The 60,948-nt window shown below is 49.3% G+C and overlaps 4 protein-coding genes across 7 annotated transcripts; 3 read left to right on the top strand and 1 right to left on the bottom strand.

Annotated features, from left to right (window-relative positions):
• Positions 1 to 481: 481 nt before the first annotated feature.
• Positions 482 to 4,220, top strand: DHPS (deoxyhypusine synthase). 4 transcript variants are annotated; one of them, XM_065875365.1, is made up of 9 exons: positions 482 to 772; positions 1,344 to 1,508; positions 1,727 to 1,848; positions 1,932 to 2,028; positions 2,119 to 2,205; positions 2,640 to 2,745; positions 2,823 to 2,926; positions 3,789 to 3,914; positions 3,999 to 4,220. In XM_065875365.1, the coding sequence occupies exons 1-9, from the start codon at positions 566 to 568 to the stop codon at positions 4,092 to 4,094; spliced, it is 1,110 nt and encodes a 369-aa protein (XP_065731437.1). In that variant the 5' UTR covers positions 482 to 565; the 3' UTR covers positions 4,095 to 4,220. The 4 variants fall into 4 exon arrangements, with proteins under 4 accessions (XP_065731437.1, XP_065731438.1, XP_065731439.1 ...); XM_065875366.1 differs by having other exon boundaries at positions 566 to 772; positions 3,853 to 3,914; positions 3,999 to 4,062; XM_065875367.1 differs by lacking the exon at positions 2,823 to 2,926 and having other exon boundaries at positions 566 to 772; positions 3,826 to 3,914; positions 3,999 to 4,094.
• On the bottom strand, positions 4,106 to 8,154 carry WDR83 (WD repeat domain 83). Its single transcript, XM_065875370.1, has 9 exons — positions 7,870 to 8,154; positions 7,666 to 7,786; positions 7,478 to 7,583; positions 7,160 to 7,208; positions 6,950 to 7,076; positions 5,898 to 5,965; positions 5,693 to 5,801; positions 5,500 to 5,614; positions 4,106 to 4,413 (listed from the first exon to the last, which is right to left on the bottom strand). The coding sequence occupies exons 1-9, from the start codon at positions 8,069 to 8,071 to the stop codon at positions 4,264 to 4,266; spliced, it is 1,047 nt and encodes a 348-aa protein (XP_065731442.1). The 5' UTR covers positions 8,072 to 8,154; the 3' UTR covers positions 4,106 to 4,263.
• Positions 8,155 to 8,330: 176 nt separating this feature from the next.
• WDR83OS (WD repeat domain 83 opposite strand) lies at positions 8,331 to 15,598 on the top strand. The gene is made up of 4 exons (XM_065874917.1): positions 8,331 to 8,413; positions 14,408 to 14,513; positions 15,017 to 15,114; positions 15,209 to 15,598. The coding sequence occupies exons 1-4, from the start codon at positions 8,364 to 8,366 to the stop codon at positions 15,273 to 15,275; spliced, it is 321 nt and encodes a 106-aa protein (XP_065730989.1). The 5' UTR covers positions 8,331 to 8,363; the 3' UTR covers positions 15,276 to 15,598.
• A 913-nt stretch (positions 15,599 to 16,511) lies between these two features.
• On the top strand, positions 16,512 to 31,748 carry MAN2B1 (mannosidase alpha class 2B member 1). Its single transcript, XM_065875440.1, has 24 exons — positions 16,512 to 16,689; positions 17,389 to 17,491; positions 17,665 to 17,838; positions 18,201 to 18,394; positions 19,014 to 19,146; positions 19,367 to 19,512; positions 19,956 to 20,072; positions 22,960 to 23,045; positions 23,130 to 23,250; positions 23,330 to 23,408; positions 23,620 to 23,729; positions 23,987 to 24,094; positions 24,378 to 24,494; positions 25,635 to 25,808; positions 26,917 to 27,014; positions 27,097 to 27,214; positions 28,730 to 28,848; positions 28,939 to 29,040; positions 29,216 to 29,303; positions 29,482 to 29,562; positions 29,989 to 30,216; positions 30,667 to 30,822; positions 30,918 to 31,020; positions 31,509 to 31,748. The coding sequence occupies exons 1-24, from the start codon at positions 16,528 to 16,530 to the stop codon at positions 31,616 to 31,618; spliced, it is 3,027 nt and encodes a 1,008-aa protein (XP_065731512.1). The 5' UTR covers positions 16,512 to 16,527; the 3' UTR covers positions 31,619 to 31,748.
• The last annotated feature ends 29,200 nt before the right edge of the window (positions 31,749 to 60,948 follow it).

Here is a 60,948-nt window from a genome sequence, read left to right as displayed (position 1 = left end):
GAAATAGATGTCAGCCCTGGATCTCAGAGGAGGTCTTTTACCCAGAAAAAGGTCAGGGAAGGCTTCCCAGAGGAGGTGACAGCTGCAGCTGCCAGGGGAAGGAAGACCAGAAGGTTATGCAGCACGTGGAGGCTCTGGAGACTTGCAAGACACGAACAGGGATCACTATCCCATTTGACGAGAGACGCTCAGCGGCAGAAACTATCTGATACTTCCTGGTGATTCGAATTCTGTCCAAGGGCGACGTCTAAGAAGCCATCCTCTCTCTCTGAGAGGACAGAAACGAATGGGCAAGCGCCACGCAACGCGGTGGGTCTCCAGCGGGTTCCTCATTCATTTGAGACTGAGAACACGAGAAACAGGAAATAATGGCTCCTTGAGGCTTCCGTAATACGGAATGCACAAGCAAAGACGGCTGCACCCTGGACTCCCGGCGTTGGCGGTTCACGTGACATACACAACTTCCGGCCCTCCGCAGGTTGTGCGTGCTGGGGCTTAGAGGTGTTCGAGGCCGCCGGAGGCCTGGCCTGGGGCGGCTCTGATTTGACAGTGCGGCCGCAGGAGCATGGAGGGTCCCCTGGAGAGGGAGGCGCCCGCGGCGGCGCTGGCCGCCGTGTTGAAGCACAGCTCGGCACTGCCGTCCGAGAGCGCCCAGGTCCGGGGCTACGACTTCGACCGTGGCGTGAACTACCGCGCGCTGCTGGAGGCCTTCGGCACCACTGGTTTCCAGGCCACCAACTTCGGGCGCGCGGTACAGCAAGTCAACGCCATGGTGAGGCCTGGGTGGGACTTCCTGGGTTGAGGGGGCGTGGCCTCCAGTAGCACTGTGGGGTACTTGGGGGCGGGACTTCCTTGGGAGGAGGTGTGTTTTTCGTCCGATAGTTGGAGAGAGACGGGCACCCCCTCCCGGGCGCGAGTTTTTGTGCCGGGGAGTGGGTCGGGACTGATTCTAGGTAGGGGGCGCGTTATAGGCAACGTGTGCAGGTATTCTGGAATGGGCGGAGTCTGAGGCCAGACCGCGCAGTTGAGGGAGGGATTGAAGGAGGAGCCTAAGGCAGGGCGGGACCTGAGGTTGGATTTGCTTTTCCCAGTGGGGAGAGGGTTCGGGACTGCAAAAGTGATTCCTGAAAAGAGGCAAAGCCTGAGTGTGTGACCTGAGACTTGGGCTGTGGAAAGGGCGGAGCCTGCACAGGGGCGTTCATTCCCTGGTTCCAGGTAGAAGTGGTCCCATATCCCTCAGTGGGCAGGGCCTGGGCGCGGAGTCTGTCTCTGAAACCCACCTGGGGTCCTTGGGCTGGAGTTTGGGGCCAGAGGTTAACTCGACGCTGCCCTTATACACCTAGATAGAGAAGAAACTAGAGCCGCTGGCTCAGGATGAAGACCAACATGCAGACCTGACCCAGAGCTGCCGCCCACTCACCGGCTGCACCATTTTTCTGGGCTACACATCCAACCTCATCAGTTCGGGCATCCGTGAGACCATCCGTTACCTCGTGCAGCACAACATGGTGGGGACCTGGTGGGGTTGTGGCCTTGGCCTCTCTGGGTCTTAATGGGCAATAAGATTACTGGTCATTGAAATGAGATAGGGAACAATGGGTCAGTTTTGTTTTGCAGCAGAGCTCCCCACAAGGGTCACTGGATGAGAGTTGGGAGTTAGGAGTCCTGCCTGGTACGAAAGCAGGGCCTCCCTTCCTTGGCCAACCTCACTGCCTTGTGACTGCAGGTGGACGTCTTGGTGACCACGGCTGGGGGTGTGGAGGAGGATCTCATCAAGTGTCTGGCGCCCACATACCTGGGCGAGTTCAGCCTCAGGGGGAAGGAGCTACGTGAGAACGGGATCAACAGGTGGGGGGGCCCTGAGTGGTGCTGGGTAGGGGAGCCAGGCTGAGGGTCCTGGGCCCTGATGCCCACATGCCTCCTGTCCCCAGGATCGGAAACCTGCTGGTGCCCAATGACAATTACTGCAAGTTTGAGGACTGGCTGATGCCCATTTTGGACCAGATGGTGCTGGAGCAGAACACGGAGGTGAGGCTGGAGGAACCTGGGGGGGGGGGGCGGGTGGCACGGTGGGTGTCAGGGGAGGTGCCGCTGGCTGAAGCTGATGTCTCCTCCTAGGGTGTGAAGTGGACGCCTTCCAAGATGATCGCCCGGCTTGGCAAGGAGATAAACAACCCAGAGTCAGTGTACTACTGGGCCCAGAAGGTGAGGGGCTGGGTGGGGGCAAAGTTGCCAGGCTTTGGCATGTGTTGTTTCATCTTTACAGCCACCTGGGGAGTTGGTACTATTCTTATTCCCACTCCTAGGTGAGGAACCTCAGAAACAGAGAGGTTAGGCAATTTGCCTGAGGTCCCACAGCTGTTGAGTGTGGTCCTTGTATTCTGGCTCTACTCCTAGACTACTGGGAAGCAGTTGGGGGCCGTGCTTAGCAGCCCCCATGGGGCCTGGCGTAGGGTCCCATGCTCCTCAGAGACTATGGGGCCCAGCAATCAGAAAAACAAGAGCTACCATTCTTTATGTGCCAGGCACAAGTGAAGTTAAGCTCCCTGCCCAGAATCAGGCAAAGAGGAGGGAGTGCTCCCAGACTGCCCCTGCAGGGCTCTGAGCTCTAACCGCTCTCCTGTCTTGCTCTTTCCCAGAACCACATCCCTGTGTTGAGCCCGGCACTCACAGATGGCTCGCTGGGTGACATGATCTTCTTCCATTCCTATAAGAACCCAGGCCTGGTCCTGGACATCGTTGAAGGTAAGGTGCTGGGGCTCCAGAGGAGCGGGGGAGGAGGGCTGCCTGGGCCCACGGCCTGACACAGCCCTCTTTCCCAGACCTCAGGCTCATCAACACACAGGCCATCTTCGCCAGGCGCACTGGGATGATCATCCTGGGCGGTGGCATGGTCAAGCACCACATTGCCAACGCCAACCTCATGGTGAGCAGGGATGGAGTGTGTGTGCTCCCTAGTAGGAGGTGGCACTCAGGCCTGTCATGCAGACAGGCCTGTGTACTAGGCCTATGCCATGTGCTGGGTAGACAGCTGTGGACTAGACAGGCCAAAATCCCTGCCCTCCTGGCACTGATGTTCTAGTGGGGGGAGACAGCAAACAGGTGACATGTGTATCAGGTGGTAGTAACTGCTATGGAGAAAAATAAGGGAGGATGACGAGATGGCAAGTGAAAGGGGTGCTGTTCATAAAAGGGAAAGCTTCCTGGGAAATGTGACCTGCCAGCAGAGGTTTTTCAGGGGGTGGTCCCATGAGCCATGTGGTTGTCTTGGAGGGTGGGGGCGAGATAGAATTCCCAGCAGAGGAACCAGTCAGTGCAAAGGTTCTGAGGCGCCTGATGTAGGTCAGGGAACAGCTAGGAGGCTGGCGAAGGCGAGAGTGGCAGGAGGAGGTGAGGCAGGAGGTGACAGGCAGAAAGTGCAGGGCCTTGAGAGCCACTCAGGTGCTCTCAGGCGCTCTCTGGCTGCTCTGGGGGGAACAAATGAGGGGCCCAGGGTGGGGGCCATAGAGAGGGGAGAGGTAAGTTGGATTTGGAGGTCTTCTATAGAGCTGGTGGCAGATGTGGGAGGCCTCTTGCTACCAAGCAGGCGAGTCTGGAGCAACGCTGCCCACTGTCTGCCCAGCATCCCGTGACCCCTCACTCTGCCCAGATGTTGACGTGGGGCCCTTCCCTTGGAATGAGGGGCCGCCAAGGGCTTCCTTCATCTGGAACACGTCCCTCAGCCTCTAGCTACAGTGCCCTGCCTTGGAGTCTGTGTGGCTGACATCCCACTCTGCCCCTCCCTACAGCGGAATGGGGCTGACTACGCTGTCTACATCAACACAGCCCAGGAATTTGATGGCTCTGACTCAGGCGCCCGGCCAGATGAAGCTGTCTCTTGGGGCAAGATCCGGGTGGACGCACAGCCTGTCAAGGTGAGGGCCGGCCAGCCAGCTGGGGCAGAGGGTCTCTCGGGGTACGGCCTTGGGTCCCATGGCTCACCTGAGTCCCCTCCACAGGTCTATGCTGATGCCTCCCTGGTCTTTCCGCTGCTCGTGGCTGAAACCTTTGCCCAGAAGGTAGATGCCTTCACGCCCGAGAAGAATGAGGACTGAACACTGGACGGTGCAGCCCCAGGGAGGCCTCACCACCTCCTCTATTTATTAGTTTGCAGACCCAGCTCCTCCCAACTCCTTGATCAGCAGCGTGTCTAGAATACATGGTCTCAGTGGTCCTTCTCAGGCTGTCTCTCTCTCTCTGTCCTTGGTCGTGGGTTCCCTGGCTTCAGCCTGTGCCATCCTCAGCCTTGTAGGTCTCCTCCCGCCAGCATTGGATGCTGCCCCCCATGGCGGTCAGCAGGCAGGGCTCCGTGGGGTGGTAGGCCAGCGACTGTACCACACTGGGACCTACAGGCAGGGCCAGCGCCAGGGCACCCTGTGGAGTGAGGGGGTTGGGAGTGTCACCAGTGTGTCTCCCTCCCCTCAGCTGCTTCTCCCCCGCTCTCAGCCACATGCGTCTAAGTGCTTCCGAGACACTGTAAATTTAACCAGCCACAAACTGAGCCCCTCAGTCACTCCGTCCTTCTGGGTGCTCAGGTCAAACATCTGGAATCTTTCTCTTACATCTCACATCCCTTTGTCGGTAAATCCTCTTGGTTCTACCTTTAGACCATGCCCAGAGATGCTGATTCTCTCCACCTTCACAGCCACCACCCTCCTCCGCGGCCGGTCACATGTGGGTCCCAGCTTCCCTCCCCCTCTGCCGCCATCTGGGCTTCACCCGCCCACCTGATAGCCTCAATGCCCGCTCCCTTCATCACCCTGCAGACACAGCTTAACAAACACAGTTCTTCAAGGAGGCCACCATTCCTCTTTCTACCTGGAAAGTGTCCCTTCATGTGCCCTCCCCTTCAGGGTGACTTCCGGTCTACAGGAACCTCGAGAAGTAGGCAGAACGTTGGCACCTTCTTAGTTCCCAGAGGGAGAGCTGGCCCCTGGACTCTCCAGGGCCCCCTGGTTCCCTCCATCCTCTTAGGAGGCTTACTTCTCTGGCCAAGCCCCAGCTCTGACCCCACTACGCCTGGCTGGTCAGTTCGCATCCTGACACCCCCAACAGGCTGAGACACATCAGGACAGGGCCGACAGGGCCCACAGGGCTTGGGGGCTGGATACCACAGGGATGCTCAGGGGTAGCTCAGATTTCCTGAACAACTACAGCCCTGTCTCCCCTGAGGTCAGATGCCACTATCTGCTCCTCCTACCCCAGGGTCAGTCCCAGTGGCCCTGCCTGACCTGGATTCTGCTGCCGCCAGTGCCATCCAAAGTGCTTCTATCTCCTGACCAGTGCGTGTGTGCCACAACCCCGAGCCTTAGCACATGCTGTGCCCTTTGCCAGGAATGTTCTCACCTCATCCCCTCACTCACTCCTCCTTCCAGCCCCCAGTTCCAACAGCACTCCCTTATAAAGGCCTGGGAGTGACTCAAGTAAGGACCGGGCAGGCCCCCCCACGCAGAGGCTCACCTCCACCAGGTCCCAGAAGAACACCTTCCCGTCCTCGGAGCAGCTGACCACGTGCGTGTCGCGCTCGCTCAGGCAGCAGTCCAGCTTATACTCCTGGTTCTTATGGCCCGTGTACCTGGGTGTGAGTGGCATCAGTGGGGGTTTGGGGCCTTACTGGGAGTGGGGGAGGGGTCCCATAGCCCTGAGGACTCACTCGCCCAGCAGCTCCCCTGTGTCCTTGTCTAGAAGCCGCAACGTGGAGTCCAGGCTGGACACCAGGGTGCACTGCCCGTCCCGGCTGAAGCAGGTGCAGGTGATGGGGCCTGGGGGAAGGGGAGGGGTGGGAAAGCAGGTCAGGCTGGGGTCTCCCGTGCTGCCCCCACCTTCCCTGCCTGCCTTACAGCCCCAGCCACACTCACTGCCCACGTAGTCTGAGAAGAGTTGCCCCATCCTCAGGTCATAGCGCCTTACCCGGCCATCTACGGAGCTGCAAGAGAGGATGGATCCAGCTGAAGCATCACAGGGGCCAGTAGGTCCAGGGCTCCAGCTTTGGTGTTCCTGTACCCTCTCACCTGGCCAGGGCCCTGAGAGCAAGGCTGGGTGCCTGCCCTTCCTGGGTACCCTTCACTGTCATGTCATGGACATGTCAGTCCTGGCCACAGAAAACATGCATTGAAGTGAATTCACGAGTGGAATTCTGAGGCACTGGCTTTGAGACTCAGCCCCAGGGGCCAATCAGGTCCCACTGCATCTGTTTCTGATTTATACTGAGCTCCTTCTCTGGGCTACACCCTGTGTGGGAGCTTGGGACACAGCTGCTACCAAGCCAGGAGCACTAGCTGCCAACGTGGAGCCTTGCTGACTGAGGGTAATCAGGTCCCCAAGGAGGTGATGTTTGACTTGGTACTTGAAGATGAGAAGGAGCCAGCCATATGCAGTCCAAGGGGGGATGTGTGGGAACTGGGTAGGCCACCAGGCCATGCAGCCCAAATGCCCCCAGTGGTGGTATCGGCACTCCCTCAGGTTGTGGCAACATTTGGGCAGCGCTGCATGGGAATGTATATTTTTTTAATTGTCTCCTGCAGGTAGAACATCAACTCTAGGTAAGCTGGGTTCTTCCTTGTTTTCCTATCTTTTAACTCCTGTATGCTCATTGACTGAAAACGTGACCTGCAGGTGGTGCTCAAACACACTCGGAATAAGTAGTAGAAGGGTAGCCCAGGCAGAGGAAGAGCAATCGCAAAAGTCGGTCCTGGGGTGGGAGCATGTGTGGCATATTTAACAGAAATGAGCCTGGGAATGAATAAAAACTGAGAGCACAACAGAGACCAGACCATGCAAGGCCTTGTGAGTGCAGTGAGGAGAGTAGATTTTTTTTTTTTTTTTTTGAGAGTAGATTTTAATCTAAGTACAGAGACAGCTATGATCCCCAGTGGCACCTGGGGAGGGGCAAGGTCCTGGTCCCACTCACCCTGCGAGGACCTCATGGTCTGACACCTTCACGCTGGATATGCCATCCTTGGCTTCGTCCAGCGTCTGTATGGGCTCAGGTCTCCGTGAGCGGCAGTCCCAGCAGCGGATGGTGGAATCGATAGAGCCTGTGAGGTCAGCATGAAAGTGGATCAGGTTTGGGGGGGCCGGGGCAGCCCCCTGCGCCCACCTGCCTAGGCCCCGGACTCACCAGACAGGATAACTGTGGCCTCTTCATTAAACTGCACTGTGTTCACCTTCTGTAAAACAGGAACAGCAGCTTAGAGAAGGCTGGACTTTGGAGGATGGGGATAAAAGCAGGGCTCCCAGTGCAAGTTAAAGCAAGGGAAAAGGCTAGGGGTAGGGAAGGTGAAAGTTTTTGGAGGATCTGCAAGGACAGGGCTTGGTGAAGGCGGGGCCGTGGGGAAGGATCCTTGCGCTGTAATTGTGTGGGGAGGGGTGGGTGCCTGTCACCACCTACACGCAGTTCCGGTCCGTTCTAACGAGGCCTTTTCTTGCTTGCACTCACCCCGGCGTGGCCCCGGAATTTACGCACGACCTGCCCCGATGCCACATCCCACAGCACCACTGCCTTGTCCCCGCCGCCGGAGCAGAGACTGCTGTTGTCAAAGGAGCTAGAGAGCAAAGCAGGGAAGATCAGCGTCTACCTCTGATCCCGGCCTCAGCGCCTCGATCCCGCTCTGGCCCCCGGCTCACCCTGCCGCGTCCAGCACCTCGTAGCCGTGGCCGCTGTACGTCCGCAGTAGCGTCCCTCGCAGCGGGCTCCACAGCTTCAGGGTCTTGTCGCTGCCGCAAGTCAGACAGTAATTGCCATCCACTGGGGAACACCACGAGGGGGTTACTGGGCCGCCGACTTCAGGAGGCGGAGGTAGGACCCGGAATGACGATAAGGGCGCTCACCATTAAATCGCACGGCTCTCACCGCCCTCTGCCCGCAGTCCAACGTCTTCAACAGCTTCCGAGGCAGCTCCGGGCCCCGCGGTTTTGGCTCCGGGAAAGCCATTGCTCCGCCCTCCCTTCCTCGCCACCGTACAGTAGCCTGCACCGGGGCTTTCTGCCCTGGGAACCCACGCTTTGGTGTAACCTTATTATTGTCCTCCATAGTCTACTTCCTATTTCTCACTTCCGGGTTCAACGTTTAGGCTTTTTGGAGAAAGCGCTGGAAACACTGAAGCTTGTTTCCAGCGTCTCGGTTTCTTTCCCCACGTCCTGTTTTCTTGGAACATTTTTGGCTTCTTCGAATTCTCTGTCCCCTGGATGGGGGGAGTTCCAGCTTCCGCCGGCAGGAACGGAAGCGCGAGGGCAGAGGGTGTTACTCTAAAAGCCATCCTCCGTTTCCCTGCTGGAAGCCGCCGGAAGCTGAGACTCCCGCAGCGGAAGAGGCGCGACTCGCTATGTCCGCGAACAATATGTCGGACCCACGGAGGCCCAACAAAGTGCTGAGGTGAGGATCCTAGTTGTCATGGTGTTAAAAAGCAAAAAAAACAAAATTCATCTGTAGAATTTAAAGATATGATTGGATTTATCAAATGATTCATGAATTGGGCAGCATCCCATCTAGCAAGTAGAGGGGAGCGCTAAAGGGCTACAGAAAGGGAAAGGTTTTTTAAAGGCAAGGCGAGGAAGTCATAATCAGAAAAAAAGGGTGATTTCAGATTAGGTCATTTCCCTTTTGGGGGAAAAAGGGTCTTATTAGGTGGGGTTACCTCGTCTTCCTTTTGGAGAATGGAAAGGGGAGAGGACCCATGTGACCGAATACCTCATTGGTGCTGACCAGAAAATTCCTGACTGACCGGTTAAGACTACATTTCTGGAGGAGGTTGAAGCTTCGGTTAGGTTAGGTATTGAGCCCTGCTTTGGTTGCTTGACCTAGCATAAGGGACTCCATTTTTGGCCTGTGGTTTTCTCTTTAACAATGCCCCCTCCTTCCACCCTCCCCACCTTAATCAGACTCTCAGCTTAACTGAGAGATGTGAGCAAAACTTAAGGCATGAGGGCCACTCTCAGCTACTGCTCTGAGGTTCTTGCAATTTTTCTTGTTCCTTTGTGTGCTAACCAGAAGTTATGATATTTTTGCTTAAGCCCTGTGATAGTCACAGGTCCTGACTGGGTTCAGGTTCACAGTTTTTAAGTTGGTCATTTTTTGGTTACTTTTCTGATGTTCGAGTCTTAAGGAGATCTTTTGCTTGGTGGTTAGTGGCAGTGAGTATGCATTTAAAGCTTTTGAGAGATTAAGTGCACCAGGGAGATTATTATAATAAACAGGATAATTCACAATGTTTGGAGTGCACTTCGGAGCCATGGTCCCCAGGATCCAAACCAGGCAAAATCAAATACGTCAAAGAAAGTTCCCATTGGGAATTCCCTTGGGGTCCAGTGGTTAGGACTCCACGCTTCCAATGCAGTGGGCACGGGTTCGATCCCTCCTAAAAAAAGAAAGTTCCCGTTGAAGGAGTCACCTTCTTAAGCCAACTGGCTTGCTCAGTGATTTTATATAATAGAGTTTCAGCTAATCCAGAAGGGTTAATCCAGGTGCAGCAGGTGATATTGACCACAGCATAGACACTCCTTGCTCAGCTAAAAGATAATCAAGGGCTATTCTATTATAAAGAACAACTTTGGCCAGAGAATCTAAGGATCTTTCTTGGGCTGATGGCCCTGCCGAAGGAAATGAATCCTGAGTCATGAAATCCTCATCGTTATTTTTAAAAAGATATTTATTTATTTACTTATTTGGCTGTGGTGGGTCTTAGTTGCGGCATGTGGGATCTTCCTTGTAGCATGTAGCATGTGGGATCTAGTTCCCAGTTCCCTGACCAGGGATCGAACCTGGGCCTCCTGCCTTGGCAGCGTGGAGTCTTAGCGACTGGACCACCAGGGAAATCCCGCTCATCGTTATTTTTAACTTGATGATGTAAATCCAGGGGATTTGACTAATGAGGTGTCTTAGTTCCCCTGTGGAATAGTTAGGGGCCCAGTTACATAACCTAAGAGGTATTGCCCCCTGTGCACTGGCTATCAGAGGCCCAAAGAGAATGATAACCACCATGGACAAAGACAGATCCTGTGGGGACACAAACCATTCCCGTTAAGGAGGTACTGTTAATGGATTCAGTCACAGGAATTACTGCGTTTACCCATTCCAACCAGGTGTCAGTTAGGTTTTCAGCACGTATGGGAAGAGAATCTCCCATCCTGAAATAAAGTGTTGTTCTAAATGCCTTGCAAAGATGGTTGCTGCTGGTGAGATCTCTTAGTGATTGGGGGCAAATCTGATCTAGATTATCATGGGAACATGGGGGTGCAAATGCACTAAGATTTACTAGGTAATTGTGTCTAACTGAGTAAGTTATGATGGGAGAAAGGAAACAACAAGGCATAGGTTGTTCTGGCTGTACAAGTTGAACCACATAAGAAATTTTTAGGGGGTTCGATTGCAGTTTTCTGTGACTTTGAGAATAGAAGAGAAATTGGTCACAGGAAGGACCAGGGGGTCTCTGGCATCATGGATAGATTGGAATCTTTGTTGACAAATCCAGCAGTCTGAAAGCTTACCTCCCTTAGCAATGGCCTGGGAGAGAAGGATGAAAACATCTTTCCAGGTCAATACCAGAGTAAAGAAAAGAAAAAGGAGGAAGGGTTTCACGTTTAGTTCAAGTATGGTCTATAGCTGGCGTCTGGGACAGAAGCAGTCCACCTTGATGTCAGCTGCTTCTCTTCCTTATCAGTTACATTCAGAGGTCTCCAACGTCTGTACAGGACTAGATGTCTGGTGGAGCCTTCCTTAGCTGTGAGATGTGTACCCAAGGCTCAATGCCTTCTAGTTTTGCAGCAGTGTCAGTGGTTAGGAGCACTTGGTGTGGTCTCTTCCAATGGGCTTGAGGGCTGTCTTCCTCTGATGACGTTTCCATAATACCCAGTCACCAGGCTCCAGACTGTGACCAACAGAATCCTTCGAACTGCGATCTTGGAAGGCTTCTTTAACCTGTCGATGATAGGCATAAGACATGAAAGACTTATAGTAGGTGGTCATACTAACATGATATAATAAGGACTCAGCAGAAAGGTGTATACCAATGGACACTGGTCTCCTGGTGACTATTCCATGTGCAGTGAGTCTATGTTTTCCACAGGGGGTACTGGGAACAGTTGGCATGGCCAGAGGCAATACCTTAGGCCAAGGGAGTCCACTAGTTTTAGCAAGTTTAGAGATTTTTGAGGATCCCATTAGTTCTCGCTACCTTGCCTGATGATTGAGGGTGATAGGGAAAGTGATAATTCCAAGAAGTTTGCACGGTTTTCATTAAGCCTTGTCTGGTTTGCCCAGTGAAGTCCGTGCCTCAATCACTGGAGATTGTGGAAGGTATACCTCACCTGGTAAACACATTTTCTAACAGCTTCTTTGCCATTGTGAGGGCATCAGCCTTGTGGCAAGGGAAGGCTTCAACCCATCCTGAAAATATACATACAATAACAAGAACTTACTGATAACCCATACTAGGTGGCAGTTGAATGAAATCCAGCTGTAGGTGCTCAGAGGGTCCAGAGGGAGGAGGTCTGAGGCCTCTGGGAACAAAAATAATTCTTCCAGGGTTAGGGACCTGACAGGTCAAACATTGGTGGTAAACTGTTTTTGTAATTTTGTGTCTCCCCACCAATGTCTATTCATCATTTGAGTCATCTTAAATGCACTGTGGGGCTTCCCTGGTGGCTCAGTGGTGGAGAGTCCGCCTGCCGATGCAGGGGACACGGGTTCGTGCCCCGGTCCGCGGAGATCCCACATGTCGCGGAGCGGCTGGGCCCGTGAGCCATGGCTGCTGAGCCTGCGCGTCCGGAGCCTGTGGTCCGCAGCGGGAGAGGCCACAGCAGTGAGAGGCCTGCGTATCGCAAAAAAACCCCAAAAAAACAACAACAAAAAACTGCACTGTGATGGGTGAAGGGATGCAAAAACTGAAAAATGGGGTTTGCCGTGGAGCTGGGAAGTGGTCATCCTGGGTTTTCCATAGCCCCAATTGTTCATTTAATTTACAACCATTGTTTGTGCACCTTAATTTCTCTGTTCAGGGAATTCCCCGGCAGACCAGTGGTTGGGACTCTGTGCTTTCATTGCCGAGGGCCAGGATTCAATCCCTGGCGGGGGAACTGAGATCTCACAAGCCGCCCATGGTGTTGCCAGAAAAGAAAAAAAAAAAGTCTCTGTTCAGGAGCAGACTGGTGCCATGTTACAAGGACATCAGGATGGCCAGTCAGGCAATGAGGGGTCATTTTTTGCTGAAGCAGAATGGTCTTCATCCATATGTGCCTTATTTATTTACTGGCTGCTCCGTGCAGCTTGCGAGATGTTAGTTCCCCTACCAGGGACTGAACCTGGGCCACCACAGTGAAAGCACCCAGTCTTAACCATTGGACCACCAGGGAATTCCCAGTGCCATAATATTTATAGACTCTGTTGCTGCTGTCTGCATGAAAGTCAGCTAGGGCATTCCTGGAACTCAGGTTCAGTCCTTTTGATCTGAACCTCAATTTTTTTTTTTTTTCCTTTGCGGTATGCGGGCCTCTCACTGCCGCGGCCTCTCCCGTAGCGGAGCGCAGCCTCCGGACGCACAGGCTCAGCAGCCATGGCTCACGGTCCCAGCCACTCCGCTGCATGCGGGATCTTCCCGGACCGGGGCACGAACCCGTGTCCCCTGCATCGGCAGGCGGACTCTCAACCGTTGCACCACCAGGGAAGCCCACTTTTTTTTAAAAAAATAAATTTATTTGTTTTTTGGCTGTGTTGGATCTTCGTTGCTGCGTGCGTGCTTTCTCTAATTGTGGACAGGGGGCTGCGCTTCATTGCAGTGTGTGGGCTTCTCATTGCAGTGGCTTCTTCTGTTGTGGAGCATGGGCTCTAGGCCCCCGGGCTTCAGTAGTTGCAGTGCGTGGGCTCAGTAGTTGTGGCTCGCGGGCTCTAGAGCTCAGGCTCACTAGTTGTGGTGCACAGGCTTAGTTGCTCTGCGGCATGTGGGATCTTCCCGGACCAGGGCTCAAACCTGTGTCCCCTGCATTGGCAGGCGGATTCTTAACCATTGTGCCACCAGGGAAGTCCCTCAAGAGCACTTCTGAAATAAACAATCTTGTCTCACTGACACATTCCCCACAGTGGCCACTGTAATTCTAGGTTGTTTTTAGTAATATTTTGCCATTTTTGTAGATATTTACAGCCTTTGGGATTATAGTTCTTAGACATAAAAAAGGCAGGTGTGCTGATGGGTGGCATGCTTGATTCATTAAAGGTGAAAGCTCCCATCTCCCTTAGCCTCTTAGCTGGCTTTATCTACACAAAGCAAGACAGACAAACATGAATACCTTAACATTCCACCTGTAACCAGTTACTGCGGCCTGGCCAAGAAAAAGGCCCTGTGTGCACCACCACCAACTGCCTACACAGAACCTGGGGCTGGGGGAAAGGATTGAACCAGCAGACCCCAAATGGGGATTGTGGGCTGATTCCAAACGAATGGGGAACCACAGCTGCCACCAGCAGTGCCCACCGTGGAATCTGGGAAAGGATCCCAAATAAATGGGGAACAGCAGACCATACCGCCAGCAGTTCCTAACATGGAATCTGGGAACAGAACCAAGGCTGGGGGTTTCCAACCAAATGAGGAACTGTGGTCCGAACTACCAGCAGCTCCCAACGTGGAACTAGTGATTCCAGACAAATGGGGAACTGGCTGGAAAGCCAATTAGATTGGGAGTGACACAAAGAGAGCAGAGGTCAGAAATGAGAGGAACTTATCCATGGCCCCCAGAAATGGCAAGAAAGACAGTGGACTCAAAAAGGGGTTCATGGGTACCATGCTTATGTTTCTTGTTGTCCCCGAATGCTGTCAGAGGTTTACTTTGGATCCTGTCGCTGCCACCAGATCTGTTGAAAAAACAAAATTCAACTGAGTAAATTTTAAAGATCTAATTGACCTTATTGAAGGCGTCATGGATCAGGCAACATCTCATCTAGCAAGTAGAGGGGAGCTCTAAAGGCTACAGAAAGGGAAAGGTTTTTAAAGACAGGACAAGGAAGTCATAAACAGAAAAAAGGATTATTTCAGATTAAGTCACCTCCTTTTGGGGAAAAAAGGGTCTTATTAGGTGGGTTACCTCTTCCTTTGGCGGATGGAGAGGGGAGAGGGGCCCATGTGACAGACTACCTCATTGGTACTGACCAGAAAATTCCTGACTGACTGGTTAAGACTACATTTCTGGGGGAGGCTGAAGCTCCAATTAGGTGAGGTACTAAGCCCCAGTTTAGTGGCATGGCCTAGCATAAGTGACTCCATTTTGGGCCTGTGGTTTTATTTTTAACAATGGGAATGGGCCTCGCGTTGTGGGTTGGAGGCCCAGGGGAGCACCTGCCCATCCTGGGGGCAGAGCTTGAGCACCCCTGACCCTGCTGCAGGTACAAGCCCCCGCCGAGCGAGTGTAACCCAGCCTTGGACGACCCAACACCAGACTACATGAACCTGCTCGGCATGATCTTCAGCATGTGTGGCCTCATGCTCAAGGTGGGCAGGGCTGAGTTTCCTTCCCGTAGCTCTGCCTGACAGTGGGGAAGGCATGGATTCAGAATGAAGCAGGACCAGTGCTGAGGGGGCAGGGCTGTGGTGATGCTGGGTGAAGAAGGCTAGAGCTGTCGGGGAAGCCAGGTGTCCGGGTCAGGGTGGCACATAGGACGTCAGTCTGAGGGTGGGGCCAGGCTTTAATGCAACTTGGTGGGGACTGGTGGAGAAAATGTGGGGTCCGTAGCACGATGGGGGATGTCAAAGGCCAGGCTCCTTAGGCCTGAGGGGACATGGTGGGGTCAGAGATGCAGGACAGGGAGTAGGACCAGAACTTGGGTACCTGGAGTTAACTATGGGGGTCTGGAACTGAGAGACTCCTGGGGCTCAGGGTTTGAGCTGTATCAGGTGGAACTGGGGTTGGAACCGGTGCCTGGGAATGGCCCTTGTGGGGGCTCATTGGGGTGCCTCTCACCGACCTAGCCCACCCACCCACCTACCTCTTCCAGCTGAAGTGGTGCGCTTGGGTCGCTGTCTACTGCTCCTTCATCAGCTTTGCCAACTCCCGGAGCTCTGAGGACACTAAGCAGATGATGAGTAGCTTCATGTGAGGCTGGATCTGGAGAGGGAGGGACTCCTGGGTGAGGGGAAGGGGACCCCAAGCCTATCCATCCTGGACTGACACCTCTCTCCCATCTCAGGCTGTCCATCTCTGCCGTGGTGATGTCATATCTGCAGAACCCTCAGCCCATGACGCCCCCCTGGTGATGTCAGCCTAGAGGGGTCACATCCTGGACCCCTCTATCTACCTTACGCCCTAGACCTGGCCCGTGGCTGCTCAGCCTCCTGCCCTCAGCTGCAGTCCTGGGCTTCCCTGGGTGAGGTAGTCTTGGGGCCTGCAGCTGGATGGAGGGAACCTGGCCCTGTCCTTGGGATCCCACTTTGCTGGAGCAGAGAGGGGAATCTCCTGGGTCTACCCCTGCTGCCTTCCTTCCCCACCCTGCCTGCTGTTGGGGGAGATACTATCCGTGTTTCTAGGTGTATCCACTCATTTTCTTGTTGAAACCAGTTAATAAATTTTTGCATTCTGGTTGTTCTCTGAGACCTCTCTCTCCTTCTGTGCATTGTCATAACAGGGGGAAGGGCTCCAGTTCCTCCACTCAAGTCAGGCTGGGGGTGGGGTCCCCAGTCTGGAGCCTTTTGGTTAGTTCACTTGCTTATTTCACAAGACTGGAGCCTTAAGTCAGCTGCCAGAGACTGAACAGTGATCCCTGCCCTCTGGCAACTCAGCAGACAGCCCTGCTGATCTAAGGAATCTGTACTTTGGTTTTCTTATCAGAGGAATGGGGGTACTGTCAGCAAATCGGATGGACTGGTAGGGACTGGGGGAAGGCATGAAAGACTGAGTTCTCCCCCACCTGCCATGTTCTCACTCCTCATCAGAGGACACCGGTATCTCTCGAACAAGGTTGGATGCCTCCCCTCCCCAGCACCGTAACGGCGGTTACTTTACATCTCCATGCATAGGACAGAACAGAGCCCCCATTAACCTCTGTTCCTAGCCAAGCTAGGTCCCTCGCGGACCCTAGCCCAGAAAGTCAACGGAATACCCTAGGATCCTAGGCATATACTCTACCTCCAAGGCAAACACAGCATCCGTAGGAAAATCTGAGACCTCTGCGCCCAGGGGGAACAAAAGGGCACTCGAAGTCTACATGGAGGCCACACAGAGGCCACGAGAGGCTAAAGGCTCGTCTGGCCGAACCAGCACCCCGAGAGTCGGACGCGCCCATCGCCTCCTTGCGCCCGCATTGTCCCCAGCGGTACCCAGAGCTACTTCCTTGGTCTCGTGACGCGCCGGGCCACTCCCTAGCCCCGCCCCTCCGGTGCCCATTGGCCAAGCCGGGTTCTGGAGGCGGGGCGTTTACCCGGCCCCAGCCAGGCCCGGGAACCCCCGGGAGGCGGAGGCAGAGGCGGAGGCGGCGGCGCCTGCGGCGCCTGCGGCGGCGGTATTAGAGCCATGGCCGCTGACACGCAGTCTTCGGGGGTCCGCGCTGGCGGCGGCCGGGGCGCGGCGGGGTCCCGGACAACCTCTTGGGCGCTGTGGCCACCGCTCCCGCCTCTCTCCTTTCTCTTTTTGTTGTTGCTGGCGACGCCCAGCGCTTGGGCCGCGGGATACCAGGTGAGCGCGGCCAGCGAGCGGAAATGTACAAGAGCCAGAGTGAAGCCTCCAGTAGGGTCCGGAGGTGTGGGTGGGTCTGTTTTGTGGGCGCCTAGTGGATGGTTGCTAGTATGGCAGTGTGGTCTGAGTGCATGCTTTGTGTCATTGAGAAGTCTGGCTGTGCGTGTCTGAGAATGGGGCTGTCTGTGGCTGCATCCCTTGCTTCTGGACTTTGCACGCATTTACCTGTGTAGCTGGACGTGAGCGGGCGAGCAGCTGTGTGTGTGGCGAAGACTGGTGGAGAGCTGGGAGTCAGCTGCCTGAAGTTCTAGCTTGGCTCCTCCACTTCCTGGCTGCGTGATCTTGGCCAAGTCACTTCACCTCTCTGATCCTCAGTGTTCTCATCTGAAAACTGGAGATAATATCGCCCCCACCCCGCAGGCTGACTGCTTGGTATTTCCAAATGCTTAATAAACATTAGCTACTATTACTATTTCCACAGGGTGTGAATGAGAGGTGCTCTGAGAAGTTGTGTCAGGTGGGAGTTGCATCTGTGACACAACTATGTGTGTCCTCCCTGGGAGGGCCTGGCCCCACCTGAGTCACTGGCCTCTAAATCAAGGCTCACCTTATGTCCTCCCCAACGCCCCACTGCAGCCTGCCTCTTAACCTTGGGGTTACTGACAGGGTATGTGTGTTGTGTTTGGGGTCCCTGGGCAGACATGCCCCAAGGTGGAGCCGGACATGCTGAATGTGCACCTGGTGGCCCACACACATGATGACGTGGGCTGGCTCAAGACGGTGGACCAGTACTTCTACGGCAGTGAGTAGAGGGGGGGGACTGACCCCCAGGACTCCCATGGCCCCTCGGAGCCCCTCGAATTCTTTTTCAGCCCTGGACATTAGGGTGGGGGCAATACCCAGCTTGGGCTCCTGTGTCTAGGATTATGCCCCTTGGCTTGCTGGTCCCTGACTGCCTGATCCCTATTCCCATAGTCAAGAATGATGTCCAGCACGCGGGCGTGCAGTACATCCTAGACTCGGTCATCTCTTCCCTGCTGGCGGAGCCCACCCGCCGCTTCATCTATGTGGAAATCGCTTTCTTCTCCCGTTGGTGGCGACAGCAGACAAATGCAACGCAGGAAATCGTGCGGGACCTGGTGCGACAGGGTGAGGCTGCCCTAAGGAAGTGAAAAGAGGAAACCCAGCCCAGCTTCTGTTTCTACTACTCTGGCTTCTGAGATTTTTATCATACCAAGTGCTGCCTGTATGTGGCTGCACCTGCCTGGAATTTCTCTGTATTTGGAGAACTCCTGTGCATCCTCTAAGGCCCCACCTCCAGTGAATCCTCTGGAAAGCCTGCCATGCCAGGAGGGCTTCTGTTCAGTATCTCTCTACACTGGCCTGGGAGTGACCCCTCTTCGCCTCTCAGGCCTGGGCATGCAGGCAGGTCTTCTCGTCCCCGGCATCACCAACCCCGGCCCCACTCCTGGCCCTGACAGCTGACTTGGACTTTGCCCCTCCCGGCACAGGACGCCTAGAGTTTGCCAATGGTGGCTGGGTGATGAACGATGAGGCGGCCACCCACTATGGAGCCATCATCGACCAGATGACACTCGGGCTGCGCTTCCTGGAGGACACGTTTGGCAGCGACGGGCGCCCCCGTGTGGCCTGGCACATCGACCCCTTCGGCCACTCTAGGGAGCAGGCCTCGCTGTTTGCGCAGGTCTTTTCCTGGCCTCTTGGGCCAGCCCCTTCATTCCCTCTGACTCCTCCCCCGGTCACTCGAGCCCGCCCCTCCCTTCCCTGAAAGTTCACTCAGACCAGGCCCTGCCCCTGGCCCTCTGGCCCCTTGAGACCCTGCCTCTTGGGTGACCTGTGAATCCCATTCCTTTTCTGCTCTGACCTTGACCCTTCTCTGCCCCAGCCTAGGCTGACCGCCCCCCACCACCACCGCACCCTCATGTCCAGCTGGCTCCTCCCCCCCTCCCCGACCCCACCCCGTCTGCTCTGATCCTGGCTCCTCCCCAAGTGGGGTGGCAGGCGATGGCCTGCCGTTTTGCAGCCGGCTTCATTACCTGTGCCATGACCCCGCCTCCTTCCCGTGCTTAGGCTGCGGAAGGCGGAGGTGGGTTCTAGCGTTGGACCAGCTCCCTCCCGGCGCTCCCGCAGGACTTCCGACCCTCCCCAAGTTCAAAATGAATTGGAGGGCCTCCCTGGTTTTAGACCTGGTTTTTCTATCTGTGCTCTGAAGGGGTGGCGGTTGGTGAGGAGAGGGCTAGGCCCTTATTTATCCTGCCCTCTCCTGCTCTCCCATCCCGCTCTTCATCCTGCCCCACCTCCAGATGGGTTTTGACGGCTTCTTCTTTGGACGCCTGGATTATCAAGACAAGAGCGCGCGGAAGGAGAAGATGGAAATGGAGCAGGTGTGGCGGGCCAGCGCCAGCCTGAAGCCCCCCGCCGCGGACCTCTTCACCAGTAAGGGGATGGAGTGGGGAGAGGGCCGCCCCCACGCTCAGAAGGGCCCTGGGCTTGATTTTATAGCCAGCTGTCATTGTCTTGAAATTCTTAATAATTTAGGAACAAGGGCCCAGCATTTGCACTTTGCACTGGGCCCTGCAAATTCTGAAGTCCGTCCCCTGTGGGGCCTGGCAGGTCTAGGGGGTGGGGCCACCCCTGAGCCTGGTGCGGCCCACAGGTGTGCTCCCCAACATTTACAACCCACCGGATGGTCTGTGCTGGGACACGCTGTGTGCCGACAGGCCCTTTGTGGAGGACCCACTCAGCCCTGAGTACAACGCCAAGGACCTGGTCCATTACTTCCTGCAGTTGGCCACTGCCCAGGTAACCTGGTACCCAGAACCTGTTCCTCTGGTGTACATGCACGGGGCCCTTCCACCGGCCCAGGCAATCCCTAGCGCCTCCTCACCATCCTCGGAGGAAGGTAGTGTTCCTTTCACCACCACTATGCCCTCCTCCTGGATTTGTGTGTGTTCCTGACTAGAAATGCGGACCCCTTCACCACTGCACACCTCCGCCATGATCATGAGACAGCATGGCACGGTGCCTCAGTACCCACGTCTGGGTGGTGAGCCCAAGAGAATTACCCAACAGCTTGTGGCTATTTTTCTGTTATGTCCCTCTGCTCTCACGTGACACACTTCCACCCCTGCCCCCCCCATGCCTCTGCGCCCACATTCTTGACCACGTATATATCAAGACACAGCTGTCCACAGGGGTGGCCCAGGACACCCTGGCCTGAGGACACCCCCCCATCCCACCTATAGGGCCAGCACTACCGCACCAACCACACTGTGATGACCATGGGCTCAGACTTCCAGTATGAGAATGCCAACATGTGGTTCAAGAACCTTGACAAGCTCATCCAGCTGGTCAATGCCCAGGTGAGTGTGCCTACCCCATGGGCACCTGTGCTTGTATCCCTGGGCCTTGGGTCACGTACATTATCTATGGGTGCTATCTTAGTTTTCTATGGCTGCTTTAACAAATTACCACAAACTTAGTGGCTTAAAACAACAGAAATCATGTTATCTTACAGTTCTGTAGGTCACAAGTCTGACATGGGTCTCACTGGGCTAAAATCAAGATGTCAGCAGGCTGCGTTCCTTCTGAAAGCTCTAGGGAAAAGTCTCCTTGCCTTGTCCAGCTTCTAGAGGCTGCCCACTTTCCTTGGCTCATGGCCCCCTCCTCCATCTTCAAAGCCGGCAACACAGCAGCTCTCTGACCCTGCCTCTGGTGTTACATCTCTTTTTCTCACTCTCACTTCTTTCTCCTCCCTCTTCAACTTTTAGAGACCCTTGTGATTACATTGGACACACTAGATAATCCAGGATAATCTCTCTAGTTTAAGGTCAGCTGATTAACAGCCTTAATTCTGCAGGCTTAATTCCCTTTTGCCATGTAACCTAACATAGTTACAGGTTCTGGGGATTAGGACATGGACATCTTTTGGTGGCCATTATTCTGTCTACCGTGGATGTATCGATGTGGCCTCTGTAAATGGCCTGTGGCTGTGTGGGCAGGCATTCACTCTCCCATCAGCACAGAACCTCGTCTCCCCTCCCCCATCATTTCATCCCCGGAGTTGTCTACTGGCACAGTCTTTTTTATTTTTATTTTTTTTAAAAATTTATTTATTTATTAATTTATTTTTGGCTATGTTGCGTCTTCATTGCCGTGCGTGGACTTTCTCTAGTTGCAGCGAGTGGGGGCTACTCCTCGTTGCAGTGCGCGGGCTTCTCATTGTCGTGGCTTCTCTTGCTGCGGAGCATGGGCTCTAGGCGCACAGGCTTCAGTAGTTGTGGCACATGGGCTCAGTAGTTGTGGCTTGCAGGCTCTAGAGCTCAGGCTCAGTAGTTGTGGCGCATGGGCTTAGCTACTCCACGGCATGTGGGATCTTCCTGGACCAGGGCTCAAACCTGTGTCCCCTGCATTGGCAGGCAGATTCTAAACCACTGTGCCACCAGGGAAGCCCTGGCACAGTCTTTAATGTCCTCACCTTCCACGCGCTCCCTGCATCGCTGTTTCACCAAAAACAGCTCTCAGTAACGTAATCAAGGGCCTTCCAGAAGACATTTCCCACTCCTCCCCAAGCCCCTGGTCCCTGAGGAGGCTTCAACACCTTGACTACTTCCTCCCGCAAATACCATGTTCCTGGGCTGCCGGAAGATCACACTCTTTTGGTTTTTCTCCTGCCTGCTCCTTCACACACTCCATTTTACTGGAAATGGAGTTCCTTGGTTCAAATCCTGGTTTTGCCACTTACTGGCTCTGTGACCTTGAGGAATGTTCTTAAGCAGTCAGTGCCTCAATTTTCTTATCTAGGAAATGGGCATAATGGTGGTTCCCAGCTGACAGGGCTATTGATGAAAGTTTAATGAGTTCATTTGCATAGACCAGTAGACCAGTGCCAGGTAAATAATAAGTATTACGGTTGTTTATTATTATTATTTGGGGCTGAAAATCTTCTGCTGCTTAAGACACCAGTTGCAACTGGTGTTGCTTCTCTAGGAAGCCTTCACCGGGCCCCAGCCGAGCTCTTGCTCTTTCCTCTGTGCTCACAGGAGTCCCCACAAATACCTGTGATGATACATCTAGGCTGACTGTAACCAGCTGACTATCTGTGCAGTTTCTCTCCTCTGCACTTGGCTGTGAATACCGTGAGAGCAGGGCGAGCCTTTGGTTGTAAATTGTGTCCACAGTCCTGAGCATGCTGCAGAATCAAGTGATCGTTTGCTCAGTGAACGCAGTGTGTGTGTATGTAAATCTGTACATGAGTGTGTGTTCAGGGGTGTAAATGTGTGTTTGCACATAAAGGCATGTAGTCCTATGCACTTCTCTTCATTCACTCAAGTGTTTGTTTTATTTTTAAAATTAAAGTATAGTTGATTTACAATATCGTATTGTATTACAAATATTGTATTAGTTTCAGGTGTACAGCAAAGTGATTCAGTTATATATAATTTTTCAGGTTATTTTCTATTATAGGTTATTATAAGATGTCGAATATAATTCCCTGTGTTATACAGTAAATCCTTGTTGCTTATGTACTTTATGTGTAGTAGATTATATCTGTCAATCCTATACTCCTAATTTATCTCTCCTCCCCTCCCTTTCCCCTTAGGTAACCATAAGTTTGTTCTCTATGTCCGTGAGTCTGTTTCTGTTTTGTACATAGATTCCTTTGTATTATTTTTCAGATTCCACATATAAGTGATATCATATAGTATGTCTTTCTCTGACTTCACTAAGTATAATATTCTCTAGGTCATTCAAGTGTCTATTGAGCACCTACTGTGTACGAGGCACTGGGGACACAACTCGAGCAGAACAAACATCCTTTAACTCACGGAGGTCACCTTCTTGTTCCTCCACCTCCCTCAGTTGAAAGTGAGCCTCCATTCATTATAACAGTTGTGTCATCTGGCAATAACCTTACAGTGCTGAGGAGTTGTTATTCCTGTCCTATAATGTCATATTTAGTTTTTCCATGAAAGTTTTAAATAATAAAATTGGAATTATTTAAAGTTTAGTAAAATCTCAGGTTTATTCTTGCATCCCTGAAATTCTTTCCAGGCTGGTAATATTTAGCTTCGTCCAACATTCATTTTCACACTTGGCCATTGGTTTGCACTCAAACTGTGTATTAAGAAAGAGAATCTAAACCGACTGGATGCATGAATGTGTGCACGTGTGTGTGTAAGTTTGTGCACACTTGTGGGTCCCCCCCTCCCCGGGCTCCTGAGCTCACACACTGACACCTCCCCGCAGCAACAGGCCAATGGGAGCCGCGTCAATGTTCTCTACTCCACTCCAGCCTGTTATCTCTGGCAGCTGAACAAGGCCAACCTCACCTGGTATTTGGGGGGACTGGGGAGCCTGGGGATGGGTGGCATGCCCTGTGGGTCATGACCCTTCCCTCAATGCTGCTGCCGTTGCAGGTCGCTGAAAGAGGATGACTTCTTCCCTTACGCCGACGGCCCCCACATGTTCTGGACCGGTTACTTTTCCAGCCGGCCTGCCCTCAAACGCTATGAGCGCCTCAGCTACAACTTCCTGCAGGTAGGTGGGCGCCAGGCTCAAGGGGGTGGCTCAGGGGTCCTGACAGACCTGGTGCCCCAACATACCCCCTGCTCTACAGGTGTGCAACCAGCTGGAGGCGCTGGCAGGTCCGGCAGCCAACGTGGGACCCTATGGTTCCGGAGACAGTGCACCCCTCAGTAGGTGTCCAGTGGGTGAGGGGACGGGGGCGAGGCTGAAGCTGGACTCCAGACCTCCACTGCCCCCTCGAGTCCCTTCTTTTTTTTTTTTCGAGTCCCTTCTTAAAGCCCCTAAGAACCCAGCCTGCCAGCACATGACTTTTCACGTCTCCTTGGGGTCGGGGGCCGAGAGTCCTGCGGAGACCCCACCCGGCTCACCATCTGCCTGCAGATGAGGCGATGGCCGTCCTCCAGCACCACGATGCGGTCAGCGGCACCTCCCGCCAGCACGTGGCCAATGACTACGCTCGCCAACTTGCCGAAGGCTGGGGGCCTTGCGAGGTGCGGGGGCGGAGCCTGGGAGAGGCGGAGACAGGAAGGGGCAGGCCCTGGAGCAGAAGGGGCGGGGCCAGTACGGGGCGTGGTCGAAAACAGCGGAGTGGTGTCTGGAAGGGCTCGTGGGGCGGGGCTTGTGGAAGGAGGGGCGGGTCCTGGGATGGGAGGGGCGGAGAAGGCAGGGGTGAGGCTGGGGGCGGGGCGGCGAGGAGGAGACGCGCTTGGAGGCCGGAGCATACCTTCCACTTTACGCGCCTCCCCAGGTTCTCTTGAGCAATGCGCTGGCGCGGCTCAGTGGCTCCAAGGAGGACTTCATGTTCTGTCGCAAGCTCAACATCAGCGTTTGTCCGCTCACCCAGACCTCAGAGAGCGTGAGGCGGCCTGGACGGGGAGGGGCGGGGCCGGGGGACCGTCCGGTGGGTGGTGGGTGGGACGGCAGCGCGGAAAGGAGGCGGGGCTGATGGGCTCTCGAGGCCTCAGCGGGTTGCTAATCACTCTGGGGCGAGATCACTGGGGGCTCAGTGAAGCTGCGGCAGGACAGAGACCAGTGCACCACTTGGGGGTTTGAATCACCCAGGGACGTTGCTGCACATGGTGAGTGGGTTTGCAGAAGGCGTATTGTGACCCATGCCTGCTCTGATCCTCCCACCCCAGTTCCAGGTGACCATTTATAACCCCTTGGGGCGGAAGGTGGATTGGATGGTGCGGCTGCCTGTCAGCAAACACGTTTTTCTCGTGAGGGACCCCAGTGGCACAGTTGTGCCCAGCGATGTAAGGCCACTCGACAAATATTTTTCCCTGAATACCACAACCCATGAATACCTAACCCCTTGGAAACCTCCCGCCATGGGCATTTCTCCCTTCGCCCCATGGACACTTCCCCCAGGTTTATTTCCCTCCATGGATCTCTCCTTCCATGGACACCTCCCTCTCTTGGATACCTCCCCCTCCATGGATACCTTCTGCCCATTACTGTCTCTTCTTCTGAATATCTTCCTCCTCTACCCCTTAATATCACACCCCCTTGGGAACATTACCCCCTCTCATGAGTATCTTCCCCCCCCCTTTTAAAAAATGTATTTTATTTATTTATTTTTGGCTGCGTTGGGTCTTTGTTGCTGCACGTGGGCTTTCTCTAGTTGCGGCGAGCGGGGGCTATTCTTTGTTGTGGTGTGGGGGCTTCTCATTGCGGTGGTTTTCTCGTTGCGGAGCACAGGCTCTAGGCGCGTGGGCTAAAGTAGTCGTGGCACGCGGGCTCAGTAGTTGTGGCGCACGGGCTTAGTTGCTCTGCAGCATGTGGGATCTTCCCGGACCAGGGCTTGAACCCGTGTCCCCTGCATTGGCAGGCAGATTCTTAACCACTGCGCCACAGGGAAGCCCTCTTCCCCTTTTAAATATCTCCCCGTGAAAAAATTTCCTGTTTATGAATAGTCCCCTCATCCTGGAAGGCCTCTTCCCACTAACCTCTTCCTCCCCCAAGAATCTGTCTTTCCCTCCCTCCCCTGTGTCAAGGATCTCTTCCTGAATTTACTCCCTCATTTCTCCCACTTCCCACAGTAGCTCCACCCTCCTAGTGGATTTTTCCCACCTTATGAATCTTTGCAATCGTTTTTTTTTTTTTGGCCATGCAGCTTGCAGGATCTTCGTTCCCCAATCACAGATCGAACCCATGTGCCCTCTGCAGTGGAAGCACAGAGTCCTAACCACTAGACTGCCAGGAAATTCCCTCTTTGCAATCTTTAACTCAGCATTTCTGACACTCGCATCCCTTCTGCCCAACTCCTAAATTTCCTCTCCCCATCCTGGAACTCTTTCCCTTCCTCAAGTTTGACCCCTCCCTGTATGTGTGGTGTGGCTTTGTATGTGTACTCGACAGCTTCTTGACTTGGTTTCCATCCTCCCTTACCCGAGGTGGTGATGATTCCCAGCTCAGACAGTCAAGAGCTGCTTTTCTCAGCCTCAGTGCCTGCCTTGGGCTTCAGCATCTACTCAGTAACCCAGGTGCCTGGCCAAAGCCCCCAGGCCTACATCCACCATCCCAGATCCCAGAAGCCCTGGTCTCGTGTCTTGGTCATCCAGAATGAGGTGAGACCCTATTCATATCCCCTTCCATTCCTGGGTGACAAATCTGAGATGTGGCAGTAAGCCACATGGACCCTGGGTCAGTGGGTCTTAGGTTCATGGTCTAGCATCATCAGCCCCCCATTGTGTGTCCTCAAGTGAGTGACTGTCTTCCTTTGAGCCTCAGTGTCCTCTCCTGGGGCTGTTATGAGGACCCAGTGTAATCATGGGTGACACTTGACAGAAATGTCAGAGCTGATGGAGGTAGGGTTTTGCAAATTAAGTGAGGCATGTCAGAGACTTGGGGGAGGGAGCTGTGTGGCCATTTGGGGGAAGAGGGATCCAGTCAGGTAGGGAGCAGCAGACACAAAAGCCCTCAAGTAGGCAGGTGTTGGGTGTTCAAAGAACACTCAGTGTGGCTGAAACAGGGTGTTGGGGTGGAGGTGATAGGTCAGATCATGTGAGCCTTAAGGGAAGGCTGAGGGGAGGACTCTGGCTTTTACTGTGAAGGAACCATGGGAGAAACAGGGTTGCATTAAGACTCTTGTGGGTCCTAGCACTTTGGCCTTTGTGGGTCCCTCCTTCCATAAAAATATGTTAATTATATTTCATGATAGTATGGATATTAACATGAATATTAACCATGCAGAATTCAATATAATATATTCATTATTATTTCATTCAGGTTTTCTTCTGAACCTAAAAGAAATAGAGATTTATACCTTTCCATGGGCCCTAAAAATCTTGTGGGTCCTGGCACTGTGGTTCCTCTGTCAGTTGCATAAGCAGCCTGGGTCCCGAGCAGATGGGCTGTGATCTCACTTCTGGTGTTACAGGCACCTTTTGGCAGTTATGGGGGGAAAAGACTGGGGAGCGAGCACGGAAGGTGGGAGATCAGGAAGGGGTTGGCTGCAGCCCAGGAATGCCATTGAGGTGGTGAGAAGTGGTCAGATTGAGGGTAAGGTAGAAAGTGGAGCTGTTCAGATTTGCTAAAAGAGTCAGAGGTGAGGAGTGAGAGAGAGAGGAGGGAAGGGTGGGTGACTCCAGGGTTTCCTCCTGAGCCCCAGGAAGGATGAAGCTGCCGTTGGCTGAAGCGATGGTCATTAATGTCTGTCCACCCATTTCTCCCCAGTACATCCGGGCTAGGTTTGACCCTGACTCAGGGCTCTTGATGGAGTTGGAGAACCTGGACCAGAACCTCCGGCTGCCTGTTCGCCAAGCCTTCTACTGGTGAGGGAGGACCACCAGGTCAGGGAACAGGTGTGAGCAGAGCTGGGGTCCCTTGCCTGACTCTCACCTGCCCTGGCCCCAGGTACAACGCCAGTACAGGCAACAGTCTAAGCTCCCAGGTCTCAGGTGCCTACATCTTCAGACCCAACCGACAGCAACCACTGCTTGTGAGCCACTGGGCTCAAACCCGCCTTGTGAAGGTAAGGGGTTAAGACTGATGAGTGGGCACTTGGGGATGGGGCATGTGAGGGGTGTGTGTGTGGAGGGTGGTGTGCCATGTGTGCAGTGAGGGGAGGATTTACATCTCCAACAAATAAGAAGGCTAAGACCCGAGGGGAATACTTGAGGATCCTCCCACAGGGTTGATATTCATGGCTGGTTGTGTGACAGTCACGCCATGGAAGCACATAGAAAGGCATTCACATCTGTTGTGAATGTCAAGATTATACTTAGCTTTTGAAATTGGGGGTGGGATGCTCCCATTTGGCCAACAGATAGGGAGAGCCAGGGGTAACTGCTTGCAGATTTCACCAAGGATCTGTGGTAGGAGGGGATTTTATCTGGGGTGGACATTTAAAGGTTCACACTTGGATAGGGCTTGGGTGATTCTGACTTAGGGTGGATATTTGAGGGTGCATCTGGCTGGGAACAGGGGCTCAGGCTTGTGGGGTTTCTTGGGGCCTCTCGTTGAGGTTTCCTCTTAGGGTGGGAATGGGGCAGGTAATGGAAAGCCTCACAATTGACATGATTCTCCTTGAGGTGAACACCTGCATACCTGGGTCACTGTATGAGGATATAGTTTTGCTTCCTGTAACAGGGTTACCCAAATTAACCATGCCTAAAACAAGATGGAAGTTTCTTTCCATCTAACAGAAAGTCCGGGCAGGTGGGATGGTTCAGTAGTCATCTAGTCTTCTATTGTTTTTTATTTTTAAATTTTTAAAAATTTTTGGCTGCTTTGGGTCTTCATTGCTGCGTGCGGGCTTTTTCTCTAGTTGCGGAGGGGGGGGCTACTCTTCATTACGGCGCGCAGGCTTCTCATTGTGGCGGCTTCTCTTGTTGTGGAGCATGGACTCTAGGCGCGCGGGCTTCAGTAGTTGTGGCACACGGGCTTAGTTGCTCTGTGGCATGTGGGATCTTCCTGGACCAGGGCTCGAACCCATGTCCCCTGAATTGGCAGGCAGATTCTTAACCACTGTGCCACCAGGGAAGCCCTAGTCTTCTATCTTATTGCTCTACCCTCCTTAGCATTCAGCTTCCACCTCATGGCCCAAGATGGCTGCTCAAGCTCCAGCCATCACATTTGCATTTGAGCCAGTGGAAGAGGGAAAGGGGCAAGGAACATTGTTCACACCACTTTGACTGAGCCAAACATGGTCACACAGCTACTCAGAACCTCAGGGAAGACGAAACAGTACAGTCTATTCCCAGTAGCCATGTGCTAAGCTAGAATCCTGTTCTAAGGAGGGGAGATAGGGTAATGATGGGCAGCAAGCATGTATGCCAAACTCAAAATTTACATGGCTATGACTGCGGTACAAAGTGTGGGCATCACACCTAGGCAGGTGGGGGAGGTGGGTGGGGCTCCCAAGCTATCAGTGGGGTTGACCCTGATGTAGGCCTTTATGAGCTTCACAGCAGGGGTGGACATTTGCAGGGCTTACCTCTGCTCAGCTCCACGCTTACACCTGCCCTTCACCCCCATGTGCTTGCAGACAGCCTTGGTGCAGGAAGTGCACCAGAACTTCTCAGCCTGGTGTTCTCAGGTGGTTCGTCTGTACCCGGGACAGCGGCACCTGGAGCTGGAGTGGACGGTGGGGCCAATACCTGTGGGGTGAGTGGTGGAGGCTGGGAGTGGGGGCTGAGCGAAGGGCAGAGTGGAGTTAAAGTGAGGCTCACCACCTTGCCATCCCATTGGGTATAGTGATGGCTGGGGGAAGGAGGTCATCAGTCGCTTTGACACTGTGCTGGAGACAGACGGACTCTTCTACACTGACAGCAATGGCCGGGAGATCCTGGAGAGGAGGTGGGGTGATTGGGGGCACTGAGGGGTGGTCTGTGGTCTTTTGGGGCCCAGGGCCAGTGGGGGCACCTGCTGATCCTAATGAGTGTGGGAGGGAGAGGGTGAAGGGGGAGTGAGGAGTGGGTGAGCGGGGAAGGGGAGCCAGACCCGGGCCTGATCAAATCCCACCCCACCCCAGGCGGGATTATCGACTCACCTGGAAGCTGAACCAGACTGAGCCAGTGGCGGGAAACTACTATCCAGTTAACAGTCGCATTTACATCACGGTACCCATCCCCCATCCTGCTCCCCACATCTTCCTGACACCCCTTTACAGAGCAGGGGTTATCTCTCATTCTTAACATCTCCCAACTGTTCTCAGCAGTCTCCACCATCCTTGTGGGGCCTGCCTGGGGGCCAGGGCTGGCCAGCAGTGCAGCCCCTCACTCACCCCTTGCCCCCCAGGATGGGAACATGCAGCTGACTGTGTTGACTGACCGCTCCCAGGGGGGCAGTAGCCTGAGTGATGGCTCCTTAGAGCTCATGGTGAGTGGTCCGAGCCCCATCTAAATCAGGGTCCTCCTACCAGTTCCCTCCCTGGCCCCCTGCAGGACCTTGAAGCCAGTTTCTGTTGCTAGGTGCACCCCTCCGTTTGTGGTCCCCGCTAAGCGGAGCCCTCCATTCCTATGTGAGATATTTACTCCGTGCTTTTATCCAACCCTTACCCAAGCCTCCCCTCCAGGCCCTGATTTGCCCTATCCACGCCCCCATTAGATCCTTACCTCCCGCTGTCCTAGTACCTTGTTAGGTCGGATCCCCACTTATACTGGGGACCCCCTGCCAGACATTCGTCCTCATCCGTTCCACCCCAATCTTCAATTTTTCTTGAAATTCCCACTTGCTTTTGCCCAATTTCTGGCCCAGAAATTGGCTAGAAGGACCCTCACCCTCTCCTGGCCACTCTCCCCGCAGGTGCACAGAAGGCTGCTGAGAGACGATGCACGCGGAGTAGGGGAGCCGTTGCTGGAGGAGGGGTCGGGGCTTTGGGTGCGAGGGCGCCACCTCGTGCTGCTGGACAAGGCCCGGACCGCGGCCGCCGGGCACCGGTTACAGGCGGAGAAGGAGGTCCTGGCCCCACAGGTGGTGCTGGCCCGAGGTGGCGGCTCCCCCTACCGCCTCGAGGTCGCCCCTCGCACGCAGGTGAGGGGCGGTGGGGCCGGCAGAAAGAGGACCCGAAGGAAGCCTGCGGGGAAGGGGCGGGGTTGAGGGCGGATTTACCTAGGCTTAACTGGGACCCACCTCGCCTGCCCCTACCCGTCCTGGGGAGGACGTATGCTAGTCCAGTCCCCTTAGGTCAGCCCCGTCACCCCGGCAGCCTCAGCCCGGCCCTCTCGTCTACTCACCTCCTCCAGCCGGGTCTCTCCACTCTTCCTCTCCGTCCTAACTCAGTCTCAGACCAAATCCTTTGTGCCCCCAACCTGACACCGCCCCGTTCCCTCATTGGCTCAGTCCTGGGTTAGCCCCGCCACTCCCTGGTAAGCCCCGCCCCCTCACCGCGGCCAAGGCCAGTCCCTCCACGCCGGGTCTCCGCCTCCTGACCGCCATTCAGTCCCGCCCCTCGTGGCTTAGCCCCGCGCCACTTTCCCGCAGTTTTCGGGGCTGCGCCGAGAGCTGCCGCCTTCCGTGCATCTACTAACATTAGCCCGCTGGGGACCGGAGACGCTGCTGCTGCGCTTAGAGCACCAGTTCGCCGTAGGGGAGGACTCGGGCCGCAACCTGAGCTCGCCGGTGACCTTGGACTTGACGGTGAGGAGGGCAGAGGTGGGAAGGAGACGGGAGAGAGGCGGGAGGGGAAACCCCAGCTTTGTCCCAACACAGCCCGGCCCATCCACTGCCCGCAGGACCTGTTCTCCGCCTTCACCATCACCGACCTGCGGGAGACCACGCTGGCGGCCAACCAGCTCCAGGCCCACGCCTCCAGGCTCCAGTGGACACCAAACACGGGTGGGGGCCTGCCCGGAGCTGGGGGCCGGGTGGGAGGTGTGGGGATGTTGACCAGGTCCAGGTATAGAGCTCGAGGGCCTGAGTCGGTCGGTGTTCAGAGCTAGGTTAGGGGTTTAAGGGACTGAGGTGGGTCCAGCAAATTAGTGGTAGTTCTTGAGGGTTTGAGAATGGAGTGCAGCCCCAAGAACAAGATTTGAGAATCTCCGTCGGTGTCTAGTTCCAGAGGCAGGCGTTGGCTTGACGGTCCTTGGGGTGGGGCTTGTGGGTGTGAGGATGGTGACCAGACACTGGGGAGGGATTTGGGGATCTGGGGGTGGTATCTAGGCCCTGGGAAGCAGTTGAAGGGTCTGTGAGTGAGGCCCTGGGGATGGATTTAAGGTGGTATGTCTGTGTTCAGGACAGGGAGCACAGGAGTGGTGTGGGGTGGCATATGGGTGTTAAGGCAAAGGAAGTCTACGTCCCTCACTCCTTCTCTCCTCCACCTCCAGGCCCCACACCCCATCCTTCTCCTTTCCGGCTGCTCTCCACCACCATCACGCTACAGCCCATGGAAATCCGTACCTTCTTGGCCTCAGTCCAATGGGAAGAGGACAGCTAGACCTGGTGGAGGCAAGATTCCCCCAGAGCCTGAGCCGGGTCCTCCAGGGGCAGGGCAAACTCTCCCCCTTCTCTTATTGCTGCTGCTGCTACCACCAAGGAAAGCCATTAAAATGCCACTACCAAGAAAAGACTCAGGTCAAGGTGTAACTGAGCGTGGGTTTTTTGTTTTTTTTTTTTGAAGGCAGTGGAATTTATGACCCAGAAAGGTCAGCAAACCCTTGACCCAAGGCCTTGCAGGAAGACCACTTGCTGGTTTGAATCCTCTCGCCAGAGTCTACACGATTCACACCCCACCTCACCTACCACTCTGTCCTCCACTCCTGCTTCACTCCTCCGTCCACTAGGGCTGTGACACAGCTGTATTTTTGTTTTGTTTTGTTTTGTTTTTTGCCGTGCCCTGCGGCTTGTGAGATCTTAGTTCCCAGACCAGGGATTGAACCCGGGGCCACGGTAGTGAAAGCGCCGGGTCCTAACCACTGGACCGCCAGGGAAGTCCCTGACACAGCTGTTTTGAGAAGCCACTAAGGGCAGGCTTGTGCTGGCTTGTCCTGGGTCCTGGAAGCAAGACATACCCCAGGGCCTCCCATACTCTACTTTGGGGCCCTGAAGGTGGGGAATCTGGGATGTCTTGGGGTGGAGGAAGACTTAGAGGCAGATCCCAAAGTGGGACCTTGGACAGGTGGGCTGGAGCTTTGGGCTTCCCAGGAGACAGGTGGAGAGGCTGGTATACCCTGGTTCTGGTGTGTTCTGGAGTCTGTTACAGAGAAAGGAGACCTTGGGATGAAACCTGAGGTTTAGAGTTGAAAGGAAGTAACTTGCCCTCCAGTTGATACAGTCTTGTGTGGTTCCCTTGAAGGCGTCTGAAGTCTGGGAGGGCATGTCAAGCCCACCTGTAGGCCATGTAGAGAACAGTGTTTGGATGCTCGGGCCCCTGATTCTCAGATGTGCCTCCAGAAAATATTTCTACATCCCCCTTGGTGGGAGAACAGGCATGAGCCTGGGTTGGCTTGGACACAACCCCCGGGCAGAACACAGATGGGGTCTAGGTGGCAGATGTGCCTCTTGAAAAGTTTTCTAAGTCTCCCCCTAGAGAGATAGACCAGAGAGGCCCAAGGAGGGCACCGTAGTCTATTTGCCATCCTGCATGGGGTCCAATCACCCATGCTGTGTGGCTTACAGGATTTTAGTTCTCCTGACCAGGGACTGAACCCGGGGCCAGGGCAGTGAATGTGCCAAGTCCTAACCACTGCACCACCAGGGAACTACCATCCCCAGACTTTTAAAAATTTTATTCCAGAAGGGAAAGGCAGCAGAGCTGACTAGGATAGTCTGGGGCATGTGCCCCAGGGCTGCCTGCTGTCCTGCATCGGGTCCTGTCGTAGGAAGTGCCCACCAAAACTGCTTGTAAATATTCCTCTGGTGGTAGGGATCAGGCTGGGCCAGGCAATGTGCCCCAGGAGTGGCATCTCGTGTCCGGTCATCCATGTGCCTTCTGAAAATGTATCCAAATCCAGGGCATTATCCCAGGAGACCCATGGAGGTTGCCCCGGGTCCTCCCTCAGTTGTGCATGGAGCCCAATCACCGATGCATCCTGTAAACCTCTCTAAGGTGTCCTTGGTAGTGGGCACAGGCACAGCCTAGCCAGAAAGACTCAGGGTGGGTGCCTGAGCCAGCCTGTGGTTCTGCACAGGTCCTGGTATCGGACCCATGGCACCTGGTGGTGCCTCCTGAAAACACACCCACATCCCCATTCAAAGAGGCAATGACCTGGGCTGGACCTACTGGCCCATTGTGAGTGCCACGGGCTCAGGTGCTATCACTCTTTGGTCATGGTCATTGAGAGCCCCTTCTGAAAAGTTTATGTGACCTTTTGTGGAGGGGAGGACTGGTCTGGGCCGGACATGGAGGCCTGAGGGCATGGCAACCCACTTACTATCCAGTGTGGGTCCCTGTCGGCAGAAACATGCCCCTAATACATTTCTAAGTCCTGATCCAGTGTGGACAGGCTCCGGGATAGTCAGGGAGTTCTGTGTGGGGACCTTAGCATGCCAGTGGTCTTGTGTGGCATGACTGAAAACATGTCTAGTCCCCTCTGGTGGTATAGACAGGACTGGATGGACCAGTGTGTCCTGGGGAGTGTGACTGTGGCCTGGCTGTCATTCTGTTGTGCCCAGATCATTGCATTCTTCTGTCCTGAGCAGGGGCACAGGTCCAGGCTGGCAGAGAGGCTGGGTCAGGGCACACTGGCCCATAGTGGTCCTGCTTGGGTGCCAACTTTTAAGATCACCTTCTGAAAAGATCTCTATGTCCTCTTCACTAGGCTAGGGCCAACCCAGGCTGGGTGGGAATGCCCATGGCCTGTCTGGGGCCTGGATTGAGGATGTGCCTGGGCCAACCAGGGAGGGTGTCCCAGGTGCACCCAATGACCCACTTAAGGCCTGGTCACTGGAGACAATCCCTAAAAACATAAGTCCCCTTTAGAATACTGGACCAGCTGTGCCAGCCATGGAGGCTGAGGGGGGCGGCTAGAGGCCTGCTATATGGTCCTGCTTAAGGGTCCCATTTTCAGAGGTTCCCCCTTTGTTGGTGGGAACTAGTTGGAGCCAGGAAGTCAGCCAAGGGGGCAGGTACCCAGACATGACTGTGGTCATGTATTGGCATCGTGCCTCTCAAAAGAGTTTCCAAGTCCCCCTCTGGATGAGGGCCAGTGGTCTGGGCTTAGAGGGCTCCCCACTTCTACCTGCAGACACCTGTGTGGTCCAGTTGGTGGATGCGCTTCTCCCCCCCTTCATTTTTCTAAATCTCTCTTTGGAGGAGACAACTGGTCCTAGCCATCCAGGGAGGCCCCAGGGAGGATGTTCTGGGCCTAGCCATAGTCACAGGTGGGCCCTATTCATCACCTATGCTTCTGGAAAATGTTTCTAACTCCTCCTCTGCAGAGAGGCAGTGACCAGGAGGGTAAAGGACCACTTCCAAGGTTGTCCAGGGCTTGGGGGAAATCCCACGTGGGGATGGGTCACCAGATGTGCTTCCCCCAAATATATATATATATATATATATATATATTTTTTTTTTTTTTGCGGTACGCAGGCCTCTCACTGTTGTGGCCTCTCCCGTTGCGGAGCACAGGCTCCAGATGCGCAGGCTCAACGGCCATGGCTCACGGGCCCAGCCGCTCCGCGACATGTGGGATCTTCCCGGACCGGGGCACGAACCTGTGTCCCCTGCATCGGCAGGCGGAAGGCGGACTCTCAACCACTGCGCCACCAGGGAAGCCCCCCCAAAATATTTTTAAGCCCTCTTGGGAGGGGGAGACTGAACTGAGATGGCCCTGGAGGCTTGTGGAGAAGGCTGAGTCACAGCCCCCAGCCCCGTTACAGTCCCCAGTCCCGCCACAGTCCCAAGTGGGGCCGGGTCATTGGGGGTGCCTCCTAAAAAATGGCTAAGTCCCTCTTTCGAGGCTGAGATTAGCCCCGGTCGTCCAGGGAGTTCCGTGGACGGTGTCCCGGGCTCACCAGGCCAACCCCGGATGCTGAGCGGAGGTACACTGTTTGAGTGAGACCCAGGAGAGGTGGTGTCTAGGAGTCCAGGTCCGTCCAGGTCGCGCTGGTTGTCGGGCGCCACCTGGTGGCCTTTTTTTTAAAAAAAAAATATAGTCCCCGGAGCTCCACTGAAGTGGGATCCGACTGCCGAGCCCAAGGGCGAGTTCCGTAAGGCCGGCAGCGCCGTCTTCTGGGATACGACACTCTCTGCCTCCGAACACGGGCTCCTCTGAGGTTGTCTCTGCTGTATAAAGGAGAGGGGCATCTGGGAACTGCATGGCTGGCGCATGGAAGTCCCCTCCACCAGCGAGGACCGACGAGGTGTTGCAGGTGACCTGGGTAGGGAGCCCCGGACTCGGCTGCATTCCCACCTCGTGCCCGCTTGTCTGGAGGGCCTCCTGAGAATTTTTCTAGGTCCCCCTCTTGGGGCCAGGATCGCGCGGTGCACTGTTGCATGATGTGCGTCCAGAAAATTTTCCCTTCTGAAGAGGGGACAGGGAGGCCGAGAGAGGGCACCCAATGTCCAACTGCAGTTACACTGGGGGCCTGTTCTTGGACACTCCCCCCGTCCCCGAACCTTTGCAAGCCTCCCTCCAGTGGCAGGGACCATCCCAGGCCAACCAGTGGGGTGCAGGGGTAGGTATCATGGACAGGGTCCCCAGGAGATGCTTGGTCATCTGAAGTAGCTGCTGGAATTGGTTCCAATTCTGCCTGGGGTGAGGGTGTGGTACTGGCCCTGGCAGGTGAAGGAGGTTCCAGTTAGATGCCGTCGGGGCTTCATTCCCATGTAGGCCTTCCAAAGAGTTTCTTTTTTTTTTCTTTTTTATTGGGGTATAGTTACTTTACAATGTTGTGTTAATTTCTGCTGTACAACGAAGTGAATCAGCTATATGTATACATATATCCCCTCTTTTTTGGACTTCCTTCCCATTTAGGTTACCACAGAGCATTAAGTAGAGTCCCCTGTGCTACACAGCAGGTTCTCATTAGTTATCTATTTTATGCATATTAGTGTATATATGTCAATCCCAATCTCCAAAAAGTTTCTGTCTTCCTCAGATGGCTGAATCCTTAGGGGGCTGCAAGCGAGGCCTGAGGAGGTTGCTCTTGGAGTCAGCTGTCCTCAGCGGGACCCAGTCACCACCTGTACCTCCTGAAAATGTTTCCTGAGGGGAGGAAGGCCCCAGGTCAGGTCCCTATACCAGGAGAACTACAGTCACATGTGGGTCCTGTTCGCTGAATCCACCACCTGAAACATTTTCTAAGTCTCTCTGTAGTCACCAGTGAACCAGCCAGAGAGGCCCTCCAGCTGCTGTGGGAGGATGCCCGGGTCCTGTCCACAGCCCAGATCAGGCCTGGTACTTGGAGGTGTCCCCCAAAACATTTCTAAGTTCCCCCACCCAGGCTGTGACCAGCCCTGGCTGGACCTGGAGTCTGGAGAGAGCATCCCTGTCTTGGTCGTGGGCTCACATAGCCCCAGTTGTCATATTCGTCCCTTGAAAATGTTTCCAAGTTCCCCTCAAGAAGGGGTCACCAGTGTGGGCTGGTGAGGGACACCTGAAGAGCATGCCTGGGCCTGGCTGTAGTCACATATGGAGCCTTGACAAATATGCCTTACCAAATTTTTATTTTATTTTATTAATTTTTATTGGAGTATAGTTGATTTAAAATGTGTTAGTTTCAGGTGTGCAGGCTTCTCATTGCGGTGGCTTCTCTTGTTGCAGACCATGGGCTCTAGGTGCATGGGCTTCAGTAGTTGTGGCATGAAGGCTCAGTAGTTGTGGCTCACGGGCTTAGTTGTTCCACAGCTTGTGGGATCTTCCCAGACCAGGGATGGAACCCATGTGCCCTGCATTGGCAGGCAGATTCTTAACCACTGTGCTACCAGTCCCTGGTTTGCTAATTTTTTTGAGGATTTTTGAATCAATATTCATCAGAGATATCAGTCTGTAGTTTTCTTTTCTTGTGGTGTCTTTATCTGACTTTGGAATCTGGGCAATGCTGGCCTCAGTGAATAAGTTAGGAAGTATTCTCTCCTAAATTTCTTTTGAAGAATTTGAGAAGTATTGGTGTTAATTCTTCTTTAAATGTTTGCTAGAATTTACCAGTCAAACCATCTCGTCCTGGTCTTTTCTATGTTGGGAGATTTTTGATTAATGATTTGTTCTCCTTACTAGTTGTAAGTCTATTCAGTTTTTCTATTTCTTCATGATTCAGTTTTGGTGTGTAGTGTACTTCTAGGAATTTGTCCATTTCATCTAAATTACCCAATTTACTTGTGTAAAATTATTCGTGATATTCTCTTGTAATCCTTTTAATGTACGATAAGTAGTAACATTCCCTCTTCCATTTTTTAATTTTAGTAGTCTGCATCGTCTCTCAATCTAGCTAAATGTTTGTCAGTTTTGTTGATCTTTTGAAAGAACCAAACTTGGTGTCATTGATTTTCTCCATCGTTTTTCTTTCCTCTGTTAAAAAAAAACTCTTTGTCTAGTAAGTCTGATGTCTTGACTTCTTCAGGGACAGTTTCTGTCAATTTATTTTGTTTCCTTGAGTGGGCCATGTTTTTTGGTTTCTTTGCATGTCCTCTTTCTTTTGTTGTTAAAAATTGGGGATTTGACTTATTTTATTTTTTAAAATTTATTTATTTATTTATTTTTGGCTGCATTGGGTCTTTGTTGCTGCACGCGGGCTTTCTCTAGTTATGGCAAGTGGGGGCTACTCTTCGTTGTGGTGTGCGGGCTTCTCACTGTGGTGGCTTCTCTTGTTGCAGAGCACAGGCTCTAGGTGCTCAGGCTTCAGTAGTTGTGGCACGGGGGCTCAGTAGTTGTGGCTCGCGGGCTTAGTTGCTCTGCGGCATGTAGGATCTTCCTGGACCAGGGCTCGAACCCGTGTCCCCTGCATTGGCAGGCGGATTGTTAACCACTGAGCCACCAGGGAAGTGCCGATTTGACTGTTTTAATGTGATAACTCTGGAAGTTAAATTCTTTCCCTTACCTAGGGTTTGTAGTTTTGTTTTTTTTTTAATTGTAGGAATCTGCAGTAGCCTGTTTTGAGACTTTTCCAGACTATTGTTGCAAACACCATTCCTTGTCTGTGATTACTGAAGTCTGTGTTTCTTTAGCTTGTGTTTAATGTTTTGACAGTGTTTCTTTTTTAAAATTAAAAAAAATTTTTTTAATTTATTTAAAATTTTTATTTTTAAAAATTGAAGTATAGTTGATTTACAATGTTGTGTTAGTTTCAAGTGTACAGAAAAGGGATTCAGATATACACACATATATATATATATATATTCTTTTTCAGATTCTTTTTTGTTATAGGTCATTACAAGATATTGAATATAGTTCCCTGTGCTATACAGTAGGTCCTTGTTGTTTATCTATTTTGTATATGGTAGTGTGTATATGTCAATCCCAAACTCCTAGTTTATCCCTTCTCCTGCTTTCCCCTTTGGTACCCATAAGTTTGTTTTCTATATCAGTGAGTCTATTTCTGTTTTGCAAATAAGTTCATTTGTACTTTTTTTTTTTAGATTCCACATGTAAGTGATAGCATATTGTATTTGTCTTTCTCTGTCTGACTTACCTCCCTTAGTATGATCATTTGACAGTATTTCATGACTGTCAGGAGCACTCCTGGTCTTTGCAGTTTGGATCTGCTCTGGGCCACTCGTTCAACACTTAGCTGGACTTGCTCTGAACCTGGGGTGAGAACTTTGAGGTCTTAGCTTTTTTCAGAGTGTGCATCTTGTCTGGGTGTGCACATGGCCTTCTAAATTCCCCTGTACATCGCTGCTTTTTTTTAAATTAATTTTTTATTGGCGTATGGTTGATTTACTTTATTTATTTATTACTTTTTGCCACACCGCGCAGCAGGTGGGATCTTAGTTCCCCGACCAGGGATCGAACCCATGACCCCTGCAGTAGAAGTGTGGAGTCTCAACCACTGGACTGCCAGGGAAGTCCCGGAGCATAGTTGATTTATAATATGTCAGTTTCTGCTGTACAACAAAGTGAATCAGTTATACATATACATATATCCACTCTTATTTATTTATTAGATGTTGGGGGTAGGAGTTTATTTATTTATTTACTTTTGCTGTGTTGGGTCTTCGTTTCTGTGCGAGGGCTTTCTCTAGTTGTGGCAAGCGGGGGCCACTCTTCATCATGATGCGCGGGCCTCTCACTATCGCGGCCTCTCTTGTTGCGGAGCACAGGCTCCGGATGCGCAGGCTCAGTAGTTGCGGCTCACGGGCCTAGTTGCTCCGCGGCATGTGGGATCCTCCCAGACCAGGGCTCGAACCGGTGTCCCCTGCATTAGCAGGCAGATTCTCAACCACTGCACCACCAGGGAAGCCCAATATCCACTCTGTTTTAGATTCTTTTCCCTTATAGGTCGTTACAGAGTATTGAGTAGAGTTCCCTGTGTTATGCAGTAGGTCTTTATTAGTTATCTATTTTATATATAGTAGTGTGTATATGTCAGTCCCAGTCTCCCAATTTATCCCTACCACCCCGCCCACAGCTGCTTTCATTTATTTTTTTATAAATTTATTTATTTATTTGTTTTTATTTTTTGGCTGTGTTGGGTTTTCGTTGCGTTGAGCGGGCTTCTCATTGTGGTGGCTTCTCTTGTTGCAGAGCACGGGCTCTAGGTGCGTGGGCTTCAGTAGTTGTGGCTCGCGGGCTGTAGAGCACAGGCTCAGTAGTTGTGGTGCAAGGGGCTTAGTTGCTCCGCAGCATGTGGGATCTTCCTGGACCAGGGCTTGCACCTGTGTTCCCCACCTTAGCAGGTGGATTCTTAACCACTGTGCCACGAGGGAAGCCCCACAGCTGCTTTTAAATGTCCTAATTTCCTGAAGAGTTTCACTCCATCTTCTCAGGCCTCAGATGGTATGTCGTATGTCTCTACCCACATTCTCTTGCCCCAGTCATCTGCAGGTCTGTGGTCACCTTTATAAGCCATTCAGGCTGCTTTTCCCACTGGGGTTCCTAGTTAGGTGAAACAGAGACAAGTGCCTGTGTCAGTCCTTCAGGGGTCCTCCAGACAGGTTAGAGCAGAGTTGCATAATAATTTGCAGTTAAGGTCTGCTCTGCTCCTTTGGGTTCCAGGGAGGGAACTGGGAACCAGGCTGCCATTGCTTCCATACTACGGGCACCACCATGCCAGGGAGAGGGTCAGGAAAGGATGAATAAAAGAGGCATAAAATGTTCCTACTATTTGAAGATGGCCTCTTCTTTCTTTCTTTCTTTTCTTTTTCATTTATTTTTTTAACACATATATACATTCTTTTTAAAAAAAATATTCTTTTCCATTATGGTTTATCCCAGGAGATTGGATATAGTTCGCTGTGCTATACAGTAGGACCTTGTTGTTTATCCATTCTATATGTAATAGTTTGCATCTACTAACCCCAAACTCCCACTCCATCCTTCCCCCACCCCTCTCCCCCTCAGCAAACCACAAGTCTGTTCTCTATGTCTGTGAGTCTGTTTCTGTTTTGTAGATAGGTTCATTTGTGAAGATGTTTTTTTCTTGATTGGGCATTCACTTGGTTGCTCTAAACCTTTGATTGTTTTCCAGAGCTTTGCAAAGTTGGCCCAGACAGTTCCTGCTCCCCCTGCCAATATTTCTGTGGGGGAGCAAGAACTTGGAGCTTTCTAGCCCACCTTTTTGCTGACATCATTCTGTGCATAATATTTTGTTACTTTCTTTGTCCTGTGTCTTATTCACGGAGACAGACAACACATTGATCTCAAGCAGGAGGAAGAAGACACTTAGACCTCCTCTTTCATGCCTCTACACCAAAACCCTAGGGTGCTTTGGTTACTTTTGAGTACAATTAGTTTATAGACTATAGCAAGGGTCAGCATCCCATGTGACCCACATGCCAAATCTAGCCCTCCACCAGTATTTGTATGTCAAATTTAATCGGAACACATATATTTGTTCACAGGTGTGTTTACATTATATTTATAGTTGCCTATTAGGGGAACAAAGGCAAAATTGAGTAGTTGTGACAGAGACCATATAGACTGCCAAGATGAGAAAATTTACTCTCTGGCTCTTTTGCAGAAAAATTTTGCCAACTTCTGACTTAGAACACCTGGCACAGAGAAGATGCGCCTAAATTAGAGCTGCATTAAGAGCATGAACTCTGAGGGACTTGCCTGGCCGTCCAGTGGTTAAGACTCTGTGCTTCCACTGCAGGGGGCACGGGTTTGATCCCCGGTCAGGGAACCAGGATTCCGCAAGCTGCATGGCCAAAAAAAAAGCACGATCTCTGAGCCAAATGATCAAATGGTATGGGTTTGAATTCAATCTTTTGTCATTTACTAGCTTTTGTGACCTCTGGAAGTTTACTGAAATTTATTGCCTCACTTCTGTTTTATAAAGATATGAAAAAAAATCTACTTTATAGAATTTGCTGAGGGTTTACTGAATTAATCTATGTGTACTGAGTTCACTTCCATAAAACATTGGAAATGGTATCTCATAGAGAGTAATCACACTCTGCAAAGTGGTAGCTGAACGGATAGTCCCAGATAGGCCTTGGTGTGTCTAGCTGCTGGCCTGGCACTCACAGCAAGGCTATGTTGTTCTACTGTTGAACATAAATGATTATGATTATTATTTTGGCCATGCCACACGGCTTGCAGGATCTTAGTTCCCTGTCCAGGGATTGAACCCGCGCCGTTGGCAGTGAAAGCATGGAGTCCTAAACACTGGATCACCAGGGAATTCCTGAACATAAACTATTTTACAGACAATCAGCATCACACAGGTTTACTTGCTGACTGTGATGCAACAAGACTAATCCGAGGCCACTCTATGTCTGTACCTGGATTATATAAGAAAATTATCCAAACCACAAAAATGACCAAATCTCTCAGTATTCTGCCACAGATGACTGACGGTTGCTTCTTGATCTCCTTTAAGCCCCATTCCATTCTTTCTGCTTTCTGGATAAGAATGATTACAGAAATGATTCCAATCATAGAATTATATTTATTTCCTGATACTATTAATCCAAAGCTCTGATTCCTGAACTTCCCCCCCAAACATCCAGTGCAAGCTTCAAATCATACAGTAAGTCACCCTATACTGAGATGCATCATGGTTCCTCATGGCGTGTGGTTTCCATCATTACAATGAGTCAGTAACTCAACTCTGTTCCACTACAACTGTGTGCTTAGTGATCTTTGGCTGCAGGGTATCAATGAAAGCAAGATATAAGTTTTTACTAATATGAATGGATACTAAGTCATTTTAATGGGAAAAGATGTTAACTATATAGGAATTCAAGAATTTAACCGTAAAAAATTGCCTTGGATCCTAGAAGGAATCACATAATTCAAATCACAAAAAAGAAGTTTGAAAAAATCGAAGTAATCAGAAGAAAAATTGTAAAAATATCTCAAAGTAAATAAATACAAACATAGAACATCAAAGTTTATGGAATACACACAAAGAAGTTTTAGGGTCAAATTTATAGTTTTAAATACATTAGAAAAGAAGATCTAAAATCACTAAGTTCCAACTTCAGGAAGCTAGAAAAGGAAAAGCATATCAAATCAAAGGAAAAAAATAAATATTAAGAAAAAGCAGAAATCAATGAACTAGAAAGCCAGAAAACCAATAGAGAAAAATTAATAAAACCGAAAGTTTGTTCTCTGACAAATCAGGAAAATGGATGAAATCAAAGCAGGGCCAACCAAGAAAAACAGAATACACAAATTACCAAAAAAGGAAAAAAAAAAAAAAGCCATCACTACACACATACCTGAGATTTTAAAAGCTATAAGGGAATCATATGAACTATATTATGCCAACATATTGAATAATTTATTTGAAATGGACAATTCCTAGCAATACACACACCTAGACTCAAGTAGAAATAGTGACAGAAAATCTGAATAGGCCTATATCAAGAAAAGAAATTGAATTTGTAGTTCAAAATCTTCCCACAAAGAAAAGCCATGGACCAGATAGCTTCACTCCTGGAATTCTAACATACATTCAAAGAAGAAATAATACCAAAAAAACCGCCAATAAAAGAGGAGGAACTGCATCATAAATTATTTTATCAAAGCTAGACAAAGACATCACAAGGAAAAAAAAATGGCAGGAATCCTTTCACATTGTATACTTGTGTCAAATCACCATGATGTACAGTTGACCCTTGAACAACACGGTGGTTAGGGGCCCCAACCCCCAATGCAGTAAAAAATCCACGTACTGCTATCTCTGCCTCAAAAACAAAGGAATTGATAAATGACTCACCCAAGGACAGGAAGCTGAAACAGGATAGAATTGGACAGAATCAGGACTCAAAACCTAGTTCTTTTGATTCCACACATTCTGATCTCTAATTGAACACAAACTTTTCCCCACACTTAAAGATATGTAAAATGAAAATACAGGTACTATATTTATTGAAAAAAATCTGTAAGTGGACCCACGCAGTTCAAACGTGTGTTGTTCAAGGGTCAACTGTACATTTTAAATATTTTACAATTTTATTTGTCAACTATACTTCAATAAAGCTGAAAAAAACCCAACAACAACGCTGGAACAGTATTGGGTTTGGGTAGACTGTGAGAAAACAAAAAAACAACCACCAGATGAATGACACAAATATAAAAACTTTTAACAAAATATTTGGAAATGAAATACAGCAAATACACAAAAGGTTTGTATACTATAATGAAGCATAGTATTAAAAAATGGAAGGGTGGACTTTACATCTGAAAATCAGTGTAAGGCACAATATTAAAAAGCTTAAGAAAAAGCATGGGATAATCTCTCCATATGCAGAAAAAACATGAGAAAAAAGCAACATGCATTCATGATAAAAATTCTCATCAAATTATATATAGAAGGAAACAACCTCAATCTGATGAAACATATGGAAAACTTACAGGTAACATTTTACCTAGTGGTGTAAGGCTGAATGCATTCTCCCTCAAACTGGAAATAGAGCACATGTCCCCTTTCACCACTTCTATTAGAAATTTGTCCTAGAATACCTAACTTAATTCAGGACAAGAAAGAAAAAGGCATAAAGATTGGAAAGAAAAAAGTAAAACTATATTTATTTGCAGATGACATGATCTTATTTGTAGAAATTCCTGTTGAATCAAAAAGGAAAAAAAGACTACTAGAACTAATAGCAAGGTCATAGAATGCAAGATCAATATACAAGAATCCAGTGCATTGCTATATATTAGCAGTGAGAAATCCAAAACAAATTAAGAAAATTCCATTCACCATAGCATCAAAAGAAACAATGCTATTCCAGAAATGGCAGCAGGAGGAGCTCAATGGACGCTCTTTCTAGAAAAATGAGTATAAGTGGTATAAATTATTTTTTAAAACCCAGTTATTTAAAGTCTCTAGGAGTGTCATAATGGCATACTACAAATGAAGAAACATTGATTCAATAAAATCTACTAAGTGAGAGTCTAGGGCATCTGAACCACAACTTGCTCTCTGCCCCTCCCAGTTCAGTGTGATAGAAACTCCACTCCAGGCAGGGGCAGCCAAGCCAAAGCACAAGTCTTCTTCTACCCTCTGCTCGGTGGAGGACTGTGGTATCTCTCTGGGAGGGGCAGTCCAACAGCATTTCTTATCCCTTCCAGCAACGTGTTGCGGAGGCTCCTTCCAGGTGAGTGAAGCAAGAAATTCAGAGGCTCATCTTTTCCACCTGGCTGCCATTGATAGAGACTCTACCTCAGGCATGCCATGTTGAGAATACAACCCCAATTGCCCTTGCCCTAGCTTGTTCATAGGGTGGAGGTTCTATGCTATGAGAGGAAAGCTAGGAAGATGAGAGGCTGCCAACCACACCAATGTCCTGCTCATAAAGCAAAGCGTAACTCAGAGAGATGCAGGTCAATGTCCTCACCCACAATTCCAGAGCTGTGGCTCAAAGATTTTGCTCATAGAGGCAATTCCTAAGAAGAGATAGCTCCAAACTCTAAGGTAGCTAACTTTATTTGAGACATATGTGAAAGTTCAAGACTGAGGGTATTCTCAAAAACAATGGAGATTTTGGTTGTAAGCAATGAAGAGGAGGCTAGTAGCTTAATGAGAACAATAAAGGAAACAGGTCAGCTAGTTTACCAGAGAACTAGGGAAAGAGATGAGGAAAGCCCTCGTGGGATCAAAACAAATCTCAAACGCTTGCCCCAAAACTACCTCTACAAAGGGGCAGGAATTAAACTGGATCAGACTCTGGAGCATGAGACTTCTGTGTGTGTGCTTTTTCTCAATTACAATTACCCTGTATACATTGCTGTTTGTTTTTTAGAAAAATTTTTATTGGAGTATAGTTGATTTAAAGTGTTGTGTTACTTTTAGGTGTACAGCAAAGTGAATGTTATACATATATATATTGGGTTGGCCAAAAAGTGCCTTAGGTTTTTAAGTAAAAATAAAAGACACTTTTCATTTTCAACCAAGAACTTTATTGAACAACATATTCACCCTTTTGTTCCACTACCTTCTGCTATTTTTCAGGCAACTTCATAATTCCATCTTCCCAAAACGTTTTATCTTTTTGAGCAAAGAACTGTTCCAGGTGCCTTTTACAGTCTTCCAGGGAATCGAATTTTATTCCATTAAGAGAAGTTTGTAAAGACCGAAATAAATGGAAATCCAAAGGTGCAATGTCTGATGAGTACGGTGGATGATCAGAACTTCCCAGCCAAGCTGTAACGGTTTTTGCCTGGTCGTCAAGGATACATGTGGTCTTGCGTTATCCTGATGGAAGATGATGCGTTTTCTGTTGACTAATTCCAGATGCTTTTTGTCGAGTGCTGCTTTCAGTTGGTCTAACTGGGAGCAGTAGTTGTTGCAATTAATCATTTGCTTTTTCTGGAAAGAGCTCATAATAGAGAACTCCCTTCCAATCTCACCATATACACAACATCACCTTCTTTGGATGAAGACCGGCCTTTGGTGTGGTTGGTGGTGGTTCATTTCGCTTGCCCCACGATCTCTTCCGTTCCACGTTATTTTACAGTATCCACTTTTCACTGCCTGTCACAATTTGTTTTAAAAACGGAACATTTTCATTACTTTTTTAAAAAAACTAATTATATTTATTTATTTTTGGCTGCGTTGGGTCTTCGTTGCTGTGCGCGGGCTTTCTCTAGTTGCGGCGAGCGGGGGCTACTCTTTGTTTCGGTGCACGGGCTTCTCATTGCGGTGGCTTCTCTTGTTTTGGAGCCCGGGCTCTAGGCGCGCGGGCTTCAGTAGTTGTGGCACACGGGCTCTAGAGCGCAGGCTCAGTAGTTGTGGCGCACGGGCTTAGTTGCTCCGCGACATGTGGGATCTTCCCAGACCAGGGATTGAACTCATGTCCCCTCACAGTGGCAGGTGGATTCTTAACCACTGCACCACCAGGGAAGTCCTCATTACTTTAAAGTAGAGAATCGCATGCAGAAATACGGTCAAGAAGGTGTTTTTGGCTTAACTTATGTGGAACCCAAACATCAAAGTGATTAACATAACCAAGCTGGTGCAAATGATTTTCAATGCTTGATTTGTATATTTTGAGTATGTCGGCTATCTCCCGCATGGTATAATGTTGATTGTTCTCAGTTAATGTCTCAATTTGATCACTATCAACTTCATCTGGTCTACCCGACTGTGGAGCAACATCCAGCGAGAAATCTCCAGCACGAAACTTCGCAAACCACTTTTGACACGTTCAATCAGTCACAGCACCTTCTCTATATACTACACAAATCGTTTTTTGCGTTTCGGTTGCGTTTTTACCTTTCTTGAAATAATAAAGCATAATATGCCGAAAATGTTGCTTTTGTCCTTCCATCTTCAATATTAAAATGGCTACACAAAAATTCACCAACTTTGATGTCTTTTTTTTTAATGCACGCTAATATGATAGCTGTCACATACCATCTAACAAAATTGTTTCTAATGAAGTTAAAGAAAACTAAGTGCTACTAGAGCCATCTTATGGGAAAAAACCACAAATGGACCTTTTGGCCAACCCAATATATCCACTCTTTTTTAGATTCTTTTCCCATATAGGTCATTACAGAGTACTGAGAAGAGTTCCCTGTCCTATACAGTAGGTCCTTATTAGTTATCTATTTTATATGTAGTCGTGTGTATATGGCAATCCCAATCTCCCAACTTATCCCTCCCCCTGCCTTCCCCCTGGTAACCATAAGTTTGTTTTCTACATCTGTGACTCTATTTCTGTTTTGTAAATAAGTTCATTTGTACCATTTTTTTAGATTCCACATATAAGTGATATCATATTTGTCTTTGTCTGACTTATTTCACTCAGTATGACGATCTCTAGATCCATCCACGTTGCTGCAAATGACATTACTTCGTTCTTTTTTGTGGCTGAGTAATATTTCATTGTATATATGTACCATATCTTTATCCATTCACCTGTTGATGGACATTTAGGTTGCTTCCATGTCCTAGCTATTGTAAACAGCGCAGCAGTGAACATTGGGGTGCATGTATCTTTTTGAATTACAGCTTTCTCTGGGTATATGCCCAGGAGTGGGATTGCAGGATGATATGGTAACTCTATTTTTGTTTTTTAAGGAACTTCCATACTGTTCTCCATAATGATTGTACAAATTTACATTCCCACCAACAGTGTAGGAGGGTTCCCTTTTCTCCACACCCTCTCCAGCATTTATTGTTTGTAGATTTTTTGATGATGGCCATTCTCACTGGTGTGAGCTGATACCTCATTGTATTGATAGTTTTCATTTGCATTTCTCTAATAATTAGTGGTATTGAACATCTTTTCATGTGCTTTTTGGCTATCTGTATATCTTCTTTGGAGAAATGTCTGTTTAGGTCTTCACTCCGTTTTTTTGATTGTGTTGTTCGTTTCTTTGATATTGAGCCGCATGAGCTGTTTGTATATTTTGGAGATTAATCCCTTGTCAGTTGCTTCATTTGTAAATATTTTCTCCCGTTCTACATGGCTGTTTTTACTTATTTATTTAAAAATTTATTTATTTATTTTTGGCTGCGTTGAGTCTTCATTGCTGCACGCAGGCTTTCTCTAGTTGTGGCGAGTGGGGGCTACGCTTCGTTGCAGTGCACGGGCTTCTCTTCGTGTTGGCTTCTATTGCTGTGGAGCATGGACTCTAGGCACGTGGGCTTCAGTAGTTGTGGCTCGTGGGCTCTAGAGCTCAGGCTCAGTAGTTGTGGTTCACGGGCTTCGCTTCTCTGCAGCATGTGGGTTCTTCCGGGACTAGGGCTCTAACCCATGTCCCCTGCATTGGCAGGCGGATTCTTAACCACTGCATCACTAGGGAAGTCCCTATGTAGCTGTTTTTTTTTGTTTTTTTTTTTTTGCGGTACGCGGTCCTCTTACTGTTGTGGCCTCTCCCGTTGCGGAGCACAGGCTGGCTCCGGACGCACAGGCCCAGCGGCCACGGCTCACGGGCCCAGCCGCTCCGTGGCATGAACCCGCGTCCCCTGCATCAGCAGGCGGACCCTCAACCACTGCGCCACCAGGGAAGCCCATAACATTATATTTAATGGTGAAAGACTGGATGCTTTCCCTTCAAATATCAAAAGTGAAATAAGGATGTCTATTCTTGCCACTTCTGTTCAATGATGTACTAGAGGTTTTAGCCAGAACAATTAAGGAAGGAAGTAAAATGCATCTAGATTGGATAGTAAGAAGTGACCCTATCTCTACACACAGATAACATGTATTGTATAAATAAAACCCTAAGGAATCCACTAAAAAACCCTACTAGAATGGTTTTTAAAAATAATTAATTAATTATTTTTTGGCTGTGTTGGGTCTTCGTTGCTGCGTGTGAGATTTCTCTAGTTGCGGCAAGCAGGGGCTACTCTTCATTGTGGTGTGTGGGCTTCTCACTGCTGTGGCTTTTCTTGTTGTGGAGCATGGGCTCTAGGCACGTGGGCTTCAGTAGTTGTGGCACATGAGCTCAGCAGTTGTGGCTCACAGGCTCTAGAGCGCAGGCTCAGTAGTTGTGGTGCACGGGCTTAGTTGCTCCACGGCATGTGGGATCTTCCCAGACCAGGGCTCGAACCCATGTTCCCTGCATTGGCAGGTGGATTCTTAACCACTGCGCCACCAGGGAAGCCCTAGAATGTTTTTTCATCAAGTTCAGCAGGGTTGTAGGATAGGACGTTGGAAATTATTGAGGCTGAAGAAGGGTAAGAATAAAGATTAAAGCAAAGTAAACAGAGTGGAAGGAACTTGTGCAAAACTATCAAGTGGACAAATGTACACATTTTGGAAGACCCAGAAAAGGAAAAGTGAAAGAAAAAGGGGCAGAGAATATTTGAAGAAATAATGAAATAATTGAAAACTTCCCAAATTTGATGAAACCTGTGTATATAAACATCCAAGAAGCTCAATTAACTCCAAGTAGGATGAACTCAAAGAGACCCACATTAAGACACATAATCCAATGGTCAAAAGCCAAAGAGAAAGCAAGGATGTTGAAAGCAGCAAGAGAAAAGCAACACATCATATACAAGGGATCATCAATGAGATAATCAGCAGATTCTCATTAGAAACTATGGCCAGGAGTCAGTGGGCTGATATACTCAAAGTGCTAAAAGAAAAAAACTTGTCAACCGAGAATCCTATACCCAGCAAAACTGTCTTTCAAACGTGAGGGAGAGATTGACATTCTCAGATAAACAAAAGTGGAGGGACTTTATTATTACTAGACCTGCCCTGCAAGAAATGCTAAAAGGAGTCCTACAGGTTGAAATGAAAGGACACGAGAGCATAACTTAAAGCCATATGAAGAAATAAGGATCTCAGTAAACGTAAATACAGGGACAATGATAAAAGCTGGTATTATTGTAACAACACTTTGTAAATCCACTTTTTATTTTCTACATGATTTATGAGACTAATACATTAAAAAATTAACGTGCCATCTTATAGATGGCTGAACCTATCCATTTTACATTGATTTTATTAGGTTATATTTCAACGAGTGAGCTTTCTGATACAACCTTGTCACTGAGTTAAATATATGATTACACAGTCTTTCTGGAAGCTCTAGTAAGTATCAACAACAGTCATTAGCAAAAACCTAGATGATCATTAGGAAATTTGTGAAGTCAGTGAAGTTAACATTTAAACTAATCAGACTTATATTCCATCCTTTCTTTATATTTTTCTCTTGAAACCTCAACAAAGATTAATATAATTATTCACCTTGAGATTCACATAACAAATGAGTAGTAACAACCAACATTTAAAAAGTTGCATGTTTAAGATTATCAAGCACTTTAATATATAGTATTTCCTTTAAATCCTTACAGCACTGGTAGATGATCATATTTAATTACTTTTAACCTTTAGACTAGAGCAGTGGTTCTTAGAATGTGGTGCTTATATCAGCAGCATCAGCATCATATGGGAGCTTGACAGAAATGCAAACCTTTGGTGCCATCCAGATGGGCAGAATGAGAAACTGCGTTTGTGTGTTTTGATTTTAAAATACTTTTCCTCATCATGAGACATTCAGATCTCTTGGGCATAGGGGTGGAAGCTTCCCCACCAAGCTGCCTTTCAGTTAGTATCTGAGAGGGATATTAATGAGACACTCAGAAAGCCTTTTGCAAAACCAGCAAGTCATCTCTTATGTTTAATAAAGACTAGAGTGCCTCAATCTAGTTAAGGTGACCAAAATGTCTCAAGGCTACAATTTAACCATGGGAGAAGGAAGCTGTATTGTTACCTGCTTAATATGACGATGAGTTAGAGTAGGGAGTTAAGGGACTTCCCTGGTGGCGCAGGGGTTAAGAATCCGCCTGCCAATGCAGAAGACACGGGTCTGGGAAGATCCCACATGCCACAGAGCAACTAAGCCCATGTACCACAACTACTGAGCCCATGTGCCACAACTACTGAAGATCATGTGCCTAGAGCTTGGGCTCCACAACAAGAAAAGCCACTGCAATGAGAAGCCCGCACACCAGACGAAGAGTAGCCCCCACTTGCTGCAACTAAAGAAAGCCAGCAACTAAGACCCAGCACAGCCAAAAATAAATACATAAATAAATTTATTTTAAAAAATAATAAAATAAAATAAACTAGGGAGTTGACCTGCATGAAGAACACAAAAATAAATAATTGAATAGTAATAACGTTTTGATATATACCTGGCAGTGTCTAGAGAAGGGGGTTAATATATCTGGTAGACATAAGACATCTAGAGGGGAGTAGTTCAATAAACAACAAGGAGAATTCACTGAGATTAACTTTTGTTTTTAGCAAATAGCTGGTGAAACCATGAATAAATAATTTTTTTGAAAAAAAATTAAAGCTAATGTTATTGTAGCTTTGGTTTGTAACTCCACGTGTTAGTTTCTACATAATCTAAGAAACTAATGAGTTTTAAAAATTATTAGTTTATGTTTTTAGACACAAAATGTATAAAGATATAATTTTGGGACATCAACAACTGAAAGGATTGGGGATGGAAATGTAAAGGATAAGAGTGTTTGTACGTTATTAAACTGGTATAAATTCAAATTAGAGTGTTATTATAACTTCCGGATTTAAAAGAACTTTTTTTTTTTTGTCCACACTGCACAGCTTGTGGGGTCTTAGTTCCTCAACCAGGGATTGAACCCGGGCCTGGCAGTGAAAGTGCTGAGCCCTAACCACTGGACCACCAGGGAATTCCCATAACTTTAGGATTTTAAACGTAATCTCTACGGTAACTACAATGAAAATAGCTATAGAATATACACAAAAGGCAATGAGAGAGGAACTACCAATGAGATTTCACTACCAAAACAAAACAAAACAAACAAACAAACACAAAGAAGAGAGTAATGCAGTAAATGTGGCACGGGAAACCTATAAGGCATATAAAAAACAAATAGCAGTGTATAATTGATTCACTTTGTTATAAAGCAGAAACTAACACACCATTGTAAAGCAGTTATACTCCAATAAAGATGTTAAAATAAAAAACCAAAACAAACCAATTAGCAAAATGACAGCAGTTAAGTCCTTCCTTATTAGTAAGCCTTTAACAAGTAAGGAAATTCTGACATATGCTACACCGTGCATCAACCTTGAGGATATCATGCTCAAGATGAAATAAGCCAGTAACAAAAGAACAAATACTGTGTGACTTCACTTGTATGCAGTACTTAGAGTAGTCAAAATCATAAAGACAAAAGGTAGAATGGGGATTGCCAGAGGTGGAGGAAGAGGGAAATGGGGAGTTACTGGTTAATGGATACAGAATTTCAGTTTTGCAAGATGAAGAGGTCTGTACATGGATAGGTGGTGATGGCTGCACAGCAGTGTAAATGTACTTCGTATCACTGAAGTGTATACTTAAAATGCTTAAGACTAAATATTACAGGTGTATTTTACCATAATAAAATTTAAAAAAAGAATCAGTTATTGATACATGCTACAGCATGGATGTCCCTTAAAAATTATGCTAAGTGACTTAAGTTGATCCCATAGACCGCATATTATATAATTCCATTCACATGAAAGTCCAGAATAGGGAAATCTACAGAAACAGAAAGTATTGATAGATTAGCAATTGCCTAGGGCTGGGGCTTGGAGGAGGAAGATGGGAAGTTAGGAAACTGATAGCTAAAGGGGAGAGGAATTTCTTTTGAGGTGATGAAAATGTTCTAAAATTGACTGTGGTGATGATTGCATATATCTGTGAATATACTGAAACCACAGGGTGTTTTTTTGTTTCTGTTTTTTTTGGTGCGCCATGTGGCTTGCGGGATCTTAGTTCCCTGACCAGAGATTGAACCCTGACCCACCGCAGTAAAAGCCACGAGTCATAACCACTGGACCCCCAGGGAATTCCCCTGAAACCATTGAATTTACACTTTAAGGGAGTCCATTGTATAATATGTGTATTATATCTCAGTAAAGCTGTATAAATAAATAAACAAATGCATTCATGCATTAGTTTTGATCCAATCTGCTAAGCATATTAAGACTTTCCAGGGGACTTCCCTGGTGGTCCAGTGGTTAAGAATCTGCCCTCCATTGCAGGGGACATGGGTTTGATTCCTCGTTGGGGAACTAAGATCCACATGCCATGGGGCAACTAAGCCCAGGCGCCTCAACTAGAGAGCCCGCTGCAACTAAGACCCCACACAGCCAAACATGAATTAAAAAAAAAAGTTTCCAGCTACATCCCAATTTAAATAACCTTTTATTTATTTATGTTTTTATATCAGTAAAAATAAGAATTCGATTGCCTTATGGATATTATACCTGTTTGCATTTCAAGGTTCTCTAGAGAAACACTAAAAAACAGATACACATTTCCTTCCAGTGTAAAATGTACTCTTGAAAGTTTTATTGAGCACATCTCATAGCTTGTGGTTGGTCTGAGAGGAGTCCCTATGCTCAGGCTAGGGCTGTGTATTCAAACTTCCCACCAGAGCCACCTTCTCTCGAGACCTCGGGATCTTTAAAGTAACAAATGTGTGGGAGTGGGGAAGGAATGAGTGGATGCCTCAGCGCTGTCAACAGTCAAGGATGCAAATGGAGCCAGACTCTATTACATATGGTCAGGTAATTTAAAAAAACAAACTTTCTTGACTATTTTTTTTTAAATTTATTTATTTTTGGATGCTTTGGGTCTTCGTCGCTGCGTGTGGGTTTTCTCTAGTTGCAGCAATCAGGGGCTACCCTTCATTGCGGTGCGCGGGCTTCTCATTGCGGTGGCTTCTCTTGTTGCGGAGCTCCGGCTCTAGGTGTGCGGGCTTCAGTATTGTGGTGCACAGGCTTGGTAGTTGTGGCGCATGGACTCTAGAGCTTAGGTACTTGTAGTGCATGGGCTTAGTTGCTCCGCAGCATGTGGGATCTTCCTGGACCAGGGATGGAAACCGTGTCCCCTGCACTGGCAGGCGGATTCTTAACCAGTGCGCCACGAGGGAAGTCCCTCGTCAGGTAAATTTTAAGTGTGCTTGTAAACAGGGGTCACAGTTCCATGAATGGCCTCGAAGCATTATCCCAAGACCCTGACTCTGGTAGGCTATCAGGTGCTCCTGTTCTAGTCTACCTGGCCTGGGGGCTCCTCTTGCCCTGGCCAAGGGCGTTTCTCCATCTGGAAACTGACACTGAAGTCCCTGTGCACACTTGTTTCTCGCTTTGAGAAGGAGCTGCAGTGTCCGACCAGGGGTCCAGGACCAGTTCTGGTTAAATACCAATATCTCTGGTGGCAACAAACAAGCCCACAGATACTTCGGCACGTAGGGGCGGAGCCTTAAGAACTGTCCAATCAGGGACGCCGCTGGGGAAGGTGGGTGGTGCGACGCTCCGTAAACGGCGTGGACGTTCTTACTCTCTCAGATCATGCATGTTATGGCTTGGCGTCTGCTTTACCCCGGAGGGCTCCGTGTGGCTCTGCCGTGCCGCCTGTCGCGTTGTTACCTTCACCAGCCGCGGGAGCCTCCATGGAAGCCGTAGTGGCGACTCCGGGGGACGCCGGAAGCCGGGAAATGGTGAGTGCGCGAGACTGGGCGTCCAGAGACAAGAGCTGGACGAAACTGGCCATGGCGGAACCTGGGCTTCCCGTCGGTCAACCCCAGAGTTTGCGGAGCCGAGTCCGCCTCCGGCGCAGCTCAGACCTCAGTCTCCTCTGGCTCGCAGCCTGGGGGCGGGGCCGGCAGTCGGGACCCCGGGCGTCTGGTCCCGTCACTGCGGGCGGCATCTTCGGTTCCAGGACCGGAGCCTTTCTGGGCAGCTCTGCGCCCACAGCCCGTCGTTTGCCCCCAGATTGTGCGGTGACCACGAGGGTGGTCAACAAGGGACAATCCTGACTCAGCCTTCGTGGTTCGTGCGTGGGAGGAGCTGAGGTCTGGGAGAGGGGTCCCCAGTCCCGTTTTCTCCTGAGTTTTCTGGAGTCCAGTTTTCGGAGCTGGACTCTAGGCGTGTGGTCTTCAGTAGTTGCGGCACATGGGCCCTAGAGTGCGCGGGCTTCAGTAGTTGTGGCGCACGGGCTTAGTTGCTCTGCAGCATGTGGGATCTTCCTGGACCGGGGATCAAACCCGTGTCCCCTGCATTGGCAGGTGAATTCCTAACCACTGCACCACCAGGGAAGTCCCATAGATGCAGCGTTTTAATTATCATTTTACCACAGAGACAAGGACAGCTTTTTAAAAGATTTATTTCTTGTCTGTGGATATTTTACATGAGAGAAAGCTGAGAGTAACCACGTGGAACTACATTACATGAAATCCTTGTGCCCTCCCTCTGAGATCTTCCCTATGGGAAGTCCTGTGGTTTTAAGTTCCTCTTGGGAAACTTTCATGGCTAATCTGTCCTGTCAGCACTTCCCCTCCCTGGTTGTGTCACACTGAAAAGTTGTCCAGGAGGACTTGGGCTATTTTATCATGCATGTGCATTGTTGCACGTCCATTATTTTATAGAGACCTAAAGATGTGATCAGTAGTTTCAAGTTGTTTAGATATCATTATCTTAGTAGGAGTAGGTGATAACACAGCACAAAAGGCAAGCAACAATCACTTTCTAAGTTACACAAACGGTAATCAAAATCGCCAATAGGAGTAACAATGTCATCAGTAAAGATTTAAGCCAAGATCCTCCAGAACCAAACCATTTCCTAGTATTTCCCCTAAACTGGGAAGCGGATCATTCAGAGCAGAAATTTGATTCTTCATATGTGTTATAAGATGGGTTATGTTAGAAAACTCGTCAGGTATAAAAACACAACATTCAGGATGTATTATAGCACAAGTTTCCCATTTGGAAGCAGTTAAAATATCGAGAGGCATACGATTCTGTAGGACTTTTTTCATCGTGGAAACTTCTGAATTGAGCACACTAATAGCTTGATTACTATTATTCAAGGCTTGCTGGGTAAATTTTGTTAAAGCCTTTATGTAATAAGTAATAACATTTTCTTCTCCAAGTGAAGGAACAAATATCTCAGCCAAGTGATCATACCAATGGAAAACTGATTGAATCCAGCGTGCTCACATTAAAGGCAGATTGGCAGGGGCTGTTTCCAAGGTTACCTGTAGTTGACCCTGGGCCCAAGGGAAACCAATTATGCATTTCTCTAGCCAACCTGGGGGAAGCCAAGACCATAAATTTGTTCCACAGATCCACTGGGTTTCATTAGGAGCCACCCAATATATTCTAGGCTGTCTGAACCAGTCAGTTCCAAACCAACCACTGTTTTTTTTTTGGCCACGCCATGCAACATGCAGGATCTTAGTTCCCGACCAGGGATCGAACCTGCGCCCCTTGCAGTGGAAGCTCGGAGTCCCAACTGCTGGACCACCAGGGAAGTACCAAATCACTGGTTCTTTTTTTTTTTAATTAATTTTTATTGGAGTATAGTTGCTTTACAATATTGTATTAGTTTATACTATACAGCAAAGTGAATCAGCTATACGTATACATATATCCCCTCTTTTTTAGATTTCCTTCCCATTTAGGTCACCACAGAGTACTGAGTAGAGTTCCCTGTGCTGTACAGTAGGTTCTCATTAGTTATCTATTTTATATGTAGTATTGATAGTGTGTATATATCAATCCCAGTCTCCCAATTCATCCCCCCTTCTCCTCCCCCCTGAATTACTGGTTCTTAAAGTTATAGTATGTTGATAATTTTCAGGTGGTATTCACCCTAAATTAGGGTGAATGAATGAATGAATGCCGTTAGGTTGATTATCTTTGGTATACTTGGCTTGCTCCCAGCAAAGAGGGGCCCTCATATTTATGTGGCCGTATCCTGGGATTGGCAAATAAATCCATCCCCTAACTGGGGGATAACACCACCAAAGAGATGGGTAGTTACATTTTTAGGTTTAACTCTAGCACGTTGTTCTGGTTGGGACTGAGTAACATCTAGTGTAAATGAATATTTATGGCTGGGTTCAGAACAGGTGTTACTAATTGGCCATGTAAGAGGATCCCACTTAGTGTTTTTTTTAAATTAATTAATTTATTTTTGGCTGCATTGGGTCTTCGTTGCTGTGCGCGGGCCTTCTCTAGTTGCCGCTAGCGGGGGCTACTCTTGGTTGCAGTGAGCGGGCTTCTCATTGTGGTGACTTCTCTTGTTGTGGAGCATGGCCTCTAGGCGTGGAATAATTTTATGTTCCGTCATAAAATTATTTTTTCAGGAGCCAAATGGGTCAGGGAATGCACATGCTGGAGTAAGGGTAACTGAGCCCCTATAGGCACTATAGGTCTCTTATTTGGTCCGAACCATATTTGTGAGGTGGGATCAAAGAATCCTCCTTTCTTTTTCCGTTTTTGTTTCTCGTCTTCTGGTACTGATTTTTGAGCCTGTAGAAGTTGTTTCTTAACAGTTACATTGGGTTTGAGCAGCAGACATCCTTGAAGTTGGACAGAAATAGAACTTAAAGTACCTCATTTAGCTGCTATGTCAGTGAATTAATTCCCTTTTGCCTTTATTGAACGAAATTTGAAATGTCCAGGTATTTTAATAATTGCCAATTGTTTAGGTGATTGTATAGAGTCTAATAATTATGACAGTATCTTCCCATTCTTTATGGGTTGGCCTGAGGAAGTAAGAAATCCCCTTCACTTCCAGAGCATTCCAAAATCATGAGATACTCCTAAAGCATAGTAGCTATCAGTATAAATATTTGCTGCTTGATCCTAAGCTAGCTGGCAAGCTCTGGTTAGAGCAATTAATTCAGCTTGTTGTGCCAACTTTGCATCTGGTAAATAAGAGCTTTCAGTTATGTCCACAGTGGATATTACTGCATATCTAGCTAGGTAATGTCCCTTTACATCCGTTAAGTAAAATCCATCTGTAAACCAAATTAGGTTAGCATTATCAACAGGAATTTCTTGTAAGTCATTCCTAGGCATAAGAAGATAATGTTAGCCTAAAGCAGCCATGGTCATTATCATTCCTGGGTTGCTGGAAGTAAAGTTGCAGGGTTAAGATAACTACATTGAGCCAAAGTAATAGTAGGTGAAGAAAGCAACAATACCTTGTAAGAGGAGAGTTGACTCACAGCATGGTACTGAGCGTGTTGAGAATTCAAAAGCATTTCAACTGAGTGTGGAACATGGGTAGTCAAAGGAGACCCCATTATAAGTTCTTCCCTAGCTTTGCACAAGAGGGCTGTCGTTGAAAGAGCCCTCATGAAGGGTGGGAGCCCTTTCACCACTGAATCTAGCTGCTGACTGTGATATCCTGTGGGTTGATGCCTGTCACCATGCCTCTGAGTTAACACACCTAGGGCGTTTCCTTTATCTTCATGCACAAACCGAAAAAAATGGTAATTTTTGATTCGGATGGCCTAATTCCAAAGCCTACGTCAATGCAGATCTTAAGGAATCTATCACGTTTTCTTCTATTGTGCATTCAGTTGGGTCTGGTCAGTTAGACTTAAGTAACACATAGAGGGATTGGGCCATGAAGGAAAAATTAAATACCCAATTCGTACAATATCCGGTCAGACCTAGAAATTGTCTCAGCTGTTTCTTTGTTCTGGGAAGCAAGAAAGCCAGGGATTCCCTTGATTCTTTCAGGGTCAGTTAGCAGTTCTTCTTTGGACACCTTATGCCCCGTAGAGGCTACCTGCTGTAACAGATGAACAGCGTCTCTGTCCAGCTCTAGACCACAAAAGCAAATCGTTTACATATTGAATTAAAACAGTCGTTAGGAAAGGGTACATCAGCCAAATCAGCTTTAAGTGTTTGAGAAAAATAAGTAGGGCTTTTAGTATAGGATTGTGGCATAACAGTCCAGGTATACTGACGATCTCCCCATGTAAAGGCAAAAGGTCTTGGCTTTCCTTTTCCAGTATTAAATAACACACTGCATAGGTCTATTACTGAAAAATAATAGGTGTCTTCTGGATGGCTGAGAGCAGGGCGTGAGGATTAGGAACCACAGAGTGGCGAGGGATCACGGTGTTATTTATAGCTCTCAGGTCCTGAAAAACCTTCAGCCTTTTACATTTGGCTTTCTTACCAACAAAATGGGGGTATTGAGAGGACTGGTACGAGGAATCGTAAGTCCGTTCTCAAGGAATTCCTGAATAACAGGAATGCCTCTGGTCTAAATGGGTACTGTCAAATACTGCGCAGAGGCTTGGAATTATCAATAATTACTTTATTTTTTTGCGGTACGCGGGCCTCTCCCTGTTGTGGTCTCTCCCGTTGCGGAGCACAGGCTCCGGACGCGCAGGCTCAGTGGCCATGGCTCACGGGCCCAGCCGCTCTGCGGCATGTGGTATCTTCCCGGACCGGGGCACGAACCCGTGTTCCCTGCATCGGCAGGCGGACTCCCAACCACTGCGCCACCAGGGAAGCCCTGTCAGTAGTTATGTTAATGGGAGTGGCTGACTTGATTTTTCCTATGTCTGGAGGATGAGCATAATTCCTCAGGTACTTGGAACAGTGAATCGTTAATTTCCCCTTATCTGTCTGAACTTTTGTTTTTGCAACCATCAGTTTCTCGGTAATTATGTTCTGGTCTGCAGTCTAAGTTTACTAACTCTAAAATCATCTTGCCCTTCAGGCAATATGGGCATTATATGCCTCTAAAAGGTCTCATCCTATCAAATGAGTTGGAGCACATTTCACCAAAAGGAACACCTGTCTTCCTGTGATTAGTTCCTAACTGAAAAGTTACGGTTTCTGATTTTAAAACTCCCACAGGTAAACTAGAAACACCTGTCATTTGAATTGACTGCTTACTCTGGGGAGAGAGGGCAATGAACGAGGGTAGGGTTGAGAATGGATAAGGTAGCCCCCCGTGTCTGCAAGGGCCTTAGAAGTCTCCCTTCCGATTGTTATTTCAGTTTCCCCTAAGGTGTTTGTGAGGAGGAGGGGGAATGCCCTCTCATAATTCTTAGAGCAGCCCTGTTCCTTATTAATCTTACCGTGTTCTAAATCTAATCTAAACCTGTGGCAGTTTCTTTTAAAATGCCCAGGTTTTGGCAATAAAAACGGGTGCGGTTTTTTTCAAAACTGACTGAAATTTGGTCCAGGTGGTTTCAGGGGACCACTGAACTGCTGTTCATAACCTTGGCAGCTTTCTTTTTCTCATTTCTGTAAGGTTTTGGAGAGTTTGTCACCAACGGTGACAAGCGCATTAGAATGCAGAGTAGCCCAATAAAGTTCATATCTTTTAAACAGTCACGCCAATTCTTCATCTAATCCTTCTTAAAAAAAAAAATAGAATGTAGTACTGGATCATTCTCATGGTCCAGAAAACTCTCTGGAGTCATGCCAGAGTGTTGTTTGAAATGTCTTTTCAAATCTTTTGAAATAATAGTGTCTCTTGACCTTTGCATTGATGGATTTTTGCCCAACCTATTTTCTTTGGGAAGATTTTCGTAGTAGCCTGATACAGATTGTGGGTAATTTCTCTACATTTCTGGTGATCTGTCACCTCATGTTTATGAAGACCTTCCACAGGCATTTTCCAGTTTATTTCTTGAAGCCATTCTTTTGCTTTACTTTCAGAGACTAGTAAATGTACAAGCTGGTACAAGTTTGAATATTCAGGCTTGTAAGTTCTTACTGTAAGATCAAATTCTGTAGCAAAACCCAAGCAAAGGATCTTTTTTAAAAATATTTATTTATTTATTTTTGGCTGTGTTGGGTCTTCGTTTCTGTGCGAGGGCTTTCTCTAGTTGTGGCAAGTGGGGGCCACTCTTCATCGCGCTGCGCGGGCTTCTCACTATCGCGGCCTCTCTTGTTGCGGAGCACAGGCTCCAGACGCGCAGGCTCAGTAGTTGTGGCTCACGGGCCTA

The sequence above is a fragment of the Phocoena phocoena genome, chromosome 3 (assembly GCF_963924675.1).
Source record: "Phocoena phocoena chromosome 3, mPhoPho1.1, whole genome shotgun sequence".
NCBI lineage: Eukaryota > Metazoa > Chordata > Mammalia > Artiodactyla > Phocoenidae > Phocoena > Phocoena phocoena.
This window is presented reverse-complemented; position numbering and strand designations above follow the sequence as displayed.

Coding starts and splice junctions, on each gene's coding strand:
- DHPS (XM_065875365.1), top strand. CDS start 566: ATGGAGGGTCCCCTGGAGAGGGAGGCGCCCGCGGCGGCGCTGGCCGCC. Junction 1,509..1,726: donor ACCTCGTGCAGCACAACATG/GTGGGGACCTGG, acceptor TTGTGACTGCAG/GTGGACGTCTTGGTGACCAC. Junction 2,206..2,639: donor TGTACTACTGGGCCCAGAAG/GTGAGGGGCTGG, acceptor GCTCTTTCCCAG/AACCACATCCCTGTGTTGAG.
- WDR83OS (XM_065874917.1), top strand. CDS start 8,364: ATGTCCGCGAACAATATGTCGGACCCACGGAGGCCCAACAAAGTGCTG. Junction 14,514..15,016: donor TGTGTGGCCTCATGCTCAAG/GTGGGCAGGGCT, acceptor TACCTCTTCCAG/CTGAAGTGGTGCGCTTGGGT. Junction 15,115..15,208: donor CAGATGATGAGTAGCTTCAT/GTGAGGCTGGAT, acceptor CTCCCATCTCAG/GCTGTCCATCTCTGCCGTGG.
- MAN2B1 (XM_065875440.1), top strand. CDS start 16,528: ATGGCCGCTGACACGCAGTCTTCGGGGGTCCGCGCTGGCGGCGGCCGG. Junction 23,251..23,329: donor TCAGCTACAACTTCCTGCAG/GTAGGTGGGCGC, acceptor CCTGCTCTACAG/GTGTGCAACCAGCTGGAGGC. Junction 23,730..23,986: donor AAGGCTGGGGGCCTTGCGAG/GTGCGGGGGCGG, acceptor GCGCCTCCCCAG/GTTCTCTTGAGCAATGCGCT.
- WDR83 (XM_065875370.1), bottom strand. CDS start 8,071: ATGGAGGACAATAATAAGGTTACACCAAAGCGTGGGTTCCCAGGGCAG. Junction 5,966..6,949: donor GACCATGAGGTCCTCGCAGG/GTGAGTGGGACC, acceptor CCTCTCTTGCAG/CTCCGTAGATGGCCGGGTAA. Junction 5,802..5,897: donor CTTCTCAGACTACGTGGGCA/GTGAGTGTGGCT, acceptor CCCTTCCCCCAG/GCCCCATCACCTGCACCTGC.